This window comes from Watersipora subatra, chromosome 4, assembly GCF_963576615.1.
Source record: "Watersipora subatra chromosome 4, tzWatSuba1.1, whole genome shotgun sequence".
Taxonomy (NCBI): domain Eukaryota; kingdom Metazoa; phylum Bryozoa; class Gymnolaemata; order Cheilostomatida; family Watersiporidae; genus Watersipora; species Watersipora subatra.
In genome coordinates this window covers 46353425-46408123 of record NC_088711.1, presented here as the reverse complement: position 1 = coordinate 46408123, position 54699 = coordinate 46353425, and the positions used below count along the sequence as shown (strand labels likewise).

General features: G+C 34.9%; 2 protein-coding genes across 2 annotated transcripts; both read left to right on the top strand.

Annotated features, from left to right (window-relative positions):
* The first annotated feature begins 201 nt into the window (after nucleotides 1-201).
* On the top strand, nucleotides 202-17932 carry LOC137393381 (solute carrier family 49 member 4 homolog). Its single transcript, XM_068079913.1, has 11 exons — nucleotides 202-275; nucleotides 2063-2400; nucleotides 4438-4525; nucleotides 4840-5003; nucleotides 5677-5742; nucleotides 6858-6905; nucleotides 9367-9496; nucleotides 12301-12409; nucleotides 12815-13019; nucleotides 14976-15164; nucleotides 17106-17932. The coding sequence occupies exons 2-11, from the start codon at nucleotides 2082-2084 to the stop codon at nucleotides 17225-17227; spliced, it is 1440 nt and encodes a 479-aa protein (XP_067936014.1). The 5' UTR covers nucleotides 202-275; nucleotides 2063-2081; the 3' UTR covers nucleotides 17228-17932.
* A 2567-nt stretch (nucleotides 17933-20499) lies between these two features.
* On the top strand, nucleotides 20500-54475 carry LOC137393685 (solute carrier family 49 member 4 homolog). Its single transcript, XM_068080328.1, has 11 exons — nucleotides 20500-20582; nucleotides 36282-36613; nucleotides 37544-37631; nucleotides 38400-38563; nucleotides 39770-39835; nucleotides 40202-40249; nucleotides 40403-40532; nucleotides 43246-43354; nucleotides 49134-49338; nucleotides 52166-52354; nucleotides 53776-54475. Exons 2-11 carry the CDS (start codon nucleotides 36283-36285, stop codon nucleotides 53901-53903), a joined length of 1458 nt encoding a protein of 485 aa, XP_067936429.1. The 5' UTR covers nucleotides 20500-20582; nucleotide 36282; the 3' UTR covers nucleotides 53904-54475.
* Nucleotides 54476-54699: the final 224 nt, after the last annotated feature.

Below are 54699 nucleotides of genomic sequence, written 5' to 3'. Positions count from 1 at the left end.
GAGTTTCGTGAGGTTAAAAGGCTTTGCATTTTTGTAATTTTGTTCTTAATCATGAACTATAAGCTTTATTTAGTAAAAATTCAATCGTTTTAAATGCGCCTACAGAGAAGACGAGATCAAACAATAACGTTAAGTAATCCAGCACATTGCTACCAGCACGATGCTGAGTGTCAAGTGATGCGTTACAAGGCCTGACTATCACGTGTGTGCGCACTAGTTGATACGACTTACTCCTCACTGATCAGCAAAAAAGAATCTACTCTGCTTGAATTGAGGTAAGTTTATTGTTGTACATACATGTATAGCATAATATTAATAGCATTGGCTGGTAGGCAGCCAAATCTGGAGCTGGATGCTTTTGGAAATTTTATTTACAGCTTGCTGAAATCTTAACTAATGTAAACTTGGCTACCTGTCTAGATGAGTCCCACCTTAGCTTTGTCCTCTCAAGCCTTCTTTGCAAGTCCCTTTATTTCGCTTCTGAATTGCTGAGCCACTGGATGCCTCATTTTCCCTAGCACATGCCAAATCTTTCATGGCCTTGACCTGTTTTCATATTCCCTTCCCAGAAGAATCCAGAAGGCTTACAAAATGGATAAGCCGACATCTTAAAATTGTCTGATATCCCGTTGTCTCGTGAGGCAGCTGGCTCAGAGGAGGCTAGAATTTCATACTGTGATCTACATACAGACTTTTAACTTTCTCTGATCTCTGGAAGCTGCAACGGGCAGCTGTTCTACCTATTGCCATTTGCAACAGTCTTGACAACAAGTCATGTGTTAAATTGCCTTACTAGTTTGAAAGTTATTTTGTTCTTACTCCTGATTACTTCAAATTTGGATTTAACCATCGGATTAGCAGAGCTTCAGTAAATTAACATGTCAATAAAGACAAATAGCCTACTAACAACCACAAGATAGTAGTAGTTGACTAGTAGTTAGTAATAGCCCAAGATCTGAATCTATCCGTAAACATTTAAAGGGTGTCTATGGCTTGCTCTTGAATAGATTTGCTGCTAGAATGGAATAATTTTACTAAAATGTCGAGAAAATTCATAATGAAGTGAGAAGTGGTATTTTTACACAATCTAACATGGCCTTGACATATATATTTGAGAAGAAGTAAGCAATTTGTAATGCTCCCCAACCAATGCTTTCGAATGCTTAGGCTATTTATTGATTGACCCCTTTCTTAGAGTTACACAAACATTATCTTATGTGGGATCAGGTATAAACGACAACTGTTCTGGCCAACCTTGCCTTCCAATGTTGTCCAGATGAGGTTGCATGAGATGTAACAGAAGAGCTCAAATGATTAGATTGACTGATGTACTCAGTGCTGCTTAAGCATGGTTGGAGCAGCTACAGATACAAACAGGCCACATGAACCTATCCTGCAGTGATATACATTTTCTTCATAATAGCAGTTAACAACTTCTGCGTCAATTTATAAAAATATTCTATATTGTTTTGCCTGGGCTATGCTTGGTAATACGCAGACCTATGCACATGCCAACCTACCCACGTTTGTATACACTACATGCGTATGTAGATGGATGCAAGTGTGAGATGGTTTGCAATCAAGTGTGATAGGCTTGTGTTTTATATGTACATATGTGTATATGCACATGCATTCACATACAAGCTTAAGTTTTAGGAATGAGCCTTTGTAGAATGACATTTGATTTTGAGTTTTTCTCTTCATGTACATATTTTTAAGCAAATGTAGGAACTTTTATTCTCTTTGCAACAGTTTTGTTCCATTATCATTGAGATAATAAGTTTTACCTAACTTTCCTCATGGCCAACAATTTATCAGAGTTTAAATTTTTCAAAGAGTTTTATAAAATATATTGAAGGATCCCATAACCAAAATCTTGTGATAGCCAAAATGAGTTATTCTAATTCTGTTCAGTATATAAAGCTACTACATCTGTGCGAATCTGGAAATAGAAGATGAGTTAGGTAAAACACAAAATTGTTATGCTTTGGTATTTTCCTTTTGTAGATTAAAAGCTAGACGGAAACATATATCTAAACAAAATCATTTCATTTCTAATTAGCGACAAGAGGGAATCCAATATGGAAAGTGAGAGCACAACCCTTATAAACAGACAAGATAGAGCAGAACTCTATGACAGCTGTGGTAGTGAGGACAAAGTGACATTTACCGAGCCGGAAATTAGCAACCAAGTCTACAGCGTGCGATGGTGGGTGCTGTTTGTCTGCTCCCTCAGTATAGCTACACAGGCCCTCAACTACCTGGTATGGATGCCTCTGAGTGACTCGCTTTTGATAGCCTACGATTGGGATGTATCGTATGTAGGAGCAGCAGGTGCTGCAACCGCCTTGACCTTTGTCATATTATCACTCCCTGTTATGTACATCATTGAAACAAGAGGTACGTATCAAATTAAGAGGCTCTACCATGAACAAAGAAACTGTAGGATATGTAAATACGTATCAGCATGTTGTTATAACATACTAGCTGAGTTCTGAAGGAACTTGTTGCCTTACATGTTGAAAGTAAACATGGAAAATGCCATGGCTTGACATTCATCACAAAGTTTTTGGTTACAGGTAAATTTTTTATCCATCTTCGTGCATCTAAAACAAATTGCCGCTAGTTAAATTTGTGCTAAAATAAAACATGGGTATCAAAGTTTCAGGGGTCACTCAGTTCTTGTTCCTTTTTTATTAATAAAATTGTTAATACAATATTGTGCAAATTTTAAATATTTTCTTAAATATTATTCTACATGTATGTTGTAGTTGTGTATGTTATTCAGTCAATTTATATAATGTTGTGATAATAAGATAACGTTTAAACTTCATTTACGTAATGGACCTGTTAGGCGACTTTAGGGTAAACAATTAGCACAATGTTGCTAAGTAAAGTATTTTACATAAAATCACCAAATTTCAGGTCATTTGAAGCATTAGTTTTCTAATAACTGGCCACAATGTTCATTCATATTTGGCCATTTAGAAAAGCGACTTCGATTTTTATTAGTTACCGTTTGAAGTGACTGACTAAAACATTACCGTCATTGAAAATTTACATACCTACATAACAATCGTTTTAAAACTGATACCGAACCTCTCACTTGACTTTTTAACAGTTTCAAATCTTGTAAAACTAGTGTTCTTTAAACTAAATAAAATGTACGGTCATATTTGACGCCAGCCTAAAAATAACTAAGGTGTCGACCATATAGAACTGTGCGTTATTGTTTAGGGCATTTGACCGATGTATCGATGGGAGTCGAGCCTTATAGATCAATCATGTAAAAACTGATAGCAGAATTTCTGACTAATCCTTTGGGATGAGAGATCATTCCAAAGGATGGAAAGCCTACATCATTGCTGAGGCAAATAAAAAAATATTTTCACTTGCTTCTAATTTGTAATAATATTTCTCTTTCAATAAGTTTTTAAACGTGTTAAAAGTGGTGTATTCTAATTATTTGTGGGTGAAGTTTGCAGTTTAAAACCAAACCTTTTGCAAGTTCTACTAAACATTATTGGTTTACGGATGGTTGAATTAAATGACCTGCACAGACGACTAGCAAGAAATACTAACTCTGGAAATAAATCATGAATGATTACAGAATTTAGGATGTCAAACTATCTTTTGTAAGCAATAACATTCAAGTATTTTTTATACACAATCACATAGCAAGTTGATACCATAGTTTTTAAGTCATAGTTGCATTTGCGCAAGTACCTTTTAGCCAGTCACCATAGTGGAACTTGTGCTTCAAATAACCTGAAGTTTGGTGATTCTATATGAATGACTCTGCTTAAAAATATGGTGTTGGTAGGATGGTTTACCTGAACACGCCCAACAGGACCTTTAATCCTAATGTGATTCAAAGGACTATGTGACATATTATATAAAAGATTTCTATGCGGTATAAATTGTAGCATATAAAGTGTGCCTGACATGCAAAGTACCATGAGAAAAAAAAATAATATAAAATAGATCAGATAAATAATGCAACTTTTGCATTACCTGTTAGCTACGTACTACCTTACATCTTGCATACTTGTACCACAAATTATTGCATGAAAACTAATCGCTAGTTATATCTAATTATAGCAAGCGATATCGCTTGATGTTATGCTAATTTATATCTTATTTACCACGACATACATTTCTGTGCTATATTGTGTGGATTGTAGTACATTATATTGTATGATATTCTATGTAGATTTCATTAAACAGGTCTGCAGTGTATTATATGGTCATATATTACACAGCTATTTTATTGTATATTCTGGTAGTACATGGTGTTGTTGTATAATACATTGCATTGTATTATATCATATTATTGTACATTTATTACGTTGCATAACGCTCAATTTTATTATATTTTTGTGTATATTATTAATTCATGCTCTCTTTTTATTTCATGATATTATGAAAACATTTTAGGACTTCGAGTTGGGATGCTCATTGCCGGTGTTTCAGCTGTTTTGGTTGCTATCTTTTGGAACGCCTCTCTTCACACAAACGCTTTCTGGTAAGCAGATGTTCATTTTGAAGCAGTAAAAGGCAGAAGGTGAGGTATTGAAGTCATATAGCAACATGCAAACAGTGAAACGAAGTAAAATAACAACATGTTAGCAGTAGAAAATCAGGGCTTAAATATGTGAACAAAATGCGAAAAAACTACAACGGGAACAAATAGAGACAGTAGAGAAAATTTGGTATTTCAACGCTTTTATTACTATTTGTTATGTTATCCAGACAGTTTAAAAAATATGCAGGCTATTCATTTTTTGTTGTAAAATGTGAAATGTTTCCATATCTACTCTAAAACAAATTCTTTTGTAGGTTATTTGTCATTGGGTCACTGCTTAATGGTGTATCACCATGTGCCACATTGGTGGTGCCCTCGCTTTTCTCTGTCACCTGGTTTCCTGTTAGTCAGCGAACAACTGCTACATCTATTGGTGTACTCAGCATAGGAGTTGGTAGTGTGGTTGGCTATATAGCAGGTGAGCTTCATTCTTTTTAGTGGGATGCTTCTTTTTTCTCTTTACGCTGTTTTCTTAATGCAGGGAAATATATCTCTGCTAGCCTAATTCTAGATCCATCGTTTTTTGAAAAGCTTTTAAAACCATTAGTGAATAAAGGAAATATTAATTATCTTTAGATAAAAATTTAGATTGTTTAATTAAAGCAATTAAAGATATAGGCACATGGCATTGATTAATTCTATTTAGATGGGCAAAGGCTACTTCATAATGTAATCTAATAGGAAATTCTGAAGCGTGAGTAATGGGCAGGCTCTAACCGGAACCATGGCTAAGCGTGTAGATATAGGTAGGCCTATATTTGATAGTAACAACATAACTGTGATATTTAATAACATTACCACAAAAATGGACCTTATTGAGGCAGAAGTTGAAAGCGAGACCGTTTAGTTCACCTATTGTTTTTCGAGCTTATCGTGTTTCCTACTTTTTCTATAAGAATATAAGGACAATATTATTAATTTTTTATGCTCTCTGGTAAATACTAGTCGGTGAGGAGCAGAAAAATCAGCTGGAAGGCAGCATCTAACATTAATTACTTTCTTTACACCAATAAAACATAAAATATCTTTGCTGAGTTTTCCTTTCACACTGACGGGTCACATAGAATGCCTCTATCTACTCTTTGTAACAGGGCCCCAAATCATTGGAGCCTACATCACAGCTGGAAGTGTTCTTCATAGAGAGAATTTAACTGCAGGTATGGATAAGAAACATCACTTGGCACTTCAGTAATAATTTAAACTGCCAGCTGTACTGACTATACTGCTAGTAGTGTCTATACTGCTAGTAGTAGCTATACTTTTAGTAGTGACTATACTGCTAGTAGTGACTATACTGCTAGTAGTGACTATACTGCTAGTAGTGACTATACTGCTAGTAGTGACTATACTGCTAGTAGTGACTATACTGCTAGTAGTGACTAAGCTGCTAGTGGTGACCATTCTGCTAGAAGTGACCATACTGCTAGTAGTAACTATACTGCTAGTAGAGACTATACTGCTAGTAGTGACTATACTGCTAGTAGTAAATATACTTTTAGTAGTGACTATACTGCTAGTAGTGACTATACTGCTAGTAGTGACTATACTGCTAGTAGTGACTATACTGCTAGTAGGGACTTTACTGCTAGTAGTGACTATACCGTTAATAGTGACCATACTGCTAGTAGTGACTATACTGCTAGTAGTGACTAAACTGCGAGTGGTGACCATACTGCTAGAAGTGACCATACTGCTAGTAGTAACTATACCGCTAGTGGTGACCATACTGCTAGTATTGACCATACTGCTAGTAGTAACTATAGCTGCTAGTAGCGAATATACTGCTAGTAGCGACTATACTGCTAGTGGTGACCATACTGCTAGTAGTGACCATACTGCTAGTAGGGACTATACTGCTAGTAGTGACTATACTGCTAGTAGTGATTATACTGCTAGTAGTGACTATATTGCTAGTGGTGACTATACTGCTAGTAGTGACTATACTGCTAGTAATGACTATACTTTTAGTACTCACTATACTGCTATTATACTAAAAGCTGTGTACCAGCTTTTTTATAATAACAGCAAAGAGGCTTATAAAATGATTACATCCATGAGTTCTGGTATATCTGTGACTTGCAACATTGTTTTTGAGAAATCATCTTTACGCTGAAATCTACCTGTAGTATAACTCACTTTGCAAAATATTAATTTGCACAGAGTCTTCCCAGCTTTGGCTACCTACTCCTATGTTTATTTCTTGCACTTGCTTTTGCTTCAGAAGTCAAAATAATTTGAAAAAGTTCACTGTGGGTAATTTTTATGATTGCAGAATACATTGCAGATGTAACAAGTGGATTACAGAATGTTGGATATTTTCGTAAGTATGCCAAGTCAAATATTTGTAGTCAAGTTGGAAATGCATGCTGACAGTTTTTGGATGGAGCAGATATTATTGCATTACTCTACATGTAATATATGGTACATGTGTATTGGGCTATTGTGATAGTAGTAGCTAAACTGTCAAGAAAAGGTAATCCATGCAATTGATTTCAAAATTATTGACTTTGTAAAAATGTTGTATTTGAAAGAATCAATGAAGAATTCGTCGTTTTTCCACCAAAAATAATGAGTAAAATAGTTCTACTATACATTCTAGTAGCACATATTATATTATAGTTTATTTTTATATATTATATATGCAAAACTAGACTGTTTGGTATTACTAAAATTACTAAAACTACAAATGTAGCTACAACGCTGTTTTGAACTTAGTGCTTTTCAGGCTTCTTGAAGAGTGACAAGTGCAAAACAGCTTAAAACTTAAAATTTTAGGTTTAATTTTAGAGCTTCAAGTTAAAGACTTAACTTGAAGCTGTAGGTTTCAGAGCTTTAACTTAAAGCTGAACTATGTTTAAAGGTTCGATTTGAATACCTTTAAACGATGTATATATATATTTATATATAAACTATATTAAGAACTGAAAACTTTTAAAACATTTTACAACTTAAAGTTTCATGGTTGCTACCATTCATCAGGTAAAATTAAAATGAATATATATTAAAATATATATATATATATTTATATATATATATATTAAAATATATATATATATATTTATATATATATCAGTGCTGCCCCTGATTACGATGTCCCTGGTTTACGGTTTTTCACCTTGTGATGTGGAACACAATGTTTTTTGTCCTCTCGTTACGGCATTTTTTTGCTATACGGCATCAACAAAATATTTCTCGAAGTTCAAATTTGGCTGCCGGCAGACTCAATACGTCGGAATCACAAAAATGCCACTATGCTATTTGTCAAATTCATTCCCACAATGCCTGAAAGAAATACAAAGCTCACTGTCCCTCTCAGCTCAGCATTGTTCGTATTTTGTAAATGCTTTATGTTGCATGAGTAAAATGAAAATTAGCGAAAGCTTCTTGTGCATTTTAGCATTTGATATAATATCTGCTATAAACTTTAATTCATTATTGCATATATATATATACATATACGTATAAATTCTAAAGTTTGTCGTTTGCTATGCTCAGCAATAGTTTTTAAAATCTAGAAATGAAAAGTCTGTTTTGTGCTGGAATTGATCTCGAACCTTCCCGTGCACTAAGCAATAATCTAACCAGTTAAGCTACACGAGATACAATGGATTCTTTAGGCGACATGATTATAGCACTCTGCGTTCCGCAAGATCACTGAAACTTGCTCTTACGGCTCTTATTAGTATGTTTAGCAATATGGATAGTAGCTTACTCAAATTATTCATTGGCAATGTGCCAGGTTAATGACAAGTGGCAGGCAACTACATTACCTGTCACAGTTTATCAGCTGTTTTAATACCTGCGCAATGTCAGGCATTCGATTAGTATAGCTATATATATACATATATAACTTTAATTCGTTAGCCATGTGTTGCTAATTTGATAACGACGTTAAAGGAAAAAGTAAGAAAATGGTTGCTACTGCAACAAAGCTAGATTTACTAGGTTAACTATAAGTTAACTATTAATAGTTACTAAGGTTAATATATTATTGTTACTCCCTGTGACACTTATATTTCGCTAGTATTTAGTTTCGTGAGTAGCATACAGAGTAAAATTTTGCTGCAACTTAATTTCGCAACTCTGATGAGTGCGAAAATATAATGATGTGAAAATAAATGCAGTGGAACAAACATAATTATATTCCTCAAGTTCGGTTCGCCGGTAAGACAAATTTTTCGTTGTTAAAAACGTTAAAATAAATGTCGTTATAAAATTCCATTCTACAGTATCAATGAACAAAGCTATTTATTTCCACGTTTTCGCTTGTTCGTTACGATAGTTTAGTTTTGCTCATGAAATTTTCTCAAGAGGATCAATCCGCGAAAACGCGAAAGTTAGATGAGGCGAATACATAAGTGTCCTAAGGTAATTGTGATTAAGTACATTACTTATATAAAATTTTGATGTTTTTTATACTCCTCTACACGATATTTTTTCCTCACAATGCCAACACCGGAACAAATTAATGTCGTATGGTGGGATGCGCTGAGACATATATATATATATATATATATATAGATATATATACATAGATATATAATTTTTTTATATATACTCGATTTATATATAAAATATAAATAGAATATACATAGGGTATATAATATTAGTTTTTGTAATGTAATGTAATTTTTGCAATATAAACTACTTCTGCATCGTATAAGCATGAAATGTAACTAAGCATTAAACTAACTCCATTGTATGTTCATTGTTTTTTAAGTAAACTCGTTACTTGAGGGTAAAGGAATATTATAATCCTTTGTTCATGACAAATATTGTAGTCTTAGCGGTTGATGTCATAGTTTTGATACTGATTGTGGCACACTTTCCATCGGCGCCTCCAACACCTCCGAGTGTTGCCCAAACTATGGGGCGTGAAGATTTCTGGGCAGGCTTACAGAAATTGAAGACGTACGTATTTTTGAAAACTAAACATTATATTGATCGTTATTTATTACAGCTGTAATGACTGATATGGTCGCTGCAAGAATTGTGGTGGTTGTGACGGTGGTAGCTATTGTATCACTTGTGAAGATTATAACACCTGTATTGGTTGTCATTTTTGTGGTGGTTGTAATGGAGGTGGCTGTTGCAGCAGCTGTGACAATTTTAATACCTGTAATGTGTGTCATCATTGCGAAAAAACATGAATTTAAAAATGTATTTGTATTTTAAGCAGTATCCAATTGCCTCAATATTGCAAATAAAGTTTAATTACATTTCACTTGATAGTCCTTGATTAGAGGGTTTTTGAACATCTTTGCTCACAAAGATTACTTAAGTGTCTTGTTCTTTATAATTTAAGTCTAGACACGTCAAACAAATGAACTTTGGAATTTTTAACTTAAATGCTTTAATTTAAAAAACAAACAACTTAATTTAAAAAAGTATTATTCAAAGTTTATTTGTTCAACGTGTCTAAACTTAAGTCATAAACAAATAAACCCTTAAATATTCTTCGTTTGCAAAGACATTTAAAAATATCGAGTAAAGCGGTATTAAATTATAGGCTTGTGACATTTTAAAAATGTTTTGCAAGGTTGAGAAAATTTTTTGCTACCTCTCCTACAACTCTTCATATCTTGTAAAAATTTATATTGCGTTGGTTTGTAATTTTAATATTTTTCAATGCTCTGTTCTTTTACAATTGGACTGTGTTCCAAGTGTCTGTCAGGCAACATTCAAGTAACATTTGAGTCAGCTATTATCCGTATTGCTAAACTCACTAACAAGAGTTGTGAGAGCAAGCTTTAGTGACGTTGCGCTTAGCACAGAGTCGCTATGCATATTTTAACCCAAACAATGACTATCTGCCTAATGAAGTGATTGTAACCCATATAGCTTAATTGGTTAGCTTGTTGCATTGTGAAAGAGTAGTTCCGAGATCAAATCCTCTGTGATACTGATATTTTATTGCCAGATTTTAATTGCTATAACCGGACAAAGGGTGTACAGAAAACAAGCACTGAGAGTTATATACAGTCATGTCTCTACATATGAGAAACACGTGATTTGAGCTTATTTTCTAGCAAATTCTTTCTCGAGATATGTGCGAGTAATCTTTGAGATACAAGCATACGAGCCAGTCTCGATGGCAACTACACTATATGGCTAAGTATGCAAGAGACCACTTTTGAGAACAGCATCGCTCAATCCTTCTCCTCGAATCTGTTTGAAAATGGTTTTAAAGGGTTAGCTAAAAATTATAGAGAATGCAATGCACAAACCGCTTAACCGAAAACGAATACTAAAGATACATAGCGATGTTACATTTTATCACAGATCATAACGACCAAATAGGTAATGTATGCACTAAATTACAACAATTAAAAACACGTTTTTCCACCTTAATATCATGTTTAGGTAATTTTTTCATAGTATGGGAGCGGAAAAATTTGTAGTTGTTGATTTTTTATGAAAATAGTGCCTTGAGATGCGACTAAATTGACTTACGATCATTAAGCCTTATGTCGAGGTATTGATATTTATATATACTGTAGATGTCTGATTGCAATTATAGTGGTTTTTTGAGCCATGATCAGATATGCACAAACGTTTTATTCAGTTGCGAGAAAATTGATGATTCGAATGACCTAAAATTTGTCGATTTTTTATAAAAGATTCTGCTTAGTAACAATGTGTCAACAAAATGTTAAAGGTTGACTTGCAACAAAGTTTACATTACAGTTATTCGATATCAACAGATTCACCGTGTTTTACTCTGCTGTGTTGTAGGTGCAAAATATGTGGAAATGTGATTACAAGCTCTTAAAAGCTCAAAAATGAACAGTTAATCGCAGCCATCACAAAAACGCCGTAGATTAGAATCCATTTCCAAAACGGCTCAAATAGGACGTAGTTGAACAAGATGGCTTCTGTTGAAAATTTCATGCAACCTCTTTCTTCGAAATATTTTCACAAATATACTTCAAGCATTCAATAAAACCATGTCTATTGCCTTACGCGTCTATTTCATCATAATTGTAATGCTGTCATTTGAGCGCTGATATCTCAAAACCTACCATAAAAATCGCTTAATTTTTAACCTTAGCTCGAAGGAATGCATATCATCCTCTGATAAACATGAGGAGCCTGTTGGTCACCTGCGATAGTCGAAAAATGCTACAGAAACTGTTCACGCGATTTGGCAGAAAGTATGGGTCACATGCTCAGATTACGACTAGATAATTAGACCAAACTGAAACGATACTGTGAAGTAGCGAGCCTTTATATTTGATACGGGCTTTCCGGTAGAACCAGAAGCATTTGTCATAAACTAGGGCTACAAGGCGTTTTATATCGAGCCTTTTATTGGCCTTTAATTTCAGGTGATAACATCACGTGTCAAAACAATAACCAAACTGTTGGAGTGCGTCAGCCAAATAAAGAGATTCCAAACGGCGGCGTTTTTTTGATGGCTGCAATTAACTGTTCGTTTTTGAGCTTTTAAGAGCTTGTAGTCACATTTCCACATATTTTGCACCTACAACACAGCAGAGTAAGACATGGTAAACCTTTTGATCCGAAATACCTGTAATGTGAATTTTGTTACAAGTCAACCTTTAACAGACTGTTTAACCTAGACACGCCTAGACACAATGCTTTTTATCTCTGTTAGGAAAATTATTGTTGAGTAAGGAATTCTTGTGGGTTTTTTAGGCCAAAAAGAACACTTGAATTGTTGTTTGATTATAAATACTTTTACATTGTTGTAGAAACTACCAATTTTGGTTACTTAGTCTAGCATTTAACCTGACGAATTCTCCGGTGTATATTTGGATTCCATTACTCGCCGTTCACTTTAGGAATCTTGGGCTAGATCAGGTAAGAAATAAATATTCTGTATGTTGATAGATTTTGGTTGTCGCAAAGTTGAATGCTAAAACAAAATAATTTTTGTTGTATCAGTTTTATCAGTTGTATCCAACAAAGCCATCAACAGCTCATGTTAGTCTTTGGTTGCCCATTAACACATATTTCACCCTAAGCTATTCTGTCTCATTTTCTACCATTACAGACTGTCAAGAGACAAATCTTAAATCAAGGCTTTTACCCTAACACAAGGGTACTAGAGTGATAATTGTGCAAAGTTTAAACACTGCAAAGTTTAAACAGAGCAAAGTATGCTTTATGTTTTTCTGATAAGTAAAATATCATAACAAGCTGGAGTAATTTATACCAAAATATTTATGCTATGAAACTTGATTGAACAAACATATAATTTTATAGGATGAAGCCTCGTGGATAGCTGTTGTTGCCACAATAGCTGCCGGCGTTGGTGTGGTTGTCATCGGCCTCCTCGCAGACCGTGCATCCTTTCAGAGGAAAACAAAAAGGATTTTGCAGGGATTTTCAGTAATATCAATAGTTCTGCTTCTGCTTTTGTCTCTCATCCAATGTGAATACATCTATATCTCCCCTGAGGCGCTGATCCGTAAGTTGAAAATATTAATTCTTTGCTTTGATATGCTACAGCTTGTATTTGATGATCGTGTTTGAAACAATACTTATAGCGTGTCATGAGACTGTCTTTAACTAGCACCTTGGCAGTCTAGTGTGCTGTGAGAGATTGTCAGATGTGCTGGTGAAGCACAGATAATAACTATGTGCGCAAATATTCCGACATGATGGAAGACGGCTGATTAAAACAGGTGTTACAGTGTTGAACTACTCTGTGGAATGTCATGAATTTGTGTTCCGTTTAAGTTAATCTGTTATTCAAACCTTTGACCCAAGTTTTGAACACACAGACTAACAAAAACCAGTTTTATTATAATATAAAAATAAAATAATAAAGATTAAAGTAATTTTTTTTATTTGTTTATGATTTTTATTCTATCCTATTATCTATTATCCTATTATCTATTCTATTATTATTTTTATTGCAAATCTGTAGCCAGCTTTATTTATCTCTACCTTTATTCTGCTGAAAATTTTTGATACTTATTATCATATGTGTGACAGCAGACTTACCAAAATTGGTTTCAGTATTTTAATTTATGTTTTAACCATAGTTCAACTGTTTTCCTTAGTTTATATTTGCCTGGAATGATCAACTGCTGAAACAAACATACCGTAAGTTTCTTCGTATACATTAACATGGTGTATAAGCCAAGGTCTATTAGTTTTTAAAATCTTTGTTTTAGCATGCATCTGCCGGATAAACCAATTTCCTTCTCTGGTTGAAATCACTTGATTGGAATACTAAATTTGTCATCAGAGGCAGGCGAAAAAAATTGCATTCAAAAATCAATTCATGCTTTTGGTGTCCTTGACAATACACCAATTAACAAAAAAACAAGAGAAGAAAGATCTTTTGAAGACCACAGGGCACAAAGAACGAAACTTCATCATTGTATTGGCTAGCCTCGACAATAGAACAAAATTGCCAATAATGGTAATATGTACATATTTGGAAGAAAAGTGATGCTGCAAGACAGCTTTCTACCAAGAATCGTGATTCATGTACAATATGGATGAATGGTGGTAGATGTGTCGGTAGATTATTGAAGTTTGGTTTCGTGGGCGAATATTAAGAAAAAAGCAGTAAGCTCAGAAAAAAGCATTATTCTAGAAGAGGATCATTGCGAAGACAACCTGAGTGGTAAAGAACGAGACTTTGTGTTTGATTTATCTCTTTTTGAGTAGGATTACTAGTAATTTACTATTTTATGAATAAAGCTCTATATGCCATATAATACAATTTTGATTTTGATGGTTTTCTCAAGTTTGAATTTACTAAAATTTATGTCATGAAAAACGGTGTCGCCGTCCAAGTCAAGGATGTATTTTTAAACTTGAAATTTTGTGCCAAATTCACAACTTATAAGCTGAAATTCACAGTAGTTAACCAAAGTAGTTCTAATACATCTACATATAATGAAAGAACAAAAATCTGGCTGTTTGTATGTTTTTAGATCAGCTAAAGATATAAACTTGTCTTTTTGTTCGCATACCAGATAATATTACTACCTTGCGTCAGAAGGAAACATTTTGAAAAATGCTAGGATGGCTATATATGTATGTGGAAATGATGTACGGAGACCTAGATGCTGTACACTTGCAAAGGGTTTTGAATTTACTCTTAAATAATATTTCTGGTGCATATGAGATTATATACATAAACTAAATACAAGTGATGTATGGAAAAACAACAAGAAACTCTAGTATAGATGTGTGTATACTACTGTATGTATACTATACTGACATAGCATCTACAGGATGTGAATGTTCACCTACTTGAGCCGCTAAGCAACCTTTCCCTCTAAGACCTTACCAAAAAGTCATCTGCCCGGTAAAAATATTTTACAAAATCATAAAAATGTAAACCCCATATCAGTACATACGCTAAACATGCTAAGTTGTATTTCGTTCTTATGATATTTTGCAGCTCTATTGTGTGGAATTTTGATTTGCATCAGCATAACATCGCAGTCAATATTTCCTATCTGCGTGGAGCTAGCCTGTGAATATGCATATCCTGTGCATGAGGGTCTCACCTGCACTGTTGTCTTTATGCTCAACTGGGGAGTATCTATCCTCTTGTTGGGACTCTTGCTAGTTCCAGCTCTTTCTGAAGGTAAGCCAGAGCAGATCTTTTCAATCATCAACTGAAGGTTTTCTGGCTGTTTTTATTTGCTCAAAAACTTAGTTGATTGACATCACAGAATGGTTTATGGGAGCTCTATGGTTTTTGAACTGAAAGCTGCTCTGAAGGACTTCATTATTTGAAATATTATCGCTTTACTTTCAGTACAAAAATATGTAACTCTTGTTGGAAATATCTTCTCAGGTATATGCTGACTAACTGATTTATTTGTAATTCTACCAGAATATATACATGCATACACATCGGATGTAAAAACAATAGTTTGACAATAACAGATTAACCTGGGTTCAAGTAAGGTCAAGAAACCACATTGATGACTTGTGGCTCATGTAAACATTGACTTCATCTATGAGTCAGTTAATGTCCATTGAATTACTTCCTGTCCAACAATTCTAGGGTGTCTGAAAACTTTCACTAATTGGAAAAAACATATTACTGTTTCATACAAGAAACTAAAACGACTTTCAGTATAAACCACATTGTATTAACTTCCAATTTTTACTATAACAAGAGCTGTATCTGTCCAGCCATCTGTCAAAGTCACTCGTAGAGGTTTGGAAAAAACATGCATCGTACGGGAATTGAACTTGCATATCCAGTTTTGCAGCAAAGCCCACTACAATTGCACTGATGAACCACCTCACAGAATCATGGTATAATTGTGTACATAATGGTTATACATGATGATCTCTCACGATGGACTGAGCTACAAGTGTACTAGTAGTGATAACTCCTTATGCTTGGAATTATAGCTAAAAGTATTTATAGATTGGCCTTTCACGAGATCTGCCTTTTGTGAAATGAATTGAAAAGTCATCAAATCCAGATTCATTCGTAATTCTTTCCTTCATTTGTTCAGTCATTAATATTGCTATAATGTTTAGCCATCTCAATTTCTACTCTTTTGAAACTGTATTTCATAATGGTTATCATATTCAGCCATGTTTAGTTAAAAATCTATTAATAAGACGTTGTTAAGCAAAATACTTTATATTAAGTCACCAAGTTTGAGATCATCGAGACATTACCAACCAACTTATGGAACTGATAGCTGAGTTTTTCAGTTACTCTATAGATTAAAGACAAATCAGCATTAATGACTTGAATATGAGGTGAAACCTCAGATTTTTCAAGTGAAGATAAAGCTATAATCAACATCGTTACCCAGTGATCCGATGACCAAAGAAGACAATTGAGTTCTATTTTCTTCTAGCCTGTTTTTAAGCCTATATAGCTTAAGTTCTTGTTATAGAAACAAAACAAAAACACAATTTTTTGAGATCTTAGCCATCACAGTGAAGTAAATTAAGTTGAAATCGATATTCATATTTTACCCATATTTTTTACGTTACTCAGTGATCAGGTGACCAAAGAAGACACAAAGTTTTTAGTACAACGGAACTGGTTTTTTTTCTGAGCAAGTTCTTTGAACAGATAATAGTTATCAATGCTAGTAATTATATAAACACAACCTACTACTTTAAAACATAATCAGCACTGCTGTACTTTCTAGTATGGTCTTCTACCCTTTTTTGTTGTCAAATTGTTCCAACATCACAAACGAGTAGAGCAGATTAAGCTCTTTATACCGACTAACTCAGTAAAGCTTCTGTAAAATAATATCTTTGCAAATATGTATTTTGAAAATTGGCTTAAACCTCCTGGTTTTATAGTTCTTGAAATTATTGTCAACAGTCTATTAAAGAGAATTTTGGTAATGTTAACATTGCCATTATCGAAGGAAAATGTTGGAACACGCGTTACATAAAATGAACTTTCCAATTTATGACTAAACGTAAATTTACCTCCTGGATCTTTCAACTCATTGAAGTTTTAAAACTGCTAATTATTATGTCTCATCGCTAGCTGCATACTTGTTATGAAGATGAATATTTTTTGGTGCTATTTTAGATACTGCATGGATGACATGGGTGTGCTTGGTTGGCTGCTCCATCTCTCTCCCTCTTAATATCTTGCTTAAAGACGACTTCCGTCGACTTGATTTGGACAGCAAGCCAAAAGGGCTCAAATAGTCACCAGCAGATAATAATGATGAAAACGATGTAAAATAAAATTTTTGGCTGTAAATTAAAAAACTAAAAACTTCAAAGACACAAAAATCATCCTTCGATTTATAAGTGAAATGTTGGTTTTTGCTACAAAAAATATGGCTAAAATTTTACGCTTGACTTGACGAGCTCAGAACTTGCATGTAAATTTTAGTTTTTTGTCTATTGAGTTTTATATTTTCAAAATCAGTTATTAACTAATGTAACTGTTTATCTAGTTTAAGTTTTGGTTATAGAAACAACACAGAAACGCATATGTTTTGGAGTTTTTAGCCATCTCGGTAAAGTAAATTAAGTTACATGTACAATCGGTATTCATATTTTGTCTATTGATTTTTATATTTTTACAGATTAACCAAGCTTAGTAATAATTATAAAGACTTCGCTAGTCTAGTTCTTGCAGCAAAATGTCAGAGAAGAATGGCATGTTAGAAACACAAGTTTTCGTAAGATCATGTGGCATTTCTATGGCATTGGTATGAGTAATTTATGCAAAGAAGAAAGAGTAAGCTATTTTAGCTCGGCAACTTCATACATTGTCACAAACAAAACATATTCTACAATTGTTGTTCTCAACTAATTTCTGATTTTAATTTAGTTCACTTGTGCATTATTTTTGAAACAATATGATTAATCTATGATTTGATATAATATATCAGCTTTATGTTATTGTTGGCTAATATGCTTGATGGATTGGATATAGCAGTAAGGAGCATTTTTATTACAAACACTCATATATGCTGGAAGTACATCTTATATACACGTACTGCTCAAGTACATCTTATATACACGTACTGCTCAAGTACATCTTATATACACGTACTGCTCAAGTACATCTTATATACACGTACTGCTCAAGTACATCTTATATACACGTACTGCTCAAGTACATCTTATATACACGTACTGCTCAAGTACATCTTATATACACGTACTGCTCAAGTACATCTTATATACACGTACTGCTCAAGTACATCTTATATACACGTACTGCTCAAGTACATCTTATATACACGTACTGCTCAAGTACATCTTATATACACATACTGCTCAAGTACATCTTATATACACGTACTGCTCAAGTACATCTTATATACACGTACTGCTCAAGTACATCTATATAAAAGGATGTCTGGGTTCTTGCTAAAAACATAAACGAAACTCACAACCTCTCACTCAATTACATAAAACAATAGATTATATAAAAATGAGATTACAACTCTAATCTAGGTAGCTGATGGATAATCATTCGTTATGCTAATAATGTCTTTATGACAAGGTAGCAGTGCGCTCATTTGGACACCAGTCAAGTAGAGACCCACAAAGATGAAATTGTTTTCAACCACACTTTGTTGTACGTGAGTACTTCATGTTTTGTAAAATATGTTCTTTTTGACTAATCAGTACAAGATTCATAGCTCAGGATGTCAAAAATCTTTCATCGAATAAGACAAAACTGCACTTCCTGCTGATCTAATATGACAATTGTTTACAATCAGTGTTGAGCATCCTAGACACACACGCAGCTATGACTTCTGATCTGGTCTAAGTGACATGTGTAGCCTCATGTTATAAAAGTGTACAAGTATTGTTTGTTTATATAATTAGTCGTAATTATTTACTTCGTATGGCTTTGCTTCTGTAAGTAGGTGTTCTTATGTTCTTGTATTATGTTAGCTCTTGTTAGTTACTAGTGCCTGGTGTGACTCATGTTTTGTTTCATCTGCAGTCACTCAATAGTTAAGTGTTGTTTAGAGTCAGGTCGTGCAATAATATACTTTGCTAACCAACTACATCCTATTACTAACAAACTCAACAGTAAAGTTAGTGTGAATCTGGACACATTGTAGTGATTTTACTTTTAAAATATCTAAACAAAGTACAGAAATACTGAAAACATGCTAAGCTGTTAAACTATAATGAAATTTCAAAGTTGAAGCTCTGTCATGTTTTTCCAATAATAAAGCCATACAATTAATAAGACCTCAAGCAACTTTAAGGATGATTGTATTATAAGGCTCACAATTAAAATAAGCCCTTTTTGAGAGTGATGGATAAGCAGAAAACAAATTTCTAATAAAGAATTCTACTTCATTTCATAAAAACACGAGCATTGTGTGAAACGTTAGAACTACGAAAAGGAAAGGTCGTTGTTGATTGGCTCAAAATAAAGTGACTGTCTGATTGGTAGTTAAAAATCTTTTCTGAAAAATTATTTGTTTGAAGAGGTCATTGCGTATTTCGTCCCAAATTCATCCCAAGCTGAGTGGGAGTAAAGTTACTTGATCAAGTACAATAAATCGCGAAGGAGTTGTATGGAAGTAGTTTACTACTTCAAGTAAAATAAACATTTTAGATCATAAAATGGTTCAAAAATAACAAAAAGTCTACAATGAACTTGATAAAAAAATTCTGCTGATAATGTAACGGTTTTATGCGCTACCTCTACTGCTCCGCAAGTACAAGACTCAATGCAAAGAGTTTATACATATATTAGTCTGCTTTGTCATAAAGAGTTACAATAAATAGCATACAACATGAAATGAACAGGTGCAGAACAGCGCGCTCTAGTCTGGGGCGTGCTCATATATAGTAGTAGGCCCCCCTCTCTTTTCGCTTGGCTGGACTCAGCTTGGCTCGGCTTTGCTAGGCTTGGCTGCGCCGCTAAATGAATGCTTATCACTTATCCTATTCTACCATAAAAAACTGTTTGCCATAATTTGCCAAGAGTATTCATCTAGGGCGTATGCAAGGGATTAAAAACCACTCCTAGTTGGTCATCTTCTACTGCTTTCATGTATCAAGTATATTTATCCTTATCTTCCATGCAACCATTTGTTGCAACATACAAACATGCATTGCTTCCCCATTCATCTGCGCAGTGAGAAATACTGGCTCTGATTATTTTCTTTTAAGAGTTCAGAAGATTTAGAACTTCTGAACCTTCTTTTCAGAACTTGTCACTACATTAAAATTTAATATTGAAGATCATTACAGCAGTCCTACTTTGCGACTAAGGCAAAAACCTTTTCACAAAATACTTGTAATCAATCTTAGATATTTGCGCAAGCGTTCATCTGTTTGTGAGGCTTATCTATACACATTCAGACAAATTATAGCGTCAATAGAATGCATAGAAATGGCAATAAGCAAGCATAGGTTTGGGGATGCAAAAACAGGTGTACTGAGGCGTTACTCGCTCGCATTAGTAGAGCAACATGTGACAACAGCATCAATATCATTCACTATTTAGACTGGAGCCGAGTTGGCGAGGCTTGACTGTCTTATCACAGGAAAACAGGCAAGTGAAAGCCTTCAGGTGGGTTGCTAATTTTTAATAGAATTGGCTGAAGCATTCTAGTAACTGAGGGGTCACTTACTACATCTTGCAGTTAGTTATTGAAGTGTCTAGTGCTAAAAGGGCTAAAACATGGAGGCCAGTTTTGACATGAAATAAATATTTTACATAACTGTTGTTTGCTAATTGTCCTTAATGGATGTTACTATTACTAGCATAAAAATTGCATGTAGACAATTATCTAGATCTTATCACATTTTGGAATAAAGTTTTTGTGAAACTTGACAGCAATCTAGCCATGCTTGAAATGCTGGAGGCACTTTATATAGAACATTCTGGAAAACAACACTTTAAAGTGTCTTGAGTAAAATGCTGCAGCCAATTTGAGTGAGACATAGTTATAAGAGAATGACAGTAAAGTGACAACAGTTGGCGATTAGGACAAAGAAACTAGCGTATATAGGATGAACAGAACGCTTACTACAAATGTATGTGTTTGTCTTACAGAGATTTCAAGGAATATAGGCTACCTTCTAAACAATTTTGTAAGTCTAGTATGGCAGCAGCATCATTTTCCTATAACAATACTGGACACTGCTCTATGTTGTAACTAGACCCAATCGCTGCTTTAGCCTGGAAATGAGCTTAAAATTTAAAGGCTTCAATTTTTACTTTACCATAATAATTCTTACTATAATAAGATCCATGTAAATACATCCGACTGTTCGAAGCCACGGTTGACGGTTCGAAAAATAATTGCATTGCACAAGATTCACATTCAAAATTCTCAGCACAATAAAGCAACTCTCTAACGACTGCACCAATTGACACATCAGGGTATTCCAGAATAGTTGTAAGTATAGTTATTACACTGGATGGTTTCTCACAGCTCACCCGACTATCAGGGTACCGGTATAATGTAATTTGGATTATTACAAACCTGTCTATGGTATGTGTGGCTGCAAGCTAATTCATAGCTTACATGTTTACTGTTTTGAGGTCATTTTATCCTTTGATATATGAACGGTAAAAATTTTATGCAAAGTTTAACTTGGTGGAATCAAACCAAGTTTGCTGTAATCATCTTGTTTAGCAAAACTCGATACATGAGTATATAAACTTGAGATAGCATCACTACACAGTCCCAGCCAGTAGTATAGAAGAATGATGCAGTGTGCCAAAAAAAACTATGATTTCTCAAATCTCATTAGTTACACATAACATGATTGAGGTGAACTCAGATTCTGCCTCTAAATTAGTCTGTAATCTTCAATCTTTGCTAAAAGTAAGGTTTGGGGTAGGTGCATATCATAGCAATGATACTGGGTGGCATTGGTATTTGGTAATAATGAAAACCACTTCTTTCGGTATTTTCTATGGATCTACCAACATTTTAGCTGCTTAGCTATGCCAATATTTATGGCAAGCAGATGTACAGACGTGTTTATACTTTATAGAGACCTCCATAAAGATAGAATCTCAAAGATAAAAACTCAATGTCAGCCTGACCTATGAGAATGTGAAAAACAAGGTCATGTCATTCTATCTATTCCATCAAAATATAGCAAGAGCTTTGGAAAGTTATTAATTATATTTCTGCCTGTGCATAAGAATTTTTTATGACCGCCGTGAATGGATTTTAGAATAAACTAGGTGAGCTCGTTCCAGTTGAACGCACTCATATAAGATCGCCCAAACATCAAATTAGCTGTTTCAAATAAGCACTGAACTAATCTATGTTAGTTTATTGGTTGGAAAAATAAACTTCACAGGTAAATGCATAAGTACGCTTACCTTGGCAGAGTTTTCTCTCTTTGACATAGTTAAGAATAGATTATTGTTTGACCATAAGGTGCATTTGAAAAGCTATAATTTTTCTAAAAAGTTGACTGTACACTCTTTAATACAGTGAGCCTTGTGCGTAAACTGAGTTCTAAAATATATTGTGTGCCTTTGGCAAGCGCACTACAGTCACCACTCTGCTGACCAGTGCCCGCTAAAACAATAAAAACTCTGATGGGTGCAACAGAGTTGTGATGATTATTGCTATTTACTGGTTTACGAAACCCCTTAAATGGTACCGGTAAAGCGAGATGCTTATGAGGTTCAGGTAAACTGTGGGCAGAGGCGTGCAAGTTACGCTACCTTGTGCTGGTCATTTGTAGACACATAGGCTAGAATAAAGCCAGCCTGACAATTAAGGTTTTAAGCCTGATGCTTGACAAGCCTGACAAGTAAGTCAGAACTTTCGAGAAAGCTGGCGTTAATAATGAACTATTATTAACGCCAGCTTTAATAATAAGCGATTAACTAGCGGATCTGACACAGGCAATGGTAAGAGGAATGTGGAATGTTGGACACTGAAACAGCTCAGCTGTTCAATTTCGATACAGAGAATGAAAACTTTGGTTTTGCTTTAGAAAAATAATTATTTTATCCAATAAAGTTGACTAACCACACTTTTTCCTTTTGCTGTGTATTTTGCGTTTGCTTTAAAATCTGTCCTATAACAGGGTGTGCCTTGTATATTGGTTAAGTACAAAAAATAGACCACGGAATTGAGCCTGCGCCCATAAAATGGAGTGCCTAAGGGTTCGGGAAATATGGTAAGGTATGTTACACACTTAACTCTGGCTCAGCGCATCTGTTCTTTAGATGCTATTCATCTATTTGAGTTTTGGCTTCAAATCCATATCTATAGTAATGCATTATACATTATAAAAATAATTAAATTGAAGATGTAGCAGAAAAAAGCACCAACTAACTGTGATGACGCTTATAAAATCAAAATTTAATTTTAAAAGGCTGCCAAAAGGTATTTAAAGCCGCTTAAAATTTGGTTTGTATTCTAGTAACATAACTTGCTTTCAACACAGACTACTCTAGATGAGTATGTAGGCTAATTCTTAGAAGAGTACTAAAACACACGTGAAACCCTCTTTTAAAGTAGTTAGTCTTGCTTATCACACTTGGAAGGACATTATTAAAAGAAAGATACAATAAGAACAGGCCTGAAAAGCACATGAATCTAATCAGTGTAATTTTTTGAATAAAACCTGTAGGTACACTTTTTGTGGTGTAAGTAAAAACTGAAGATGAGTTTTTCAATGGTCATAAACCACACTGGTTTAGTTTTAAACTTATAGTTTCTATTAGAGTTCATGACAAAGAACATGTTAGATTTGAAGAGCTATTTCAATATAGTATTTTTTCTCTCTGATCATACACTCCAATAGAGTGGTAAACCTGAGGTTTCATAATATTCTAAAGACTGAAGCACACTGAAAGTAAATTAAGAGGTGTTACCAATCACTAGTATTTGCTTCAGAACATGGAAGCATCAAACACGACCAGAGTCATTTGTTTTTGATATACACGTAATTTTTTTCATGTTACTTGTAATATAATTAGCATATTTTTTTAGCATTTGTTTTTATATTGTTTTCCAATGCCAATTTTTTATTATGAGTCAAACTAATTTCATTTGTTGCAGTTCTAGTTTTGCTTTGAAGCATACTCCTTATTGATTAGTATAATCTGCGAAATATCGCATATGACTTAACACACAATTACACTAGTATTTGAAAGAAGTCATGGCCTTGTCGTTCAGCGGTCTAAAATACCTGACCTGCAAACAGCAGGAAAAGGTTTCTTCTCAAAAAAGCTACTAGTGGTGACAGAAATGACATCCACCTCAAAATGCTCTCTGTGAGTGGGCACGCCTCCAGTCACGAGGTTTCATAGTTACTAGATTTGGACATGTTCAGTGAAGATCACAGAGCCATTGCTTGTACAACATGCTTTTAAAATAACATACACAGCCACGGCTCGGCTCGCAGTAAGCTACGCAGATATCATACTCGATATTCAAACGATTACTCACAAATGCTAGCAGCCACTGCTAGTGTCAGCAGCAACTGCGTCCGCAGCAACTGCCTCAGCGGCGTCTATAACATACTCTTTAACATATTTTTGTTGCCTGAATTATGCATGTACAACTTTTTAATCCACTGGTTAGTGTGGCTTTGATGAGTATGATTGTAGCAACAGCACTTTGCTGTTTAGGATTTTAGAACTGCGGCTCAGAATTTAACTATGCTGTTCTTGAGTCATAGGCTCAGAGGTCAGCTGCTAACCTACACACATTTTTTTAAAGAATATCAATTGACACCCACCTATAGCGGCTGAACCATAGTTAAAATCACTAGCTATTACAATGGGTGTTTTTTCTATTCGATATCAGGTCAATCACCTAATCTCTTCGCTTCGCTGACTTTCACATGGATTGTTCTACATCACTGCTTTCATAACTTGAACACATGACATAACTCATCACAAAGCAAATGTGCGCAGACTATAGAAAGTGTATTGCAGTGAAGAAGTCAGGAACTCTGCACAGGTTGGCCTTAAACATGAATCCCCTTGTAAAATTTAAGTCATGGTCCACTTTGGGTCAGACCGTGCTTGGTAAAAATTAGAGCCATTTATAAAATCTTATAAAGCCTGAGCTACTAATAAATTATAAGCTAGCCATAGAACTATTCTGATTGTACATATTAGGAGTTGTGAGTCACTACACTGTTAGCTTGTTTTCTGGTACAATCTCTCTCTTGCAGTCGGTTTTTTCAACAATGACTGTCTTATGATTTAGGTGTTATCACCGACTTTAATGCAGCTCTTTTTTCTGCTTAAAGACAGACATAATGCATTACCTACGCTTACTGTAAATATTTTCTTTGGTGAATGCTACTAACCGATGTGTTGTGTTGGTCAATTGATTGACCAACGAGATGTGGCCTCATTAGCGTGAAGCCCATGATGTCTATGCTGGCTTTTCCATATTAATTGTTTAAGCAGCGTCGGGATATTTATTATCTACCATGGATCGTCAAGGATTTGCGATGGCAAATATTTTTGCGTAGCCTTTGTATTGCTACATGTCGCTCAAGAAACAAAAAGCTCTATACACTACCGATAACAATAACTATGCACAAAAATACTTCAAGTTCACAGCATAAATGAAACTGCAAAAAGGAATTTAATGTATTTAATTACCAAACAAATTCTGTAAAAATATTTTTCATGAGAGTTAATTTATAATTTATTTACAATAGGTAATAGCTGGTATATAAATGCCATACACCCTAGGACACTTTTATTTCGCTAGTATTTAGTTTCGCGAGTAGCACACAGAGTAAAATTTTGCTGCAACTTCATTTCGTAGCTCTGATGAGTGCGAAAATATAGTGATGTGAAAATAAATGCAGTGAAACAAACAGATTAGATTAAAAAAAAAGTAAGAAAAATTTTTCAATTTGGGACTATTTTGTATTTGTAAACCGCAGGTAGAAATATGTGGGCGAGATCGATGATTCAATTTGATCGCTTGCTGCTGTTTGTTTCTTGGACTATCAATGACGTCTAGGTCTCTCTATATATGATGATTTTATTGTGGATATCAATGAACAAAGCTATCAAATTTCGCGTTTTCTCTCAGTCATTAGGATAGTTTAGTTTCGCTCATGAAATTTTCGCGAGAGGATGACTCCGCGAAAACGCGAAAGCTAGATGACGTGAATACATAAGTGTCCTAGGGTAGCTGCCATGTAGCTACCATATAGCTGCCATGTAGCTGCTACATAGCTGCTATATAGCAGCTATATAGCAGCTATATAGCAGCTATATGACAGCTATATGGTAGCTATATGGCAGCCATATAACTGCCATATAGCTGCCATATAGCTGCCATGTAGCTGCTATATAGCTGCTATATAGCAGCTATATAGCAGCTATATAGCAGCTACATAGCAGCTATATGGCAGCTATATGGCAGCTATATGGCAGCTATATGGCTGCCATGTAGCTACCATATAGCTGCCATATAGCTGCCATGTAGCTGCTATATAGCTGTTACAAAAAACTATTTTTTCAAATAGTTGCTTGTTTGAATCACTGTTGTGATAACCATTCAAATCAAATCAATCTGGTATGAAACTTGTCATTTTGGAAATGATTAAAATAGAATCAAGCTCATTATATAATAATCTATGTCAGCTAGTCGCAGCCAATCGCAGGCGCATCTGTTTTATTTCTTTCGACATCTCTTAGACCAGCCTGGTTATTCTATAAATTACATACCGCCAATGTGTTGACTGCGCAGGTGATGTCTTCCATCAGTGTGTTTGGGTAGCAAGGCATGAACGTAGCGTCAATAATTGTACCATTATTTTCATATATATTTTGAAAATCTGATATATTGATCAAAGTTGTCAGTGAAAATAGGATATGGTTCCTTCCAAATTCAGACAGAGCAGAGGAACTTTTATTTTCCTCTGTTGTCGTGCCTACTAGCAGTGTCTCACTCCACTTTCATTAGGAAAGTTTACAAAGCCTGCTTACAAACTGAGCCCTTGTTTGGATATAGAGTCTAGTCCAAAATACGTATATTGTAATTTCTCAAAATAATGTAATCTCTTTTTATATTTATTTAGCTCATAAAATGCGACCCCTCAATTGGTCAATTTCTTACAGCTGTATGGTCTAGTATTACTAGCTGAGTAAGTGGTCTCACACAGGGTCCAGTTTGCTTAAGGCTTCAAATTAGTGGTCGCATGTTTAGGGATCTTATTTCTAATGTTCCATATTTCAACCTTCAAGGGCTGTTGTCAACAGGTATTACACAGTGCATTGGAAAGCGCCTCGAGCAGTTGAAAGCTGCTATTCATAAGGAACAGTATTCAATGTCTGACTAGGTATTCACACGTACTAGACTTAGCACCTGCCGATTGCTGATCACAATGCGCACTATGCTCTTACAAGTCTTGAAGGGATATGACATTTAAAAACAATTGTTTTGCTCCCAATGGAGGAACGATCACATCGGATAGTTCGATACATCTAAGCCATTTGTTTGCAAAAAATTTGCAGACAGTTTCTGCCACAGCAAAAAACGAACAGAGACACTGAGTTCATTACCAATTTTTTTGGTATTAATAAAAATTACAAATATTAGCTTTGTCATCATTTTAATGATTGCCTCTGAAACCTCAATTAAAGTTTTAAAGATTTTTTTGAAACCTCTCATGTGCAAAAAGTTGGTTAGGACCTACGCCAATTTGTAAATTATATTAGCCCTGTTTCTAACGCAGAAAAATTTGGAAAGATAGAAATCTCAGTTTAGGCAACAAATATTATTTGTAACCTTCTGTTTTTGACAGTAGACATTGTACATAACTAGTGAATACTCGGATGATAGTAATGGTATCAGTCAAATATATGGGTCAGCATCATTCACCCTTTTTTAAATATATCTGATGCGTCAAGTACTTTTTGCAAATCAATAAATTTACAGAGTAGTAAAGCCTGCCATGTTTTATTTCTCACATATAAATATCTGATAATTTCTGCATTTGGTAAACTTATTTTTTCAAACCTGATAAACTCAACTGACAAATGAATTTGTTTTAGCTGAATTAATTAATACGCCTCACTTCTCACAGTTAGTGATTAAAATGACTGTAACTTATTGCAAGCTCATGGTATAGTGTAATATTTTGTTTGATCGTTATAAAAGTAAAATGAAAAAATAACTTTTCATTTCTTAAGGAATCGCAATAAATAATTCATATTTTACTTAAGTTCCTGTAGTAAAAAAAATCAGAACATCAGTTTTAAATCATCGCTACACCTCCGGCAGCGATGCGTCACCGATGACCTGACGCGATTTAGTGTCTGAGCAAGAATGCTAGTTTACATCATTAACAGAAGAAGTCAGCACATTGTTGGTTAAACAAACAAAATCTTTTTACATAATAAACTTAATTCCACTTTTGATATATCTCATTTTCCAGCTCAAACTGGTTTTATTTAAAATTTGCTTTTGAATGATTACCATAAGACTTCATACAATCGGCATGTATATATGGACAAAGGTATTCTTACTTGCAACAGATATGATAAGGCCAGTGTTGAGCTTTGGTACTGCAGACAAATTATTTTAGGATAATTCTTTAGTTGATTAAATCTATTAAAAGGTGCAAGAGTTTTTCTAAGATTTAACTCCATTTATGGCCTCTGATTTCTTTGTCGTATTTGGCTAATTCTTTTAATTAAACCGCAGCATTTTTGTCTTGCGCAGTAATATAACAGCACAAAATAGCTGCACAATTGTTACTGCTATCACAATATTAATTAACAGTAGTAGAAAGTTAATATGCTGATAATAATTTAATAATGAAACAAAAGGTTTAGAAAACAGGTCATGACCTTCACCCAAAAAAAGCTAATGCTCATTGGTCGATCTATTTTGCGATATAACTCATCGTTTACTTGTGTAGGGGTTTGCAGTTGTGTGTAGGGGTGTGTAAGGGTGTGTAGGGGTGTGAGGAGTGTTTAGGGGTTTGTAGAGATATATAGGGGTGTGTAGGAGTGTGAAAGGGTACTTAAGGGTGTGTGTAGATATGTGTAAAGGTGTGTAGGAATGTGCAAGGGTACTTATGGGTGTATAGGGTGTGTAGGGATGCGCAGAGGTGTATAGGGGTGCGCAGGGATGTGTAAGACTGTGTAGGAGTGTGGAGAAACGTTAGTTAGGTATTTTCTTGATCTGTGTAGCCACGACTTTAGCGATCGTTAGTCAGGCCACATGTGTTTGTAAATTTTATTTAGCATGAGAGCCATATATGCTAGTCTAGCACCGTATCATAAAATATCTCACATTGAAAAATAAAATTTCCAATTTTTCAATAATAAATGCTTTCTCATCGCTTGTGAATGAATAGCTAAGCTCGTATTAAAGAAAAGCTTATGTAATGTTCATAGATATTGTCACCGCAATCTGATATGACTGAAGGATGTTATGTAATCTCCCATAGTAGGTTGGCCACTACCTCTGATAACTGCTGAGATTAAGAGCTGAAGTGATGAAGGAATTTTACTAACTCTATTAGTTTTGGCAACTAAAATTGCGCATTAGAGGAATCTCATCAGGTAAACTTTTTGTTTTCAAAATTCTTCAAATTATAAAAATCTAGCTACAACTTGTTTAATAATTATATATTATTTTACGCTACTGTTTCTTATACAAATTATATGAAACCATTTAAAGCAAATACATTTTAATATCAGGTTCTATTAAATGCTTTTGTCTTACATGTGATAGCAAACGTGAGGGTTTCTTGGGCTACAAATAAGCGTATACCACTTGGTTGATCCATGCCTATGAGTCACTCGGCCTGAGATCAAACAATGGTAAACTAATGAATGTAACCATGCTCTCGTAGGCTGTCAGTATAGTGTGCCTCGGGCTATTCATTTTAACCAATAATGACTGAGAATAACAGTTTTCTTCATCTGAGAAATTGAAATGAGATTTTGTCGATTGTTCATTTTGATGATCATCTATTCATCAGGAAAATAATTGGGTCAAGTTGTCTATAGTGGAATGACCGAGATACTTGAAAGCAATTTAGGTTTTATCTTTGTGTGGTTGACATCATCTATGGTTATTTTAAATGAGTCTTCAAAAGATTTACCCAAACCTTATAATTTTAGAGTTTTTCTATACATGTCCTTGTAATAGGGTGTAATGACAGAATGCATAGCAAAAGCTGAGTGCATCATCTGATGTTGCTAGGAAAAAGGGCACAAGGGAATAATGGATGGTGTTGAAAAACTGATTGATCAATGAAAACAAACTCTTTTAGACAGAAGGCTGTAACAATCAGCTATGGCAAACGGTTTAAAGTTTGTTACAAAGTATGCCAGCAACTGCAGCAACCAATACTTCTTGAAAAAGCTACAGGCAAAGTAAATTTAAAACAAACTAGCCACTATTAAATTTTAAGTCTTCTTTCTGATTGACATGAAAATATTGTCATTATTATAATTAGGCGTCGTGTGGTGATGCTTTTTTAGCTTGTTTCCTGTTGCAGAAAAGTATCATTATTTGAAGTTTGGTTTTTTAAAAGGGATTGCAAGCAAAAATACCATGCGGTCATCAGAAAGTTGCCTCCCTCTGCAAGTTCCATGCAGAATTGATTATTATTATTATCAGTCCAAAATATGTGTTGGATCTTTCATCATAAAATCAGAATAATTAGTGACTTCTATAATGTCACTAGAAAAATGCAAGTTTACATTTTGCTGCTGAGTGAATCTTTACCAAAATCGGCCCAGGGAAAAATAAATAAAGTGGACTCGAGGTTTTATCTGATCAAATTAAATTTTTAAACTCATCAAAACCCATTTGCTACTTTTCTGAAAAAATAAAGATGCCACATTAAACATGATTTGTCATTTACTCAGCACTTATATTGAAAAGGTCAATGTTTGTTGAGGTTGTAGGAGTTATGTACACAACGTAATCAGTATGTCGGAGGTAAATTGTGATATATTTGCAGCCTCGCTGCCAATACCAGTTCATTCTAGATCCATATATAAAGGAAAACAAGCGCATTTAGAGAAGAGTGTCATAAAGCTCCTCAAGCAAAAGTTGAAGCTACTTTATTTGATTGACTATAAGCTAGCCAGTATATGGCTCACCAATGTCTCCATTGACCAGCACAATGTTCACACTTGAGCAAACTGTGGGCGCACTGCACCCAATCCTGGCCATCAATCAGGATATGCTGGTATGAATCACATAACTGAGCGATGATAGGTTGGGGTTGCAATGTCTTCATCAACTACCCGGCTAGAAAAGCTGTAATTAAAGCTTAATAATCAATTTATAGCGTCGGTGTCTAAGATGAGATCCGTTTACAGATTCATCAGAAGAAAGTATAACTTTTTAGAAGTCCCACTGTAAAAATATACCCTAACAGTTATCATTTCATCTGGGCTGGTCAGGGACAAACCATTTTGATACCAACCACTGAGTATAAAAGATTTAAAAAGAACTTAGAACTTAGATCAATCTCCATAAAATAATGGAAAAGTTCCTGGCATTTGCTTTTTAGCTTATAACACGGTGTTATTAACAGCAGTATAACAGTCATTAACAATGGTATAACCATTGTTAACAACAGTATAACAGTCATTAATAATGGTATAACTGTTGTTAACAACAGTATAAAAGTTGTTAACAATGGTATAACAGTTGTTAACCACAGTATAAAAGTTGTTAACAATGGTATAACAGTTGTTAACAATGGTATAATAGTTGTTAACAATGGTATAACATCTGTTAACAATGGTATAACAATTGTTAACAATTGTATAACAGTTGTTAACAACTGTTATACAATTGTTAACAAAGGTATAACAGTTTTGTCAGTACAGATAGTCAAAATATCGAATTTCTGATAACTTGAAGATAAACTAACAAATTAAACTAAAACATTCTACTAAAACTAAAATTTCTGGTAGATTTTATTAGAAAGAATCGGTATTTTTTATCCTTTGCAATTGTTTTTAATATTTGAGGTGATTTAACTGCCAGAATGTTTCAAGATTAAAATAAATAAAACTTGGTCATCGTTAAAACTCTCAGATCAAGCGAAAGTGCGGTTATGATGTTATAGATGCAAAGAGACCGACAGAATAGAGAGTCGCATCGCTGCAAGTTAAACACAATAGCCGATATAAATAACAAGAGTGACAGACAGCTGAGCAACTAGTGATGCCATTTCAGCATGTATTGTACTTTTCAAAAGCCTTTAAACCCCATTCAAGTTTTATCAATTTCAATATTGAAAAATATTGACAAGCAAATCACTTCAAACATCAGTAACACTTTCAAGTGATAGAAAAATGCAAACACTTTCTGATAAAATCAAATAAAATTTTGTCTAAGTTCATCTTTAAAAACTAGAACAAATGTGATGTCATTGTCACAAAACCAAAAAATATTGATCCAGAATGCGCTGCCTCTTTAGTAAAGCACTCTTGTCATTCGAGTATAATCTATGAGTGGCTGCTGAATCATCTGACATGTGCCTGTTTAGTGCTGTGGCTAGAGACTTGCTAGTTACTAGCTGGTAATTGCTAGGATTAACCAGATCTGTCTACAACAGCCATATATTGGAGATAGCTAGCCAGCCACCACAGGGTGATAAATGACGTTTCGCGAGTACGCAGTAGGTACAAATGTAACAACCTGAAATGAATCACGGAATGGATGGCGGAATGGATGGCGTCGGCTTGCATCTGCTTTCAAGAATTCTGAAACAGAATCATTGCACTTCCAGTATAACCGGGTCAATCTATTTTAGAATAGGGATAGTCTACTGAAACGAAGTGTGTAGACTAGCCAACTCAACAACTTCTTCCAAATTAATTACAAAGTTTGTCATGAAACTGAATAAACATTAAAAAATTACGATATTTTAGTGTCCATCAGCTAAATGCATTGTAAATATCATTTAATTTTTTTTTACAGATTTCTTGCCAACTATATGTCAAGAAATGAACATTTAAACAGAAAAAAACAATAAATCTAAACAATGTTTGAAGTATGGGAAAAGTTCTCAGTTTTTTAAGTAGACAGTGCTCGATATAGAGCACTAGTATAAGAGTAAGTCATTAAATATAGTAAATATATTAAATAAATAGAGCAAATAGTATTACTAATTATGGTAGTGCTTGAAGCACCATGGACCATGTCCATGTTATAAGATAGTTGCACAGCACAAATCAGTGGGACCAAGCTCAAATAGACTGCAGTGTCAGATTTACACATTCAACTTCAGAAGTAGTAGACGTCTATTATGAAACTTTTACTATAATAAGAGCCGTTTCTTGAGAGCTGTGGCCGTCTGTCCACAGCAATGCTAAAGGCTGATTCACACTATATCGCCGTTAGTCAGCGTTTTTATTTCGGCGTTCGTCGTTGATTATGTGAACCGCGAGCCAATGGCATCGACAAAGCAACGCGGCCACGTCAGGAAAGTTTGAAGCTGTCAAACTACGCCAATATTTCGCCGAGCATTGATGACAGCTTTTCAAATGTGAACCATTCTGGCGATGGTAATTTGCCGTCACAGATAGCAAGATTTATTCATATCCCTTTATGATAGTTGCGGTGGGAGTAAATTTTGATTCCAGCACACGAAAACAAAAGTTTTTTCGCAAAAATTTACAAAAAGAAATGAGAACACTACATCACGAAGGATTTCCTGAAGCAAATGATGGAACAGATGGGTTTGTGATAGTGTGAATATCGTTATCATCGACAAACACCAAAGTATTGTGGCATTAGCGCCGCAATATGGCGATATAGCGTGAACCAGCCTTAAAGGTTTACTTGCAATTTGTAGGTGCAAAATATGGTGAAATGTGTTTACAAGCTCTTAAAGGCTAAAAAATAAACAGTTATTCACAGCCATCACGAAAATGCGGTAGTTTATAATCTCTGTATTTTGACGATGTGGTCAAACATTCTGGTTATTGTTGTAACATGTGATGTTATCACGTAAAATTCAAGGCCAGTAAAAGGCTCAATATAAAATATAAAACATCTCGTAGCACTAGTTTATGACAAACATCGTTTTCAGGTACGTCCCATTTGAGCTGTTTTGGAAAACAATCTACAGCGGTTTTGTGATGGCTGCAATTAACTGTTCTTTTTGAGCTTTTAAGAGCTTGTAATCCCATTTTCACTTATTTTTCACCTACAACACAGCAGAGTAAGACATAGTGAATCTTCTGATACCAAATAACTGTAATTGATTTTGTTGCAAGCCAATCTTTAAGAGCTTTAAGAAAAAAAATTGTCTCACATGAGAAATAAACCCGATGTAATCAACATTTCAGCCAAAGTCTCTACCATCAGCACCATTTAACCACCTTGCCATAACTAGGAATAATTGTTCACATAATTATTACACATGATGATCTCTTGTACTAGCTACTTACAAAACTGTCTAAGGGAGACACAGCTTGTTTCACTTGAATGTTGTTATGCACGATTAATTTTAGACTTTGTCTTCAACACCAGTTTTCAATTACTGTGTTTTCAATGCTGCTAACAAGAGAACTTAACCTGACCATCTGAGATAACAATGTTAGCTGTTCATTCTGCTTCATATTAATACAAAACAAGTCATAGGTCAATAACAAAGGTCAAATTCCGATTGAACTAAACCTAAAGACACAAACTCCTTGAGACATGAACTTACATAACTCTGCTACAATGCACTCTCTCATCTGAAAAGTTATTTAGAATTTTTCATAGTTTTTATATAATCTAGTCAGTGTAGCTTTGTAACAACTTACATGATTTATAGTACTTCTACAACATTCACTGTATTTGTATGATGCATTTATATTATAGATACTAGTAATGCTCATACAATATCACAGGCACAAATTTAAACAGAGTTAGAGATTTTGAGTTTAGTGTGCAGTATTCTAGGAAATTAACTTTCAGGTATTTTTGCTCTTAAAAAGCTTAATCATTGATTCAATATCATTGTATTTTGCCTATTGTATAAATCAATGTAGTGTTTGTATTTTGCTTTGCAACAATGTAAACTTTATATCTTAGCTGATTAGTTCAGGATCAATAAAATTTTATCATGAACTGCCAAAAAAATGTTGGCATGTGATAAATTTTCTTTTCCTTGAACGTGGATGGAGTACGTCAAAAGTATGTAATTAATCATGCATTTGTGTTTATAAAAAGAATTCAGAAAATGTGAACCTAATGTAAAGTAGGTTTGTCATAATTAATTTTATGATGACTTTTCCTGTGAACTTCGCAATGCAATTGAACTCATTTTAAGAAGTAGGCTACTAGCTTTTGAGAGCAAGTTAAAAGATAACTCGCATACAATTTTTAAAGATTTAATCAGAAAAAAAGAGATTTTTTGCCATTTGAGACTTTTTCGCTGTTTTAGGTAATCAGGCTGTCATGGTGTTTCAGGAATAATATCAAAAAAAGTTTATTGCGATTAAAATGCTAAAAAGAAAATTATTTTTCAAAAAATGATGTCAGTAGTCATGCATATTGTTTATAATTAATAAATATACTGTCTCATTGGCATCTGGTTTTGTATGTTCAACAGCATTTAGGGGAAAACAATGGGACAAATTTTGACGAACTTGTTTTAAACTTGGGCAGGACTTTTTCTACTGAGCATATTAACTGCAATCAAGTTTTGAGAGTCATGTTATTTTGTCAGGTCACCTAAAACAACAAGCAAAGTCTCAAACGATAGAAAAATATCTGTAACTTATGAATAAATTTTTTAAACTTTTACGTGAGTGACTTTTTAAACATCTAATGGCGCAACTTATCTGCACACCCATAAATCTCTTAAAAGGCTGGTTAGTTTACACTTGGTCTTTTTAGTTTAGAGGCTAGCCGCTAAAATATCCTATAAAACCAGAAAGACAGTAGAGAACTGCAGTCTGAATGACTAATTTTAAACATTAATGACAAGGAATTTGAAATAAAGGCAGGTATAACTCGCAGGTAGAATCAACTGAGAATTGTGTATTTGCTAAATAACCAGAGAAATCTGTTATATGTCTCTTACAAAGTTCTTTTAATAAACTTTTGGTAAATTACTGACAACTAGTTGGTTTAGCTCTGTAAACAGAAAAGTTTTTCATTGCTTAGGAAAAAAGATAAACTGAAGATCATTTTAATCTAAACATATTGCATGTAACTTTAACAGCATGCCATTTTACTTGCTCAATTTACTAAGCATCTATTTTGTTTTCTTAAATAGTCAAGTTTTGTCTATCATAGCCTTAGTGAAATATGCACATCTATTTTAGCATGAGTTCTAATGGTACAGAAAAGACAGCGCTGCTGGACTCTACACAAGACAAGATCAAATTATATGCAAGCGATGAATCCCCTTGTAGCGATGATTCTGCTACCGAAAAGCTACAGCCCAAGGTCTATCCTGTACGATGGTGGACTTTATTTATTTTCTCTTTCTGCATAGCCACTCAAAGCCTTTGTTGGGTAATATGGCCACCACTAAGCAACGCTCTTCTCATAGCGCATGGATGGGATGTCTCGGCTATTGGGATGGCCAATGCCGCCACCAGTGTCACATTTCTCATTCTCTCTCTTCCAGTCATGTACATCGTGGAAACTAAAGGTTTGTAAGAAATGTGGTAAGACCTGCCATTTCAGATAGGAATAGTTTATTATTTGTATAATGCATGTATGTTAAACAGCAGTTGCACTTTTATGTAAGAATGAAACATTTTAGTTTAAAAAAGAATGTTTGAGTTGATCTTTACTATAATAAGAGCTGTGCCCATCCGTCAGTCTGCGCGAAGCCACGATAAAAGAATTGGGAAAAAAGTTGCATCACACCGGATTGAACCCAGTAAATCGGGTCCACAGATTCAAATCAAAACAAACTACCAATAATTGTAATCAGGGCTATATTATGGAATAATTACGCATATGCTTATTACTCATGACAATCTCTCACAGTGCAGAAGGACTGCAATGCTTATAAGTGAAAGCTGGAGAGTTTGTGCTCTGAGCATGAATGCACCGCAGCACAATCCCACCTAATCTACTAAGTCTATCTCTAGTACTGGATGCGTTAAGACTTTGGCCCTCATGTCATGCGGCCTCACCTCACAATTTATCACTTTATTTGGATAAAACTAACTGTCTTTTCATACTTTCTAGTGAACAATATTAATTAAATGCCGTTAAATTAAATTTTCAACACTAGACAACTATAAACACAATTTATTTTTACTCTTTCAACATTTTATGAGTATACCTGTGCATAGATAGCCATATCATGTAATATATCTTAGAATTCTTGTGTTTTAACATTTCTCCTATACATAAGAATATATATTAATCTATCATTTGCATTAGGCAGGTTTTCTGTTGAAAACGACATTGCGTGTTCTGCCTTTATTAAAACTGTTTAATACCTCGATATAATCATATTATTATGTTTATTATTGTTTTTGTCTTGTCTATTTAATCATAAATAACAAAGTCAGCAATAGAAAGTCAGCATCTGGACAGATCGTCTTCAGAGTCAGTGTAATTACAGGTATAAGAGTGGGAGTTCTGGTTGCCTATTCTGCACTAACCGTAGCGTGCATCTTGTGGAATATCTCACTCTTTACACAGCTTTTCTGGTGAGTATTATAAAACGCATTGATTTGCCTGCAAATGTGCAAAAGAGGAAAGCAAAAAAAGGAATAAAATAATAAAAAGGAATAAATAAAACAAAGTGATTACAATAAGAGCTGGTTGGCAAGATATCGAAAGTAAAAATTTAGTAATGATTAAAAATTAATTTTATGGTTTTAAGAAAGGAGGGAATTTTGAGTTACATTCTGTATTGAAAGTAAGCCAAGAAAAAAACTCAAAGAGAGATGAACAATAAAAAAAAATTAAAATTTAGTTTTAATGAAAAATTCTTTTTCATATAATTTATTTGATAGAAAAGTACAAAAAGCAAAAATGAATACAAAAATCGAAATAATGTAAATTCATACTAATAAAATTAACTTACTATAAAAATAGAGAGCAGGTTTAATATGATAGAGATGAAACCGGCTGAAAAGAATATAGTCAGAGCAAGCTAGAGAATAATAGTGTAAACAATGAGAGTTGATAAATAATAAACAGCAAAGCCAATTGGAGGATTAGTGAATATTAGCGAATACCCGTTCCCTAGCTAAATGTTAATAGAATATAGTGGGCAGATAGCGGATTTGAGACTAAAGTATATATAGTTGAGAACAGATCCATCACAGGACCCAGGATAAGTTTCTACCAATTTCAGTACAGCAGAATTGTTGCGAGTCGAATAAGGGCAAAAACCAACATTGCCGAATGGAAAATCAAAAAGGAATATAAGAAATTGGTTTTGATACCAACAGATATGTTGCTACTTGCAGGGTGTTTGCAGTCGGATCATTCATAAATGGTATCGCCCCTTGTGTTACTGTGGCTGTACCAGCGCTTTTCTCTGTAACATGGTTTCCTGTATATCAACGAACCACTGCTACATCAATTTGCATCCTCAGCATTTCAGTAGGCTCAGTGGTTGCATACACAGCAGGTAAGTGACTGTTAACGCTTGTATATTGCTAAGTAACTACAACCAACATCTAATAAACTGATCTTTCCGCAATGTGAGGGAAGCTAAAACAAAAACAGGCCAATTATGTCAATAGTAGCTGTAGTATTATTGTATCGGGTTAGAATTTTAATCAAATTTAGGTTTAAAAAACATTTTTATGTTGTATTAGTGTTGTGAAACACTAGAATTGTGTAGTTAAGAGTGCAATATAAAATATTTATAAACTTTAAACTAAGCTACTGTTAAAAGGTAAGAAAACAGTTGCTTTGACAGTCTCCAAAACCTTTTAGAGCTTATGGACTAAATTCGCTATGAGTAAGGATAATTTAAATAATAATTTTCTTTTTCCAACGAAGGAGTCCAATTCATTTTACTCGCTATTGCATGGACAAGAAAGGAGTATTAAAAAGATAAGAGCAATATGCTTATAACTTTTTAACATCATGGAATAAGTTTAAACAGTATTTTTAAAAGAGATTATAAGATATAGAGTGTAATATAATGACAAATTGCTAGACATAAGAGAACTAGGATTGTTCAAGAATCTGCCATTTTTACTATGTATATGTAGCTTATAATTGTCTCTTAGAGATAATTAAACGTTGGCATGACTTTATTTCTGAAGCCTTGATGAATCAATACCTATTGTGAATAACTGTCTTATGAGAGAGAGAGGGAGGGAGGGAGAGAGAGGGAGAGAGAGGGAGAGAGAGGGAGTGAGAGGGAGTGAGAGGGAGAGAGAGGGAGAGAGAGGGGGAGAGAGGGAGAGAGAGGGAGAGAGAGGGAGAGAGAGGGAGAGAGAGGGAGAGAGAGGGAGAGAGAGGGAGGGAGAGAGGGAGAGAGAGAGAGAGTCGTTCTCTATTTGATGTAAATAATAAAGTTATTTTTAACCTCATCATGCAATTTATAACTCGCGAAGTTGTTTCTAAGTTTCTGTGTACACTACTATTGTCAACTTACCTTAAAGTTCCTACAACGTTTTTATAATGTATTTCATCCTAACTACTATTAGCCATAGTTCAGTAGCCAGTTGTTTACAATTTTTCATATTCTCACACTTTAGAATCCTATGTTTAGACTAATAATCACAGCTATAATATCACTTACGTTCTACATGTAGTATTTTAAATGTTGTGAAAACGTTGGCACATTTTCATAAAACAGTTGTTTATGTTTTGTTTGCAGGTCCATTGATCATAGGATGTAGGATAACATCTGAAGCTGTTCTCTTTAGGGATAACTTAACCGATAGTAAGTTCGTCAGCAAACATATATTCTAACTCTCTGATGTGGTGTTGCGATTTTTGAACTAATAGTTTCACTTTAGCCAAAGATTTTTTGTAACTTCAATTTTTTTGTAAAGTTGGTTGCTTCAAGGCATCTCTTTTTGGTAATTCAGCAGTTATTGTATGTCATGGAGGTTTCTAAAATCAGAAACTCAGAAAAATCACACACTAGAAAATCCGACTGTTTACTCTACACTAGTTTCCCTTCTGTTGGTCAAGTGCTTTCTTTTGGGTTGAGATTCATTATAACAGTTACAATTTTGGTTTCAAATCATAAAACTACATGGATATGTATTATATGTGCTTTTTACAAGCTAGAATTATTTTTTAGCTCATATCGATGAAATAGTGGATGGAATACAAAACGTCGGATATTTCGGTAAGTGCCACTACACTTACAGGTTCCCTCTGTTTTTACATGAACCTGTTAGCACTTGTTGAAATATGTAATGTAATTTTAACCTGTCTCAATAAAGTCAATTAGCTGTTTTATAAATAGTTAGGCACTAATCATCCTTTTTACTTGTTTCAGTACTTGGAGCCTCTGTACTTGGTCTCATACTCACCATCGCACACTTTCCTGCTGCTCCTCCGACTCCCCCGAGTATCGCTCAAACAGTGAAGCGTGAAGATTTTATTGTTGGTTTAAAGAAGTTGAAGAAGTGGGTCTTATGTTATAACATATAAAATGTGTGTTGTGTTATAGTGAACCAGAAGTAGGTGTTATGTTAGGACAAACAGGGAAAGGTTCTACGTTATATCATACAGGAATAATACTACATTTTGACAAATAGAAAATAGGCACTACATCAGAGCAAATATAAAGTAGGTAGCGGTACTTGGTTATAACAGACAAAAGTTTTTTCTGACTATACACTGAATAATATTATGACTTTTTGTGATTTTATATTTTAACTGAGTAAGTGCGATTGCTTTTGACAAATACTTTTGGAACTATTTTAATGCATTCCTCCTTAGATTTTCCATTCAGGTTTCACATGCTTCCAACCAGAAATCATCATAAAATTTTATACAAATCACAGTAGCAGTAAAAAAAACTGGCATGAAGTCGGAATGAGCTGTTACCATTTACACGAGTTTACACCATTTAAGGCGTAGAAGTTCTTTTGTGAACTCACCAACTTTACTCAATCTAGCTATAACCAAAATCTAGGTGATGTTCGGCTCAACTTTCCGCTAAGATACTGCCTATGCAGTGACTATCTTCTTTTTGTCTGCCTTTATCTTCTTTGTTTGCCTATGGTTATCCATTCATGTTTCTTTCACTTCAATTTTGCTCTAATAGTTTCAATTAATGGCTATATCGTTCCTCATTCTTTCTTACCTTGTCTATCATCCCCTCTATAGATCACAGCTCATTGTCTCCCATCTTTCTTGTAATACATATAATCACGGCACATTAGCACTTGAGTGAATTATTTCATTTACAGCCTCTATATCCTATGCTCTCAGGTTTGTTTTTTAATTCATCCTGTCCTACTGAGAATATTAGTAAATTATCTGATAGAGTTACAGTACATGTACTTTTTACTTCTATTCTTACTATTTAACTAGTAAATGACTAGCAACTTGAAGTCTCTTGTGTCTTTCTTTTTTAAAGTTTCCTCCATCTTATCCATCACCACATCGCTTGATCACCATAGTTCATCGTATTCATAATATTTCTATATGTATTTTCATTTATAATATTCATTTCATTATTGGCTAGCTTTATCTCCACGCTTTTTCTTTTGTCTCTTTTCATTATTGTTATTTTCCAAGTTTGACAGAAATATCAAACTTCCAACATATGTGTGTAATGCTGAGACTAAAATATTAACAGAACCTAAAGAGCTTGTCACGCGTAGCGACTATCTAGCTTGCAACAAACAAGGACACCAGTCATGCGTTAAATGATAGTTATTAATCAAATGTCAGGTTACAGATGTTGTTAGTGATAATTAATGTAACCACAAGTTATTAGCCACCAGACACTAACTAGTTACTAGCTCTGAAACAACTCTGGTTTTCAGTCAGCCTTGTGTCTTTTGGAATGTCCGCCACTATTTTAATGTGTTCACCCTTAACAACTCTGATATAAGAATTTTACATGAAGTTTTGGAGAAAGGAGAGTTTTTGTCTTCTAAAATATTTATTATGTACTAAGAAAGTAGTTATTTTTGAACCACTTGTTGCTCAACCCAGTGTAACAAACAACCTAACCAAGTCAATCCAATTTTTCATTTTATAATTACAGATGCCATAATTACATCAAACTTTAATGAGCCAATTAATGGCTTCCCAACATGTTGCATAACCCACAAAACTTTGGATTGATTGTTTTCTTTTTATATAAATAAATTTTTGCTATTAACAAATGCTAAATGCTTTCAGGAATTGATGATAATCGAACAAAAATGTTTATTTTAATTGGCTATTGAAAGGAAAGTTTATTCTGATTGGCTATCAAACAAAATGTTGTATTCTGATTGGTTATCGAACAGAAATTTATATTTGATTACATATCAAACATAAAAACGTATATTCTAATTGACCATCAGACAGAAATGTTTATTCTGGTTGGCTATCATACAGAAATGTTCATTCTGGTTGGCTACCAGACAGAAATGTTCATTCTGGTTGGCTATCAGGCAGAAATGTTCATTTTGGTTGGCTATTAGACAAAAATGTTTATTCTGGTTGGCTATCAGACAGAAATGTTCATTCTGGTTGGCTATCATGCTTGTAATTATAGCCATGCAACACCATAATCAGTTTGAATACATACTTATAAAATTAGTTTTTTTCGCATAATTGATATGATGAATTTAAAATGATTGCGATTTACTGGTGAGCTGTATAGAAAACCTGTTTAAAAGTTATAAGTTTTGCTATGGTATCATATGATATCACATGATATGGTATCATGAGATATCATAAAAAGTTAGTTGTTATGTTTTTAGTTCTGTGCTAATACTAAGCAATCAAAAAATCAGAAGTAGATGAGCAAAATTTTCAACCAATTTTGTGGAATTGGTTGGCTTTTAAGGCTGGTTGAGGAAATTTTACTAAGAGAAAATGTGAATTTACACAAAAATAGTTGCTAAGATAATATATATTACATAAACCGTAGATAAAAAACTTGCGTAACCACCTGTTTTTGATATAGAAGTGAAAGTGGACTATATAACTTGGTTATACAGTGATTTACAACATAAACATGTGTGCGGGTAAATCTTTCCATGGTTTGATTTATGCACAAAAACCATACTGAGTACACAGATCTTTTGCTAGATTTTCATGAAGAATTTGCATTATTTATGCAAAAGAGCTTTAGCTGTGAATCAGAGTCTAATGATTCTCTATTACTTGTAGCAACTACCAGTACTGGATCCTGTTTGTTCTCTTCAATCTCAAAGATTCAACAGTCTTTGCTTGGTTTCCTCTTATTGCAGTGCATTTCAGAGGCCTCGGGCTTGATGAGGTAAGACAAATACAAGATCATGCCTAGTGCTCTAGAAAGTGAACCTATATATAGTAGTCTGCAATATTATGAAAATCTTTGGTAATAAAAGAAATGTCAAAAGTTCTCTTTTATTCTAACCTTGACCCCTGGATGCAGATAAATGGCAAACAGGTTTTACCAGTTTTTTGTAGAATATTTTGTTGTTTTACTTTGTTGCAGACATATAAAATGTTGGTTATTAGTTTTACCAATAATATACAGCCCGCCAAGGCTAGGCGTCGGCTATCATATGGGCGGAGTTTAATGATCGTGCTTTGTTAGGATTGTGCTAGCCTGGGTTTCAGAGCTAACACAATTCTCGCGGAGCGGTCGCGTTGCCTTGTTAGGTTTTGGAAAACACAACTTGCTGTTATCGTGTCATTAGCTCATTCAGTCAGTAGGCCCTGCAATTCACAATAGCAAACCTTGAATTTCTACAATGTAGGGGTAACACTTAACTAAAAAAAATGGGTCCATGGAAAATAAAACATTTCAAATTATCTACTTTTAGTAATTTTGAAATTAGTAGGTATCGTAGTATATGCTTAAAGTTGAATATAATTTACCCAAAATCACCTGAACAACGGCCCTTTTTCCTAGATTTTGATTAATATTTTGCCATCCCTAATATAAAATGACAACGTCTTTTATTGTTGTCACATTATTTTACCTGGCCAATAAAATGGGACAGCAGGCAAAGCTGTGGAGTGTAGTTTTCATAATCAAAATCTAAATACTAAAGCGAATTTGGGCTATTTAACTATTGCGACTATTCATATAGTGAATGCTTGTAAATGGCAACTGGCTGATCATAACGGTGACAATATTGGGCAACTATATTTATTTAACAACAAAATGAAGCCAACAGATCAGTAAAATAACCACTATTGTTCATAATGTTTGTAAATTTACAAGGGGATTTATTCAGCATATTTGTTTGTTCGGGTGTCGGGTTCGGGTTCATCCCAACAGAGCTCGATCATTATGGTCCACCCAAATGATGCCCGTTGCGTATCCTTGTGGAGGCTGTATATCATTGGTTCTACTTTGCGGAGTACATGTTGCTGTTTAGAGAAATAAGCAAACCATCGTAAATAAATGTCAAAGATGTGCGCTTCCCATCAACTTATTGTAGAATTACTGTAATAATGGTCTATAAAGAAGTGAGATTGATCACAAAAAGGAGAAAAGTTGTTTGTGCAAACTAATAATGCTGCAGCTGTGGTACAGTCCACAAATAAAAAAGTAAAGTCCAGTTTTCTCCTTTTTGTATGGCTCAGGGGAAAATTTTAGAAAGATTTTGAAATGGATTAGGCAATTTACATGCACATAACTGTTTTTATAATATTAAGTCCCTATAACATAGACGGTCCTAGAATGACTAACGTTGTAAGAGCGCATACTATATATGACAGCAATGGCGCCATATGGCGTCGTAAAGTATACATATATAATATATATATACTTAATTTATATAATATGTATATACATATGTATATGTAGATGTGTATATATATACATATATAAAAATTGTTTCCTCACCCCGGATACCCCGTATGGGTGGTAAATTCTGCTCTAACTCGGGTCTCCTACCAGAGACCTGGGAGTTTGAGCACTCGCCTTAAGATCTTAGCTGTTCCCAATAGCGCACTTTTCTGCAACTCACCTGAGTTGATTGCTGTTGGTATTTGGGCAAGCCACATTTTATGCGCCGGTGTTATTGCGCCCAGTGCCCCAATGACTACTGGGATTACAGTTGTTCTTACATTCCACCATTTTTCAATTTCTTCTCCAAGAGGGAGATATTTCTCTACCTTTTCTTTTTCTTTGCTGGCTATATTGTAGTCATTGGGTTTTGCTATATCTATTATAGTAGCTCTCTTGTTCTCCTTGTCTACCACCACTATATCTGGTTGCTTTGCTAGGACATGCTTGTCAGTTTGGATGTAGAAGTCCCAGAGGATCTTAGCGCGGTCATTTTCATTGACCTTACCAGGAGCTTCCCACCAGTGTTGTGGTTTATTAAGGCCATACTCATCACATAGACTTCTATACACAACACCTGCGACATGATTATGTCGCTCAGTGTATGCGTTCCCTGCTAGCTGTTTGCATCCACTGATGATGCGTTGGATGGTCTCAGGTGCATCTTTGCACAGTCTGCATCTAGGATCGTCTCTAGTGTGATAGATTTTCGTTTGGAGTTGCCTTGTTGGGAGCACTTGCTCCTGGGCTGCCATGATTAGCGACTCTGTATTGGCCGTTAGGTTTCCTTTGTTCAGCCACATATATGTCTGGTGAAAATCGCCAACCTTAGATATTTGTTGGTGGTAAGCACCATGAAGAGGTTTCGTGTGCCAGTCAATTTCCTCATCATCAGGGCGTAGGTCCGTTGTAAGAGCAGCCGATTGAAATTCAGCTAGCAACTTATCCAAGATGGCCATGGAGGCTGCATGTGCTTTGATGCTTTGCTCCTCCTCTTTCACTGTCTGCTGTACACTTTTGAGTCCCCTACCGCCATCTTTCCTATCAAGATACAATCTAGTAGTATCAGATTTTGGGTGGAGTGCTCCATGCATGGTCAGCAGTTTACGAGTTGCTATATCTGTTTCTTTGATGGCTTCCTCAGTCCACTTTATTATGCCTGCTGGATATCTCATTACTGGCAGTGCGTAGGTATTTATTGCCATGACTTGGTTCTTGGCATTGAGCTGGCTCCGTAAGACCTGCCGAAGGCGTTTCTTGTATTCTGTAATGGCTATGTGACGTACCTCGGCTTCGTGGTTGATGTTGCTTTGCATAATCCCCAAGTACTTGTACCCTTCTTCTATATCTTTGATGGTACCATTTAGCATTCTTAGGCCATCTGTGAGCATAGAATGGCCTTTCTTAAGAATTAGCCTTCCACATTTCTCAATACCGAAGGTCATTCCGATGTCCTTGCTGTATACCTGAGTGAGGTGTATTAGCGAATCAATGTCCCTTTCTTTGTTAGCGTACAGCTTGATGTCATCCATGTAGAAGAGGTGGTTAATCTTGGTGCCACTCTTAAACTGGTACCTATATTGGGTCTTCTCCAGCATATTGCTTAGAGGGTTTAGGCCTATGCAGAAAAGCAGCGGTGATAAGGAGTCACCTTGATAGATGCCTCGCTTAATTTGTACACTCGCCAGCTTTTTGCCATTAACCTCCAGTTCCGTTTTCCATTTGGTCATTGACATTTTGATGAATGCCACAAGAGCTGGGTGAACATTTTACATACTGAGGCACTCAAGTATCCAACTATGGGGAATTGAGTCGTAGGCCTTTTTGTAGTCAATCCAAGCCATGGCAAGATTGGTTTGCCTTCTCCTGCTCTCTTGACAGATCGTCCGATCCACCAGTAACTAATGTTTAGCTCCTCGGGTGTTGCGCCCAATTCCTTTCTGAGCACTGGTCACATAGTGACTCATGTGCTCTTCCAGTTTGTCTGCAACTATTCCTGAGAGCAGTTTTCAAGTGTTGGGCAAGCACGTTATTGGTCGATAGTTTTTGGGAATCGGCCCCTGCTTTGGATCTTTTATCAGAAGTACAGTTCGTCCTTTGGTCAGCCATTATGGATGGTCACCTTGTTCTATTAGGCATTCCATCTGCTTAGCCATTCTAGTGTGATGTGATGTCAATTTCTTTAACCAGAAGGCTTGAATCATGTCATGGCCAGGTGCTGCCCAGTTCTTAATACGCTGCACTCTGCACTTGATGTCCTCTTTGCTGATGGTGAGTCCTTGCTGAGCCACAGTGTGATGATGGCTCTCTTTAAGCCTCTTCAGCAAATTTGCAGTGGTGTTATGAGTAGTCTCTTTCTCCCAAATGTCTTTCCAGAACTTTGAAGTGCTAGATCAGGGAGGCTCAGACATTGGCCTCTGCAGTTCACCTTTGAACTGGGAATACACTTTAGATGGATTATTGATGAACAGTTTGTTCATTCTCTTGTTATCCCGCTCTTTGGTGTACTGCTTCAGTCGTGCCGAGAGTGCTACTAGCTGTTGTTTGGCAGATTTTAGAGCTTCTATTGTGGCTTCCCTTTTTGGACGCTCCAAACTGTGGTTAGATCTTTCACTGAGCCTACTAACTTTTTTGCGCAAGTCCTTGATCTTATTTTGTAGCCTCAGCTGCCGGAGTGGAATGGCTTGAAGCCTTGTTGGCAGTGGCCTAATATCCATCTCCTTCAAGATGCCGGTTGCTGTACTGTAGATTAAGGCATTAGTCTCACTAATTGATCATGTTGAGATCGACTCCAGTGCTAAGTTAATGTCTTCTAACAGCTTCTTAGGTATGGCCTTGCTAACTCTTCGTAGTGGTACCCTGCTTCCATAATGTAGCAGCTGACATCTTGTTGATGATATTTTCCACAAGCTCTCTCACCCTAGGGTCAAGGTCCAAGTGCATGTCTTCTTCAACCCATGAGTCAATACATGATTGTGTATGCGTGACAGTGTCTGTTGATATGCACTCCTCGTTGGTTGAGGTTACTTGGGTGAACGGTTCCCCAATTTCATCTACCTCAAGTTCTGATATGCCGGACTGGTGCCGCTTGATTATGTTACTCCTCTGAGCTACAAGTTGCTTAGCGGTTAGTTGCAATTCAGGGCGCAGGAAGGACGCATCCTTCCCATGTAGCCCCACTTTTGAAGTTCACTCATAAAGTAGCACTGCATGAGGTCCGTGTTATCAGTTTGAGTCCATTTTAAACCAGTAGCCCATTTTTCACTGCCTTGTCCTGGTTCAGCTACAGCCAGCGCGGACCTTGTTTGATCGGGTGACGTCGGAGCCGGCATGGCTTTAGTTATTGCACTCATCATAAAGGTTGTAGACATTATACAAGCAAGGGTCTTGTCCAAAGACCACCAGAAAAGTGCAGTTGTTGGGGTTTGAACCGACGACCTAATGATCACGGTCCCGATGCCTTACCAACTGCGCTATCTGTCCTATATCTATATATATATATGTATATATGTATATATATATATATATATATATAAACATATATATACATATATATGTATATATGTATATATATATATATAAATGAAATAAATGATAAGCTATTAATAGTAATTCTAACAGACATTGCTGTTTACACACTTATTTCATTCAAGGATGAGGTTTTCAACGCTGATATTGCCTGAAAACCTGTCATCTCTGCAGTATAATTTTTTAAAAACAGCCAAGTCAAATTTGTTATATTTTATATATATACAATTTTATAAATAACCCAGTTTCTGCACGTTATAATTGGTTAATATACATGTACATGATAATGTATAAACTGGTGTTTTCTTGTATAACTCAATTTGTTAAAGAATGCACTTTTATCGCCGAGTTCGCCAATTTAAATCGTGTTTTAATTAGTTTGTTTCAATCTAAGGTAATTAAAAAAGCCTATGTAAAAACTGGAATGTTTTTTATAAAAACATTTCTAATAAATTTTACAAATATTTTATCCTAATTACTTTTTCACGACAGAGCATTATCTTTTAGCAACTTTGAGCTATTGATCGAAATGCATCAGGACTGTAGCTTTTTTCAAAATTCATGAATGAAAAATGGTTGAAATACAATGTACCATATATCATACTAGCTCCATAGTTGGACACTTAACTAATAGTTTATAAACACAGGAAAATCTTTTCTAAGCACAAATAATAATTAATTCATGCCTAAATATTCACCTTAATTTACAATTTTCTCTGCTATAATTTGGCTCTAAATATTTTAGACTACAGCGTCGTGGATATGCACAGTGGCTACAATAGCTGCTGCCATCGGTGTGTTCATTATAGCCATACTAGCTGATCATCACTATTTCAAAAGGAAGACGAAGCTCATACTGAAATGGTTTACAGTTGCATCAATAGTCTTGCTCCTTATCCTGGTCCTCATTCAAGACAAGTACATCCCTGTATCAGAAGGAGTCCTGGTCCGTAAGTGGCTAACAAATAACAGTCATTCTATTGGTGGTCAAAAGGAAGACACCTAGCAACTACATACTTGTAAATGTTTTCAAAAGTGCTCATATAGCAAAAAGGTGTCAATACGTTCTCACATTAGCTTAAACTAAAAATCTATGTTAAACTGAGGCAGCAACAGTTATAACAAAATTTGGCCTTGCCTTTCAATAGATTTTTTAACAAATTATAGAAAAATAAAAGCAAAATTTCTTATTTGCTAATTACCATAAAACCCTTAATTGAACGCCTCCTCTTTTTGACAGCCACTATGAGAGAAAGGTTCAAAAATAGAGTGCCACCCTTTAATTGAATGCCACCTCCATTTCACTGCCACTTTGACAATCTTTGATTTTTACAAACCCATAATATCAATTGATCAGTAGAAGAGTGTTCATAAAGTCGGATTAATAATGAATCGTTTACACCAGTAGCAATTAATTATCATGTTGTCCAACTCCAAGCTTTTTATTTTTTTTCGTTAATACTTTGAAAGCAACACCATGGAAATAATTAAAAATTTTCTCAGGCTAATAGTAGTTCCTCATTTTGACACGGTCTTGATACTTTGAAGTACATTATATAAAAAACTGTTTACCTTTACGATGGTAAAAAGGTTACGTTTAGCAAGCAAGACTTTTACCCGTTGCATTTGTGCTAAATGCAACGAGTAAAAGAATTGCTCTGTCAAAGAATTGTTTGGACGTGAATATTGACTAGTTCAGCAGTGTAGAAGAAGACTTGAGATAAGAAAACATTGCGGAAGGTATTGGATAACCAGAAGATGTTTGTTCCATCTGCAGCAACAATCAGAATGCAGCTGTCTGAGCAAACGATGCAACTATTTATGTTTTAAAAACTTTAATTTTTGTTTCTGCATGTAATACAACTAAGTGTGGTTTATTTATATCACTTGTTTATGAAAATATATTTGTAGCATCTGATCAGTTATCATTATATAACTAATCAATTTGCAAATTTATAGCATATTATTTAATAGCATCCTTGCGGTTGTCTTAACACGATTAACAATGGATCGTTGCTCATAACTCCTCTTCTATTGCACATTAAAATCTAGTTTTGGCTGCAAACTGGAGCAAACATATCAATGAGTAAAATAAGCTTTTATTCAACAATGTTAAACACGGATGTAAAATAAAAACATGTCTTTAAATTCATAAAGAAATAAAAATTGAAAGCTTCGACAAATTGCAAAGCAGGACACAAGCTATAATATCACTGCAAGTTAATTGCAAGCAATCAATATCAACTGGTAGAGATATTTCTCGGTTTCTCAATGCATATTTATTGAGAGATCGTTGACAATTTGAAGTTATGTTAGCAGATTTATTGCATCCAAAAGTTTTAATATCGCTCCCCCAAACAAAGAGAGCAAAATATAGACGACATTCGTTTCACCCATAATAGGGCTAAACTTATCGTCCCACAATTCTGCCGAGCCATTGGAAAAATACACCGCCAGCTTCTATTTGAATGCCGTCTTCAATAGACTGCCACTATAGAAGAAGGGTTAAAAAAGAGAGCGCCATGTTGTTCAGTTAGAGATTTTACGATTTACATCGATTAGTTAGAGGTTTTACGGTATATATTGTTCAGTTAAAGGTTTTATGGTATATATTGCTTAGTTAAACTAATAAAAGCACTTTAATATTAAAGTTAAGCTTTTGGCCGTTCATCTTCAGCTTTGAATCCATGGCTTTTAAATTAAAAAAAGACTACGTGTATGACTTATGCTCTGCAGTCTTCTCTCACAGCTCAAATCGCAGTTAGCAAAAGGTGCTTTTAAATTACTAAAAATGATAGTACCGCTTCATAAAATATCAAAAGTCTATTATGACCTGGGTATGCAGCAAACATCCGTTTAGTTCTAAACAAATCTAAAAACTTGGAGTTATCCTCTACATGGCAGTGGTATATGGCTGATACAGTAATTACTTTATTGATAGCCAGTGAAATAATCCAATAATACACTTTTTAATGTATCTCTAATGTATCTGAGACAAAGAAATTGTTTGTTTGTTGTACCTTAAAAACTTAAACATTTACAAAGATTTCTGGGTCCAGCCTTTTTGTATGCATCAACAAGCATTGTCACTGTCAGTAAAATTTACTTAGCTCAATTATATTTTGCTAAACTTAAAGAAAGCTATCATAGTTTTGCAGCAATTGTATAGAGTACATAATTTGAATTTCAACTTAGCACAGGCAGCCAATCACTAACCACTACAATTCCAATAAAAGTCTCTTGAAACCGAAGCTGTGCATGTTTTTAAGAGAGCCATTGTTGCACAAACAATGGCTCTGTGATCATAGTTAGACATGTCTTAGTTTAGTGGGAAGGTAACCTCAGGGAATACAAACATACCCAGTCGCAGCGAAAAAATTGAGTTTGGATGTCATTCTTGTCACCGCCAGTGGCCTTTTGTGAGAATTGAACTTTAATTGACTCGCCGGTTGACTCGTCGGTTGACTCGTCGGTTGACTCGTCGGTTGACTCGTCGGTTGACTCGTCGGTTGACTCGTCGGTCGACTCGTCGGTCGATTCGTCAGTCGATTTGTCAGTTGACCTGTTGTTTGCAAGTCAGGAGTTCTAGATCACTAAGCTACAACTGATCTCTAATTTAACATACAATTTAGTTCAACTCATGAAATCTAGCAGACAGGTTTTTTGTGGCGGACTGTTACAACTTAGCTCCCCCTAATTTGAGTAATATATTTCTACTTTATCATCATTCAAGTTTGCAACAAAAAGTTAATAAATGCATTTTCTTTGTTCTTTCAGCTGTGCTATATATTCTGCTTATTGGAATTGCTGTGTCAACTCAGTCTATATTTCCCATCTGTGCGGAACTAGCCTGTGAGTATGCATATCCTGTGTACGAGGGGCTGACGTGCACCATCCTACTTATTGGCAGCTACATGATAGGAATCGTCTTCTATTGCCTTTTGTTTGTGCCAAAATTGGCTGATGGTGAGTTTTAAGCATTAATGTTTTATACTATTATATTAATGCAATAAATTTGTAACATATTACTGGAAATATATTGCTGGAAATATTTTCAGTACTATCTTTAATTGGTGCGTCATCTTGCTTGTCTTGGCAAGTTGCTTTGCTTGCAATGACAAGTTGTCCTGCATGCATTGGCGAATTGTCTTCCTTTCATTTCTTAGCATTCGGTGGCACACTTTTAAAAAATCCCTCATTCCCAAAAATGAAAAAAATTACTGTACAAAAAATACTTGTAGCACCACCACATTATGCTAAAATGGTTATGAAACAGAAAATTTTATTTCAACTGCAAGCATTGTCCTTGTAAAGCAGAAGGTTGTAGTTTGGTATGCTTGGCCATGGTTAGTAATACAGGTTGATTGTAAGTTGAAAGTAATGTCATTCTCATCTACTTGGTTTACTAAAGAAAACCTAATGTTATATTCAAAGCATTACTGCATGTCATGCTTGTTTATGTAAAGATTTTTGTTTAGCAGTGTCTAATAATCATTGTGACAAGAAATTTTACTGCAGCAATAATTATTGGCATGTGGTTATAGCCCTTAAGCTTATGAATATAACTAATGAATCAAAAGCTTTGCTTCCTGCTGTCTTTTAACATAAAAGTTCTGATGCTCCAGCAATAATATATAATAGTGCACGACTCGGCACATTTTAGTATTATTTGTAAATAGTCTGTTGCTTAAAGGCAGAAAGAAATAAATCTAAAATTAATTTTGGAACCCAATCAAAATTTTGAAAACTCTGTAAGTTTTCATGTCACATTTTTAGGTATTCCGATGTAAGATGCATAGTTTTCTCAGCATTACTTACTTGTAGTTTTACTTGTTAGTGTGACGCCTGATAATTCATTTTATGCATCAGTGAATATTACCTGATAGTCTCTTATGAATATAATTTTTGGGACAGCTAGTAAAAAATAGGTGATAGAATATTGTTTGAAGACAGGTTTTGCTTTTTGAGAAAGCACAAGGTGTCTTGAAATGGTTCCTTTCTGCTTTAGTAATCGACTACTGTGTATGGTATGTAATTAAAGTCTCAATGAAACCCTGGAAAACAAGCATACAAGCTCAACTTTTTAAGCGTGTTAAAATATCTGAGTTGTTTGTGACTCAGAAATAGGGCAGTACAAAATTGAGGCAACCAAAGAAACTAATAGTTTCCTAAAATATTGTGCTGATTAAACGCAGAGAGTAAGTATCTTGAAAGTTGAATGATTAGTAGAAGTAGTAGGGGTCTAAGCTAGTAAGCTAAATTTTGCAAGTTCAAACTATGTATGTTGCAATCTTTTTTCCAATCTCTATCCGTGGCTTCAGGTGTAAGGGTACAGCTTGTACTATAATAAAAGTTAAAATATGTACCAATGATTTCAACTTTTTCAGACACCGGATGGATGACGTGGCAATGCCTCTTTGGAAGTATCATTGCTATGCCGCTGCTCTTTCTCCTCAAGGATGACTTCCGTCGGCTCAACTTGGACGACAAACCTGACACTCTAAACAAGTCGTAAAGTATAGCTGGACATAAATTAAAAACTTTAAGCAACTTATCATTCCATCTTATCTTTATGCACTTGAAGCAATTTCTTGTGAAAACTGAATCTTTTCATATCACCGTAATGGTTAGTGTGGATTATGTCAAAGACTAGATCAACTAAAATGTCAAATTGCAATAACATATAATATTTTTGTGTGGAGTGAACCAAAACTAAAGTTTGGAGTAGCAGTTACAAAAAACCACAGATTTAATTGGTTTGTGATGTTTGCCAATTGACCTGCTACCTCGTACTATTCACCAGCAAAGGCCTACAAGCTTCCATCATAACACAGATTCTATTGGTCTACTCTGTACTAGCCAGTTGGAGTACAGGCTAAAGCCAAAGTTTTTTTACATTCATTACACTTGATAAGCCATTCATTATAAAGTCTCCATATTATTTGTATATGTGTTTGACCTTTGAACTTCACCTCAAGGTTAGTGTTTTGTATTGTTCTGGTTACAAGTAATGACTGGATGCAATAAATATTTTTCTATCTCAACTCGTAATTCTTTATCTCTCCAGAAGTCTAATTGCAGCTGAGTTAGTTACTCTCTTGTATACAATTTGCATCATAAAAAGTGATGTGTTTGCTCAATAATTGAAAATTGATTGTATTTGTATGCATATAGCAACAAACATACACAATACATTGAACCGAGTGCAAACTAAATTGAAAACTTAGTTTAGATGGATGTAACTAGATATGTAGATTTGACAGTGCTTAGGTTTGGTTAGAGCTGTTTGATGTCTACCTGCACTATGCATT

Bases quoted from the DNA above. Each gene is read 5' to 3' on its own strand.
- LOC137393381 (XM_068079913.1), top strand. From the start codon at position 2,082: ATGGAAAGTGAGAGCACAACCCTTATAAACAGACAAGATAGAGCAGAA. The intron at 12,410-12,814 runs GTAAGAAATAAA...ATAATTTTATAG, and splicing joins GGAATCTTGGGCTAGATCAG to GATGAAGCCTCGTGGATAGC. The intron at 15,165-17,105 runs GTAAGCCAGAGC...GTGCTATTTTAG, and splicing joins AGTTCCAGCTCTTTCTGAAG to ATACTGCATGGATGACATGG.
- LOC137393685 (XM_068080328.1), top strand. From the start codon at position 36,283: ATGAGTTCTAATGGTACAGAAAAGACAGCGCTGCTGGACTCTACACAA. The intron at 40,250-40,402 runs GTAAGTGCCACT...TACTTGTTTCAG, and splicing joins ACAAAACGTCGGATATTTCG to TACTTGGAGCCTCTGTACTT. The intron at 40,533-43,245 runs GTGGGTCTTATG...TATTACTTGTAG, and splicing joins GGTTTAAAGAAGTTGAAGAA to CAACTACCAGTACTGGATCC.